The 72,089-nt window shown below is 39.3% G+C and overlaps 1 protein-coding gene across 1 annotated transcript; it reads left to right on the top strand.

Annotated features, from left to right (window-relative positions):
- The first annotated feature begins 43,718 nt into the window (after positions 1 to 43,718).
- On the top strand, positions 43,719 to 49,187 carry LOC145991828 (uncharacterized). The gene has a single exon (XM_083127874.1). It carries the CDS (start codon positions 43,719 to 43,721, stop codon positions 49,185 to 49,187), a length of 5,469 nt encoding a protein of 1,822 aa, XP_082984000.1.
- Positions 49,188 to 72,089: the final 22,902 nt, after the last annotated feature.

Raw genomic sequence — 72,089 nt, 5'->3', positions numbered from 1 at the left:
ACAACTGGAATACATACATACATGGAATGGATATTATTTCACAACTACTAAATTGTACCTTAACAAGAGAAAAACAAGCATGCAATGTAATTGTAGATGTATGCGTAGAAAGTAAAAGCACTGATGCTTTCCAAAGATATAAATACATTTATTTGCATTATGCTTATTAACTTACCTTTCACAATTACTGTATGAAATCTAGAGTTATGTAGTCTCACGTACAATTTTGATTGGGTAGTATCAGTTTCAGAATTTGTTGCTAAAATTCATATATTTTAAAATATTCACTTAGATCTCATTTTTAAGGTGTATAAAATAATTATATCTGGATTATGTGGCTGGGTAATCTTGTGAAATCTAATGGTAGGATTTGAAAATTGTATGTACTTATTTTAACCTTATAATACCAAAATATGCACAAGTTATTGGTAAGTTAACCGAGATGTATTGAATCACATTGCATGTACGTCTTACTCTGCCATCTCTCGCGCTGTTAGATAAAACCTAAAAAATCTTTAATATGTTGTATATTTTGAATATGGAGGTAAATTTGTTGCATTGTCTCCTATCATGTTTCTATTTGTCATGTATAATCGGAATCAGCATGGGCGCCCGCAAGGAGGGGACATAGGGAACACTTGCCCCTCACCCCACCCCCGAGATATCTGAGAAAATAGAATTTAATACGAAGGGTGATATTTTATTATAAATAAAACTGCTTTCTGCAACGTACAAGTTGCAATTTACAGCAATTACTGCCATTTCTATCAAAATAACGAAATAAGGTTTATACTACAGGCTTAACTTCAGTAACTGCGGGTGGAGAACTTTTGGTTGGAACGGGATTAAGAAGGGAAATTTCAAATATACCGTCTTTTGGGACTGAAAAAAATCGCCTTTTCCGGACAAGTTTCGGGACGGGAAACTTTAGAAATTTCCTGACGCGGTGAAAATCTCGAATTTTAGACACTGTTCCCTCGAAGCTTCTATTGCTTCTGGAATAAAAACTGTTAATTTCAAGAAATGTTACACACTTTTAGCGCAATAAATTGACTGTTCTGGATCCCGGAAAGTCGGAAATCATATCCCGAAGGCACGCGCGATCCTAGGTCAAGGTTGGTGTTATGTAATTCACTTTTAATTTACTCTTTCAATACATTTATATATATTGAAGTGTGATTAGTCCAAAGTGGCCGAAAAGCGGATTACAATAAACCGAATCAAACAAAGAATAACTTTCTGAAGAAATCACTGTCACTAGGAGAGTAATAGTCAGTCAACTTTTACTTCAAGAAAGCCACGTTTGAGCCCTTTCCAGACTTGCACACATGTACACTTTCCTTTAAGGTCAGTGTACTGCCATAGACGTAACAAACGACATCATTATACGCATCCTGTCGTGCGCTATAAATTGACATGTGGAACTTCCGTTCCTTCGCAGTGTGCGACGGAAACACTCTTTTAACAAACTGCTATGTGGCGCACACGCACACAATCATATGCGTAAACATAGGCACCACTCGAGTCTCAACCCTTTTTTATCGAGCTAGCATCGGGAGCATTTCCCAATAATATACAGTGACTCGGAAAAAAAATGGTACATCCTGTGAGCTATGCCTCACCGCATAACATCATTTGGGTTCCATAAATAGCTCAGAATACGATCTTGTGCGAACGAAGTTTTTGCTTGATACGAAAATAGACAACTATTGTCATTATAGTATGCTTAAGATATTCTCAGGAATAATAACAGTAAGGATATTTTACACAATATCCTAGATCAGCAATAAATTTGGAATGAATGATTTATTTTACTACACTTTCCTGCCATTTTTAGGTTAAATACGAAGATGAGGATGAATTGTGATAATATAAATTAGATGATGGGACAATAACGAACACATATGGACGAAACAACACAATTTCTCCAAAGTATTATAGGTCCAGGCGCCAGAGCCTAGTTAGTCTGCAACACTCCAGTCCGGGCTGTACTACACAATAGTAGTCCTTGCAGGATGAAAAATATCCGATCGTGACTTTTGATCCAAGGTGTACAGGTCCAACTTCATTAACAAACATACGAATCATATTTATTAAACTAAATTAGCTTATTTGACGTCGCTTTTCTGCTTCTTTTGGCTAATCGCGACGATGAGGATGAGAGATGATGCGATGAAGCTGATGAAGGATCACTCATAAAGAACAGCTATGTCCAGACGGGATTCGATTCCGGGACTCGTCTTAGCGTGCTAACTACTCCGCCATTGAGGGAAACATTTCATGTTCCTCTTTTATTCTTTGTTCTTATTCTTCATGCACTCTTCAGTGATAAAAAGGTAATTCCTGGAGCTGATAAATGTTTCATTGTTTGAATTCTAGTAATTATTAATGTCGACTCTATTAGAACTCGAGAAAGCACTTTTTTAAAGAATATGCTTCGTGATAAAAGTTATCAATTGTTGAACACTTCATTACGCCGATTTCTGCACTGCTTTGCTCAAAAATTCCATTACTGTGGCATTATCTGTGACACCTGACATTCGGGGATTCTATCAATTGCCCTCCAGCTTCGCTGCAGTCGGCCCACATAGGTGGGGCACGAAAAAAGGTAATTTTTGGTTCCCTTAAAATTTCAGGAGCGTGGGATGGATAATAGCCTCGTATCTACCTGGGCTGAAATGCAAACGATAATCGAAGCCTGGATGCTCGGCGATTCGATCCCAGGAAACAAGAACAAGCGAAATCTGTGTCGACATAATGTTAAAAATTTACGTGTTCAGAATTTGACCCTTGAATTTTGCTGAACGTGTACAGCCGTTTCTGTTCCATTACGACAGATTGAAGAGGAAATGGCCGACGACCAACAATGCATATGTATTGGGGAAAGACGAACGTGATATCCGGTTTAGTATGACCGTAGAAATTCGTTGGAAAAATGCTTTTTTATTCGTAAAATATTTCGTCCATGTGGGATCCGGTAGGAGTGGTATTACTGTATAGTTCTGAAGCCACATGTAACACGTGTGCGCACATTCTAGCTGAATTGATGGTTGAATGAGTTTTAGAATTCTATCACGTTAAGCGAGTTAAACTCTTTGTGATGCTTGGGTTATTCTTTAATCAAGATAGTGATAGCTGAAGGACGTTTGATGATGTGCACAGTGTATTGAGCCCCTTGGAAATTGTTTACGTTTCGATAAAATCGTTCACGGAAATCCATTTAGCAAGCGAGAACAATATCTGCGCAAGCAGGACTCGAGAGGGCTCGGCCAATGAACGCGTGAGAGAGGAAGCGAGTGCATTGAGGGGGGAAAACGGCTGCAGCTACCAGCAGTTTGCAGCAACACGCACTTTCTCTGCTCAGCCCACTCGCTTTCTCCCCTTCTCTGCCGTTATGCGCGGCATTGCTCCACAGATTCCCGAGTCAGAGTGTAGTAAGGTTATTGTGTTCCATTAGCGTTTCCCCGGCAACCTAAATCGTAGTTTTGCCTTAGTTGGTACCGGATTTCACTCTCTGTCCCAGAGGGTCTGAACCGTTGACCAGTGGACAGGAGTTAGAGGTAGACCAAGTACAGTTAAAATTTTAATAAACGTGGTTGTATACCTTGTCCCAGGTAACTGTAGAGCAGGGCCGCGCATATCGGCAGAGGAGGAGGAGAAAAATCGAGTGGTGAAAGCGCAGTGTTGCCAACCGTAAGGTCCAGACCTTAGTCCGTACGCTAAATGCACGGCTTGTCAAAATTCGCTCTTGCAGTTTTATCCCTAATATTTCCCTAAGAAATTCTTAAACCAATCATACGGACCTGGAGACAAAAATACGGTCCGTTTGCTATGTGCGTTCGGTATTATCCTTTTCAAAAGTTTGCAACGCTGCATAGCGAAGGAAGAAATCGGGTAACTCCCGTCTCCCATTACACAATCCCGTTTCTCTCACTGTTCATTGGTGGAGCCGTCTCGCGTCACTAATTGCGCAGAGACTTGTTCTCGTTCGCCTGGTCTACAGTTAACTGGTACGGAGTTTAGTCCACCAATGATTCCACTCAGTGGTCGAAGTGCGGGCAATGCTGGGCGACGGTATCCCCGCAGCTAGCAAAATTTTCGCAAAGCATTCCTTCCGGTCTCATTGTCACCGTGTTAAATCAAACATCTCCCTCCACGTTGTCCGCTTCAGATGCTGATTCCAGTAGGTAAAAGGGATGATTGGCCGGTAAGCATTCAAAGAAAGGCAATGACCTGCTTAGACTAGCCAAGCGAAGTTGATCTCGAGATCAACCTTCTGGGGTTGGTGGGTATAGAACCTCGTTGTCGAGTCCCATTTCATCGCGCTGCGACGTCAAGGGTCCCGGGTTCGAATCCCGCTCGGGCTTGGTTGTTTGTGAATGTCCATTCAGCAATTTCATCATTTCATCACTCATCTCCATCTTCGCAAATTAGCCAAGAGGCACAAAACGCAAAGTAAAATCAATCAATCGATTTTTTTTTGATTTACTTTATTTTACTTCGCGTTTTGTGCCTCTTGGCTAATTTGCGAAGATGGGGATGAATGATGAAATTGATGAATGGACATTCACAAACAACCAAGCCCGACCGGGATTCGAACCCGGGACCATCAATCAATCGAGTTCCATTTCTTGGCCAAGAGATGTCGTTTCACTTTCTTGGGTCCTTACCAGAGGGACGGGTGAGGGCAAAGGTGAGGCGTGAGGGTGTGTGAGGGTGAGTGCGAGCCGTTAGGGTGAAGAAGGTTGAAAGAGTTCGTTCGTTTTGAGTTTTTGCTTTAATCCACTTTATGCACAGATAGGTTAATCGGTACTGGACCTACAGTTTAAAGTGGGTTAAAGTTAAAGTGATCCGAACCACTGTGGTATGTGCCTCCACCGCGTATCGAACCCGGATCGCCTTGATTACAAGGCGACGACGTTAGCACTACGCCATCGGAAACGCATGGAGATTGAAATAAACTGACTACCTCTGGACCTTACTGGCCGTTCTCCTGGCACTTGCAGCACTCGTATTCCGTCCTGGTGTACCTAGCAGCAAGTTGTTCACCAATGCTATAGGCTCTGTCGGGTGTTGGGCAATGTTTAGGCTTGGCCTGCTCTTACGATAAAGAAAGAATGAAAACTCATATTTCTCTGCTTGTCATGTGTAGATTTTTCATTACCGCATCACTGTGATTATCGTTTTAAACATTTTTTTTGTAAAAGTGTACGAAGTTAGGGATGCAACTTCTAAAACAAGACTTTACCTCATTGATTTTCTTAAAGAGTCCAGGATAATGCTCAATAACATTTCCTTTCAGCATCAATATAAGACCATTAAGCCTTGTTTCCATGATTATGAAAAACTAAAATATGCTGACCAAGGCAGTAATTTATTTTATAAAAAACATAAACTAACGTAACGTTTCAACCTTCTAGCAAGGTCTTCTTCAGACTCTGTATCAAGTACAAAAGTAACCAGATACCACAAAAGACCATTATATATACACAAACATTACTCCCTCCAGACTATTTAGAAAGTTGTTTGGAACTTTCTAGCAGATGACTTTCACTTTGCCAACTTCACTTTCACCTAAAAGGCTAAACAAAATTACTTCCATATAGAATGTGGTTGGGCTTTTAATCTCACACTCTTTTCCCTTCATTTTTCTTCCTTCTCCTTTCCTCTTTCTCTCTTGTCCTTTCCACTCTTTCCAACATCTTCTTCCATTCTTTGTTTAACTTCAGTCCCCCATTCCAGTTCATTGTGTCTTCTTCACCTTTCTTCTCTATTTCCTTGGCTTCCTTCCATTTTCTCACTAGCATTCTCTTCTCCCTTCCTATCTGCTTAGCCTCATCCCACTCTATGTCATGTCCTGTTTCTCTCGTGTGTTTAAATATTGCATTTCTCTCTCTCTTAAGTCGTACATCATCCCTATGTTGTTTCAACCTGTCTTTCAGCCTGTTTTTCGTTTCTCCTATGTACACACTCTGACATTCTTTACATTTCACTTCGTAGATAATCCCTTCCTCTTCCTCTTCTCTGTTTTCCTTTTTCTTGTTAGCATTCCTCGCAATTCCTAAGATGCTTCTCCCTCCCTTCCTGTATGTTTTAACTCCCGCTTTCCTAAGCACTTTGCATATCTTTTCTGTGGTCTTCCCCATACTCCTTATTCCAAACCTTTTCTCCTCTTTTTCTTTCTCTTCCAATTCTCCCCTGCCCGTTTTCTTACTTCTTCTGTTTATGTCCAGTCTATCCTGCTTCTCATAGCCATTCTTTTCCAGCTGTTTCCATAGGCTATTTATTTTGCCTTCTTTTTCACATTCTTTCATGCATATTTTCTTGATTCTGTCCTCCATATTCTTTATAAAATTTCTTTTTGTCACCTCACTTACATCACTTCTTTTGTGGCAGAATACCCCTGCTGCACACTTCTTCTGATGCCAAGCGGTTTCAATTTCTTGTCCTCTTTTCCTTTTCATCAATATATCTAGATAGCTTATCTTGTCTTCTTCTTCTATTTCAAGTTCCAATAATATCCCTCTTTCTTCATCTTGAATTTCTTTGACAAAAATGTCAAGCTGCCTCTTGGTTCCCTTCCATATGCCAAAGCAGTCGTCCACATATCTGCAAAACAGAATTATTTTGTCACCTCCCTTTTCTATCACTTTCTTTTCCCATTCATTCATAACCAATTCAGCCAATGCTGGGCTTAGACTGGAACCTATATTTAGTCCTTCACTCATTAACATTATTTTATCTCCCATTATACTGATGGCAAGAGACAAGATTAGAAGAAGAACAGCAGCCATACTGAAGAAAGAAATGGGAAAACAAGGAAAAGTAGATAATTTGAGTCAAAAAGAAAGGGAAGGGATGAAGAAAATAAAGACAAGAAATGATGTGGTGATAGAGCAGGCAGATAAAGGAGGAGCAATTGTGGTGATGGAAAGAGAATGGTACGAGAGGAAGTTTGAAGACCTAAAAGAAAATGGATATGAGGGGATTTGTGGAACAGGTGAAGAACAAACTATAAAAGAAAGAATCATAAAAGATTGTAGGAGGAGAGGATTCAAGAAATGCATAAAGGAGACAGGAAGACTACCAAGTTTGAAAGGCTTTCCAAAGATACACAAAGAAGAGATAAAGTTAAGACCAGTAATGAACTGCAGAAACAATATTTTGGAACCCTTAGAAAAGAAATTAAAGAAAGTTATTGACGTGTTAGTAACACAGCAAGAAAGCAGAGCAGTTAAGAATAGTGAACAAGTAGTAGACCTCATAAAAGGACTTAAGTTAAATGAGATGAAGACGACAATGTTTAGCTTAGACGTGAAAAGTATGTTCCCGAGCATCAAGAGGGGACACATTTTGGACATTATTAAAAAGAGAATGGGACAAGAAATTATAGGAGAATGGGATAGTGAAAGGGTAGTGAAGGCGCTGGAAACCATTTGGAATAACGGTTACAGTATAATGGGAGATAAAATAATGTTAATGAGTGAAGGACTAAATATAGGTTCCAGTCTAAGCCCAGCATTGGCTGAATTGGTTATGAATGAATGGGAAAAGAAAGTGATAGAAAAGGGAGGTGACAAAATAATTCTGTTTTGCAGATATGTGGACGACTGCTTTGGCATATGGAAGGGAACCAAGAGGCAGCTTGACATTTTTGTCAAAGAAATTCAAGATGAAGAAAGAGGGATATTATTGGAACTTGAAATAGAAGAAGAAGACAAGATAAGCTATCTAGATATATTGATGAAAAGGAAAAGAGGACAAGAAATTGAAACCGCTTGGCATCAGAAGAAGTGTGCAGCAGGGGTATTCTGCCACAAAAGAAGTGATGTAAGTGAGGTGACAAAAAGAAATTTTATAAAGAATATGGAGGACAGAATCAAGAAAATATGCATGAAAGAATGTGAAAAAGAAGGCAAAATAAATAGCCTATGGAAACAGCTGGAAAAGAATGGCTATGAGAAGCAGGATAGACTGGACATAAACAGAAGAAGTAAGAAAACGGGCAGGGGAGAATTGGAAGAGAAAGAAAAAGAGGAGAAAAGGTTTGGAATAAGGAGTATGGGGAAGACCACAGAAAAGATATGCAAAGTGCTTAGGAAAGCGGGAGTTAAAACATACAGGAAGGGAGGGAGAAGCATCTTAGGAATTGCGAGGAATGCTAACAAGAAAAAGGAAAACAGAGAAGAGGAAGAGGAAGGGATTATCTACGAAGTGAAATGTAAAGAATGTCAGAGTGTGTACATAGGAGAAACGAAAAACAGGCTGAAAGACAGGTTGAAACAACATAGGGATGATGTACGACTTAAGAGAGAGAGAAATGCAATATTTAAACACACGAGAGAAACAGGACATGACATAGAGTGGGATGAGGCTAAGCAGATAGGAAGGGAGAAGAGAATGCTAGTGAGAAAATGGAAGGAAGCCAAGGAAATAGAGAAGAAAGGTGAAGAAGACACAATGAACTGGAATGGGGGACTGAAGTTAAACAAAGAATGGAAGAAGATGTTGGAAAGAGTGGAAAGGACAAGAGAGAAAGAGGAAAGGAGAAGGAAGAAAAATGAAGGGAAAAGAGTGTGAGATTAAAAGCCCAACCACATTCTATATGGAAGTAATTTTGTTTAGCCTTTTAGGTGAAAGTGAAGTTGGCAAAGTGAAAGTCATCTGCTAGAAAGTTCCAAACAACTTTCTAAATAGTCTGGAGGGAGTAATGTTTGTGTATATATAATGGTCTTTTGTGGTATCTGGTTACTTTTGTACTTGATACAGAGTCTGATGAAGACCTTGCTAGAAGGTTGAAACATTACGTTAGTTTATGTTTTTTATAAAATAAATTACTGCCTTGGTCAGCATATTTTAGTTTTTCATAATCAATATAAGGTTATCGAGTTCCGTCTACATTCACAAAATGTGGTGATGAATGTGTTATTTATTTATTTATGAGTACCAGGAATTAACATACTTAAATATTAATGCATTTGCCACAATACCCACAATCAGTTATTCACACAATGCTCTCGCAGGTTCATTTTCAGATTGTTTTTATTAATACAGATTTCACAGCCCCGAGGATAAGATGTAAATCGAATTTTTCAACATTGGCGTGGTCTGTACACAGGAATTATAAAATCGCTGATTAAAAATCATCATGATGCTAAAGAAAAAATACGAGGAAGAATGGTATAACAACAGCTCCGAAAGACACACCGAATTAACAATAGCATAGTGAATGAGACAATGAAAAGACAATAACATAGCAAATGAGAAACTGCGCAAACAATAAGGTAGTGAATGAGACACTCAACAGAGAATAAAGTAGTTGTTGTTTTTGTTCCGAAGTCCTCTTTATACACAGAATGGATAATCGGGAATGGGCATACAGTTTAAATTGGGATCAGACCACTGGATTCCACCAGCGGGTATCGAACCATGGGACTCCTTCATTACAAGGTGACAACGTTGCACGAAAATAAGGTAGTGAATGCAATGCTGCAGTGATAATAAGGTGGTGATCGAGACGTTGAACGAAAGATAAGGTAGTGAATGAGACGTTGAACGAAAGATAAGGTAGTGAATGAGACGTTGAACGAAAGATAAGGTAGTGAATGAGTCGTTGAACGAAAGATAAGGTAGTGAATGAGATGTTGAACGAAAGATAAGGTAGTGAATGAGGCGTTGAACGAAAGATAAGGTAGTGAATGAGACGTTGAACGAAAGATAAGGTAGTGAATGAGACGTTGAACGAAATATAAGGTAGTGAAAGAGACGTTGAACGAACGATAGGGTAGTGAATGAGACGTTGAACGAAATATAAGGTAGCGAATGAGACGTTGAACGAAAGATAAGGTAGCGAGTGAGACGTTGAACGAAAGATGAGGTAGCGAGTGAGACGTTGAACGAAAGTTGAGGTAGCGAGTGAGACGTTGAACGAACGATAAGGTAGTGAATGAGACGTTGAACGAAAGATAAGGTGGCGAGTGAGACGTTGAACGAACGATAAGGTAGTGAATGAGATATTGAACGAAAGATAAGGTAGCGAGTGAAACGTTGAACGAATGAACAGGTAATGAATGAGACGCTGAGCATAACTAGGACAGAGCTCGATAATGATGCCGATGCATTGGTATCGGCCGATATCAGTGGAATCGGTATCGGCAAATATCGGTTGAAATTAATTTGTCGATATCTGCCGTTACTTCTCCGGCATTTTCATCTTTCACGGAGCCCTCAAAAATGCCATGCGACAATTTCACGGAGTGTAGTTATCCTGGTAATCATGCAAGATTCCAGTTTCTTTTAATTTTGCTGGTTTTTGTGTAAAAAAAAAAACAACTGAATTTTGTAATAAAATATCATGTAATATAATATTATGATGTAATTCTAAAATATTTTAAAGCAAAATTCTTGGGGAATGTTTGCATAAAATTATAATTTGAATGCAATACTTACACAAGATTAAAATATATTTTGAACAACTTAATTTTTACAGTTTTCAAGCATGGGTATCGGTGGGAATCGGTGAGAGTATCGGCATTGTTATCGGTTCAGAGTGGTATCGGCCCTAGTCATCATAACGCAATGAATGATTGTGTTTGTCACACCATCAACTTTAACCTCACCGTCGCGAATAACCCAAGAGTTAATCCCGCTTTAAACGAAAGCACTTTCGTTAACATTTATGGCATGGCCAAAATACTACTGTGTAAAGTGAAAAATCTTATAGCATTTCAGATGCCATGGCATTTCTCAAGGATAGGCTCGGTCCGTAGCATTTTTCGTAGCGTAACCAATCAGAAGCGATCTCTAAGTCACGAGGGAACATGTAATGGCGGCCGCATGAGATGTAAACAACGTATCACTTCACATTTTTAAAAGCCGATAACTATTGAACCAAGAGGAATAACGTTTCGTATAAAACTTTATTAGGTATAAAACAATGGCGCTGCTTAAGTACATACTTTACAACGTTTACTGTACACGTATGGAAGAATAATTAAGTTGTTTTAATTGTAAACACCGTGCACTCATCATAGATGGTGTAACTCGACGTGCCATTCGTGCTGTATATGTTAAACTTTGTAATCGCAAACCTAACCGAAAAGTTACATGAAATGCTTCCGTCTAAAGTACTACCTGCTATAATATTTTTGCAAGAATTTACATGGCATTTATGCTAGCAAAAATGTTAAAGGATATGCTTTCGTCAAAAACCGGCCTTAGAAACGTGGCGTAATGTAACTATAATAGGCATACATATGACCGAACTCAATACATATTGGAACACCATTGAGTAATAGTCGTGAATAGAACTGGTTTGGTAAAATAATTCTCAACCGTCTGCCCAAGCCAAGATTCCCAATACGACAGAGTTGCGTGCCCACTTAAGCACCACAACCCACTTCCACCTCCAAGGTAAAAAGGCAAGGAAAATATTCAACAGACGACATCTCCCAGACGACATGACACGTCACGCACCCTTAATGGTCCTCCCAGAGATTGATATCTTATCCACTCCCTCACATAACTCCGAGATTCGCAAAAGGGCGAGCCAATAACACGAGGGGCCTCTTTCTTCCGCTGTCACATTGTCTGAGAACAGCCATGATGCTCCTGCCCGGCGTGATATAACAATGACCCCTGAAGCGTGTTGTGAGCCTGTCGTGCCACGTGGATTGATGGTCTGAGGGTATTTTCCCGAAATGCCTAGCGGCCAATCAACTGCCATCTAGCGGGAAAGATCAATCTTTGTTAAGTCTGACGTAGCTCCTGGAGAGGGAAGGATGTCTCTCAAGACAGTGTTGCCACATCAATTAAAATATCGCTGTTCTCCGTGCGAGGATAGTTCAGAGCTGTCAACGGGCATTTCTCACTATTGTGGGCGGGTGGAAAGAGGGCGTGTTGGACTTTGAACCAATTATGGAAGGTTTGTTACCATGGAGACTATATGATTTTGTATGTACAGTATTGCCAAACCTAACAACCGCAACGGCGCACTTCATGGAATGTCTCTTGTTTCTCTGACTTGAAGGAGTGTCGTTGATTAAAATCATTTGCAATGGCACGTGAACTTGTCTCCCCAGACAGCAGTACGATCTCGATGCGTTCTTTGCCGGCCCCCGTGGCGGAGTGGTTAGCACATCGCGTTACGACGCCACGGTTACGGATTCGAATCCCGCCTGGACATGGATATTTGTGAGTGTCCATTCATCAATTTCATCAAACCATCACTCATCCCAATCTTCGCAAATTAGCCAAATAGTGGCACAAAAAGCGAAGTAAAATAAAGCAAATCAATCAATCTATGCGTTCCTCACGCGTTAGGAGCATCTTGACACTATTTTCTCACCCCTGCAAAATGATACATTTGTTACAATCATGTAGCCATAACTCTTTCCTGATTAAAGATAAGTTGAAAAAAAAACTCCACCATTGCATTTTTCGTGAAATTCTAGCCTGATTTGATTTATATAATCCATTCCCATTTAAAAATTTTGAGTTGAATTCAATATGGTGGCCACCAATATAGCGGACGTCCACTTACAACACACCAATATGGTTATCCATAGACCTAACCTCTGTTTCTATCATGACCAGTTGTACCCAGTCTAACTCCTTTACATTTTATAGTGGTGTTAAAGTACCTTTGAATCACCCTGTATAATGTCTTAATTGACCGACAGAGTTAAGTGGTCGGCTTTCGACTCTTCTTATCGTCACTCACCTTCACCGTCACGATTAGACAAACATTGACAAAAACGTTTAACGTTATTTGCGTTCAACTCTCTGTCAGCGGAGATTTATCGCGACGATGAGTATTAGGGATGATTAGCCCAAATAACAATCACAATGGTAAACTCAAGCCTTGACTGCAGGGTCGAACCCAGAGCCTTCGAAAAAATATAGTGACTCGAGATCTCAATCCTTTGGGCCAAGAAACAAGGTTCAAATTTCTTGCCTCGATGGGTAGGAAACATTTTACGAAGTACAGGGATATTTTACTTGGACGATATGGCAACACTGCCCTGGCCATGGATACACTCCGGAGATGGAAACATACGTAAACATTTCTCGTCCTCACCTGGACAAAGTTGGAATGAAAATTAATGGACGTTCCCAGTTATTTGGAGCGGAACTGGACAAGGAACTGATTAGTATCCTCGTTCCACGACATGCGTTTGGAGAAAGACGACATGAGATATGTCTGTCTCTCAGGCCCACGAGAGAATTCTCGAAATTACTGTCCGAGGATAGAAACAGCTGCAATTCCTTAGGCTTTTGGAGGAAGTAGACATCACAAGGTGATTTCAGAAGACAAGAACACTATAAATTAAGAGAATAAACACGAACACAATTGTGTTCTACAAGATTAATTTCCAGCTTCTACAATCTGGTGATGACGTTACCACCAATAAATGGGCAACCGAGATGACAGACAGTTACGAACACTTATCCATTATTAACTAAAATGAGAAAACCGTGGAAAAATATATTTTTTCGCCCCGATGTGTTCTAGTAATTTTGCTTTCTCGTATAGGAAGGCGTTTCGACGCCATTTTCAATATTTTTTTCGTCTTGCACTTTACAGTGAAATTTAAAATAAAATAACTTATTCTGTGGAAAGACGTACAAGCTTCACAACGATAGTTGATATGTCTCATTTGTAAGATTTTACTTTACTTTTCTGTCACCCTTGACTAATCGCGAAGATGAGGGTGAGTGTTGATGTAATGAAATTGATAAAGGGTCACTCTCAAAGAAAACCAATGCCCAGGCTCTGTGCTTACCACCCAGGCACGGAGTCGGCAAGAAAATGCTTGAAAAGTCATAAGATGAAGTTGATGGAACGACAATGACACATACACATGGACACACACACACAAACCAATTCACACAGAGGATTATACTGGCTGTGACTCTAAACGCCTGAGCCTCGTTAGTCTGTTAGTCCAGGGCGTTCAATGTGGAAGAAAGTTAGATATTTGGGTGTTGGCGAAAAAGTTGCCCCTGACACCTTATCTCCAACAATACGTGTGTTTAACGCGTGATACTCTGAACTTGGAATGCTTCGTGTGTATGTCGTTAGGTAATTCTGATAGTCCTTATCAGTCCATTAAATATTTCTGAATCGTAGTTTTTCAGCAGTCGTTAATCAAGGAGATTATCACTATTATGTACATACTATTCTACAAACCCTTCGGTAAAAGAGAATTAACCTATCCCAGGGGAAGCAGAAGGTTCAGTGAAAGACCATTGGCTGAAACATCAAAGCACTCTATCTTGAACAATAATACCATAGAATCATTCAATCCCGATGGGTATTCATTCCGGGGTTCCATTCACGTAGAAAAGAAGCACGAAGGTCCATAGCATCAGGACAAAGGCACCATTCTAACCAGGATTACCACAAAAGATAAACATAATACGATCCAATGCGATTGATGCTAACATTCGGAAACAAAACAATCCGACCACCTTGTTATACAGCACACAAAGCCAGCAAACAGCGCGTGAACTGCCTCCTTGTTTATGCGGGTGAGCTTATTTTGGGCGAATTTGGACACATTTGGAATAGCGAATACATTAGCACAAAGGGGAGTCGAGGGAAAGGGAGATGAAGCAAATGTCAACAGGTGGTAGTCGAATGGATACAAGAACTCCTATTGTGTGCAGGTAAACGACATGGGCAGCAAGAGCCTTTGAAACATGTTGCATTGGCACGTGCACTAATTTGTGATCCTTGTTAATTGTTTTCACGGATTCGATTGTTTGCGTTTGTTTTTTAGTCCACTTTATGCACAGAAAGGCTAATCTGGACTGGACCTAAAGCTTAAAGTGGATCCGAACTACACTGGGTATCGAACCCCATGATTACAAAGCAACAACGTTACCCTTACGCCATCGAGGATGCACTGACTTCAAGGAAAGAATAAACTGATTGGTGTTTTTGTGATGTTATGTATCTTTTTGTTACCTTTTGGAGTTCAGTTATGATTCGATGAAATTGATGGAGGCTTGTAAAAGTACACCAAGTCAAGACTCGAACTTGCATCACTCGATGCGCTCGACCTTCGAGGCGGCTACGTATACGGCGCCACCTGTAGTTCTGTGATGTTCCCGCCACTAAGCGTTGCGTAACTTGAATGCTATTGCCGCAGTCTTCACGACGTCCACAGGTCAATGTGTTTGGTGTGTTAGCCAGAGCATAAACACACGCTCGTAGTGGTGTTTATTATTGTAACTTCAATGTTTATATGCAGTCACGAAACATGCAACAATCCTCACAAACACTAGCAAAAAGACACAAACCACCACTTTCGCGTCACACTAACTTCTGCCACATACGATTCTCAGCTATCAACAATCGTTGGCCCCGTCAAGGGAGGATTCAGCGAGCTATGGCAGCTCAACTGTGATTTCGCTTTCTTTCTGGTTTGCGTGTACGAACTCATGTAAAGATGCCAAGTGAACCCAGTGGCGGATCGAGAAGTTATAGTTGAGAGGGGCGAATTTCAGTAGGGTATCTGACCTCACCGAAAATCAATCTTAACATTTTTTTTCTTGCAAAAATAGGGATCCATGGTTGGAATAGGTAGCTTCACTTTCATGGCGTTGCTGTAAATAGAATGATCAGATATCGGGAGTGAAATGAATAAACGAAGAAACAAAACTATATTCTCTGAAGCGGTCTTGGGTTCGATCCCCTTTTGAGACATTTTGCAGAGTGGCTCGGATCCAAATTTAAACCGTAGGTCCAGTTCCGATTAGCCTATCATGAGGAAAAAGTGGGCTTAAATCAAGCTTTATAAAATTATTCTCCACCCTGTTAAAATTGCTGATAAAAGACAGGTCAGTTGAGTCTCGCCCCTATCGCCCTCCACGTGGATCCGCGCCTGAGTGAATGTTACGAATAGCTCTGCATTTGATCTCACAATGCTGCGTCACCACCGAAATTTGGGTGCTTTCACTTGAATCATTGATTTGGTGTTTTAAGTCCACTTTGTGCACATAATCCGAACCACTATGTGGCTCCACCGGGTATCGAACTCGAGACCCTTTGATTACAAGACGACAATGTTACTACTACGCCATTGGGGAGGCTTTCACTTGAATCAAACCAGTGACTGGTCGAACCAATGGCAAGAGCACCAACCATTTGTTTACGTGCTGCTCACACGGCATCTAAAATGTATTTTCAGTAAACTATTACTTGTAAAGATAACGAGATACAAGTAAATAATTTAATGCATACTGGGATACCGCACCCTAATTCTGAATAATTCTCTGAGCCTTCAATATTTATCACTGCATTGACATGTTACTCCGTGTATAGGTTTTAGCCTTCTTAATAAGTTCGCACGGTGAGTTTTAATACAGATATTCTTTTGTTTAATTCGTGATATCACCCTATGTCAACAATGGTGATACATAGCCCCAAGCTGGGCGCCATATTTGCTTTGTTGACAAATGGTTTTATTTTGATCTTTATGAACATGGGTTCAAATAGCAAAAGTGATGGACTTCCGTTTAAATTTAATGTAAATTAATGAACTATAAAGAAAAGGAACATATATTTTGGTCAAGTTTAGTATATAGCTTGATTGTCTATCTCCTTGAATTCTTGACCTGAAAGGGTTATGTGTATCTTTCGTCCCATAGCACGTCAAAAGAAAAACGTTACGTTACACGCTATCCCCCTATGAAACAATACTATCCTACAACTTAAAACTAGATGCTAATAAGGGTGGTCATTGCGAAAGCCAAATAGACAAACCAAACGCTCATCAGGGAGCTTTAACATCTCCGATAGCAGAGCTCATGTGCCGACACAGAAGAGCAAAAGCTTTTCAGGCAAACACTCCCAAAAGCACAGAGGCCCGCAAATGGTGCTAATCCGACACCTCATCATGTCTTCTATTTGCAGTTTCCATCTTTTCCCCCTTTTGTTATTTTGCGGTACAAACGGCCTAATTACCTCTTGGACAAACTCATCGCCAGGAAATCGATGTTAATTCCCATTGTGTTTGCTGGGAGGGTTTGCACATCGTTTCGGAAACAACCCAATTGTCTCTCCATGCTAATAGAGTGACCTCTCGTTCCTCTCTTCTGTCGCCCCACAAAATCGTCGTTTGTGGAGACGATGGCGTCAAATGGCGTGATCTAAAAGTTCTCGGACCGATATTATGAATGCTAAACAAGTGCCTTACGAACAATTGTGAAAACCGTAATAGATCTATCTAAATGTTAATTACCGTTTAGTCATTTGTTCTTTCATCCCTCACGTTTATCGTACATCAATAACAGTGAACTCCAGAAGGTATCATCCCCAAGGTACGGTTTGTTCCATCGTATTGTAGATATTTTCACCTCTATTTTTGATGATATGAAAAAGAGAATCCCACGACAAAACTACCTTCAGCAGATATACACGTCAAACATTGCACATACAGTTTGACTTAGAGGATCGAGAATAATATGGAGGATTCTGATATGTTACTTTGGACATAGCAATGTCAAAATTTAAATGCGTGGATAAGATTACCAATGAAAAAGAATTCGGTCTGTCGATGAGAAAATTCAAACAATACCATTTTTGAAACCACTTCTCGGTAGATATCTATGAAGAGATGTAAAGGACAATGAAAAAGCCATTGGAATACTAAGAGTATTGGAGGATTTGAAATCGACGAGTTTCGTACATAAATGATTGGTTGAACATTTACCGCAAAATTGGATAATAGCACTGTCAGTTTTTTAATCAAGTGGTTCCAAATTCGATTACCAGTAGAGGTACATTTCACAGTGGTTCGGATTTCTCACTATAAACTGTACGCCCAGTTCCGATTAGCCCATGTGAACAATAAGTGCAATAACAACAAATTATTGGCTCGATGATGGGAATGAATCGTACTGTTTCTAACTTGGATTTAGACGTCTCACCAGATGACGCCATACAGTTGCATAGAACTTCGTAACGACGACACCGAGAGTCGAGCGTGATAATAGTTACCCGGAGAAAACCGCGTTTCCTAGAACTGTGGCTTATTAATGATTTAATTAGCCATTTATCCTCGTAAGCTGAAGTTTCGAAGGATAAGCTTTGATTAGGAGATCCAGTGGAGGAAACCCGAGTGAAGTTGTACCGTTTCGACTACACCCATCAAACGATGGAAAGTTTTGTTTCAGCGTCTGCTCTGTTAGGACCAGTATTGGTCATTTCATCGTATTTGGACAAGTTCCGCATTGAGAGTAAACAACAAAGTGATCACTGTGCTTGTTTTGTGGGTAAAAATTAAGAGGAATTCCGGAAATTGTGTGGAACATCATTACTTCAAGAGCATAAAAGGATCAGTGTAAACTTGAGTGCGATAGGTGGCTACACTTCAGTTACTTATATAGAAACTTAACAGTAAAAGTGGTACCAATGAACCTATGTGTGCAACTGTACGTTATACCAAAATTCTAAACCACACGACACGTGAACGGTGAGCAGTCTTTTATACAATTTATAACTTGAATTTTAAGTCCTTAGCTCACACCTAGATTTTCATCTTATTATACTAGTTACTTTGCAAGAATTAGAACATAGTTTATACTTCTAAAGATGCTATTTCTGTTGAAAATTCGTTACAAATGCAAATTCCGTGTAAACACCTAACATTACATTAAATCCATCTTTATTCTCAAGAAAAACGAATTGAAATCATCATCCTATAAAACATTGATATTCATACAGCATTCTAGAACTCATCGAGTCCCTGTTAATTAATAAACACATGTACAATGGAAAAGAAATAAACGCTTATTTTGTTAGTGTAAAAGACAGTTACAAGTGTACAAGGAGACGATTGGCAACAAATCAGGAGCCTTGTAAACTCTTGGGCGCATTTCGAAAGTCACGGAGTTCAAGGCGTTAAACGAGTTATGTTCATTGGCCATTCCATAAGTCCTGTCGTGAAGATAGTGAAGTTCGTTATGGAGTTCGTTAAGTCGATTATCGTGCGATGCGCGAAGTAAGTTCTCACACAAGAAAGAACGAACGGGGAGGCTGGTTTTGTTCGGTGAAGATCGCTTGCAGACAATGCACGTGGAAGATGGCTTCAAACTGTACTAGTTCCGAAAATAAGTTACAATGTGAACGAAGAACGATATGAAGCAACATGCACAAGATGAATGTACCTTAACTCCTCTTAAAAATGTGATTAAAATTAACATGGATGTGTGCAGCCGAGTTTATTTCTGCCAGAAGGACTGATCTCCCGCTGGATGCTATGTCAAAACTTTCTGTAAACAAACACTGCGACTGACGCTTTCGATTAGTGCTTTCCTTAAGTCGGGGAAATAACTGGTTTCACCAGGTTCACGAGTTCAGTCATTCTCGTTCGATTCGTGATTTTCGTTAAGACTTTAGGAACGTGACCCTTGTGCATATGTGTCACGTAAAATAATATAGAACTCTTCTAACGATCCAGCGTCAAAGGATGGTCTCTAGGGCTTGACCTAAAAATCTCAGACAATGACCTGTAGATTGACCTAAATGGTAAAAATGGCCTACAAATAATGTTTGTTCTTAAAATCGTTTCATACCCTTAGGTATGGGGGGGATCTTTTGGGAATGTAGCTCACTTATCATCATTCATCCTTGATGGTAAAGCACTCTCTGCTCGTGGTGAGCTTGGTGGTAAGGCGCTAGAGGTACTAAATGTACGCACTTGAATGGCAACACATGACACTTGAGTTTCACGCCCCTAAAGACTGGATCAGCATGGGTAATGTAAGGATATACCTGTCTCTGTACTGCAACTGAAGATCTGCCGTGAGAGGTTATGCCTGTGACTGTACTTAGAGTCTGACTTGCAACTAGCGTTAACACGCTCTCCCTAGAACCTCCTCCTCTCTCTCTATTCAATCGTATTTTGCTCCTCAATAACTGAATTCGAACTGACCCCGAACTCTCTGCCTCCAAGACATTTATTCCAATTCAATTTACTAAACAAATGCAGAGTCAGGACTGTAGCCTCTTCCTCTATTTCGTCCGTTTACATGTTTATACCGCTGATGACCAGGAAGAGCTTCAGTGCTGTATGACACTGCATTCTTGTGACGTTTCTGAATATTTCCTGATTGGAAAACAATGGTTGAATGACTGGAAGTTGGAGTTCGTTGTCCATAATAATTAAAAGATACTACGGATCGTTACGAAATAATTTTTGTTTTTCATAAATTACAAAAGAGTAGTTGAATAGTTCATTAAAATCCTTTGTTTGGTTGTTTAAACTACTGAAGCAAAAGGATAAAGCAATTAAGTCCTAATGTACTTTTCTTTATTTTCAATTCGAGGTTACATAAAATACACCGCACGGTTTTACTGTATAAGTCATTCAGCTCCTTTCAGAGTTGGTCTTGCACGATATAGTAGTGTAAAAATGTAATGCCAGGAAATTTAAATATGTATGTTATGCTAACAAATGCATTTAAAATTCACGAATTACCAGGGGAGGAGAAAGGAAAACCTCAAAAATGAAGGAAATGCAACAAGCAAGGCAAAAAACACTGAAAAATTACCTAAAATCCAAAATAGAACGAAAATTAAAAAAACAAAAATAGAATCCAGGGGGAAAGGAGAGCGGGGTTTAGCGTAGAATAAGATTAATTCGTTTAATACAACTGCTACCCTTAGTACATCGAGTCTTCTTCAGTGATGTGCCGTAGACTATAACATTAAGTTTACGTCTACATGTGTTATCTACACGTAATCTACGCGTAGATTACATTGGGTTGTAGTTTACATAGACTACGTATACAATCTGAAAAATTAATTTTCAAGGGTTTCATGAGAGGAAAAGTGACATTTTACACTATATTGGTTCCTAACGAAATGAAAAGAATCCTACTTACAACAAAATTTCACTTCTCTTCTATCATCAACTATGGAAGAAGATAAATAGTATGCAAACAAGACAACAGATGGCAGTCGTGAGGCAAGAGTGGTCTTTTTTCCATAAAACACTAGAATATTTCCTCCATTAGGTTTCTTACTACGTGAGAAATTGTTCTACTTTGGAAGAAAGAGTATGGAAAGTTCTCTTCATACATTAGCAACTGATACGCATTATAATTTTCTTTTAATTTCACGGCGCTCTTTGCTAAGTTATCACCTTTCGCCTTGTTGTTTACATAGATTTCGTAACCTACGTGTATAAAATAGTCTACGTGTAGAATGTAGACTATCGTTGTTTACGCGTAGACGCACATCACTGGTCTTCTTCCGTACAATTTCTAACTCTCTGAAGGGAGAGACAAATTTGTTAGAACATGAAAACCAATCTCTAGCTGCATTGAGCTGTGTTGACGTTAGTTCGCGGATTACGCACGGGTTGTCCGCAAAAAGTTTTGAGGTACGAACTCGCGTATGCATGAGTCCACAAACACGGCATCATGTTTTTTTTACGCTAATGATGCGCTGGTCAAGTGTTTTGAAAATTTAATACCGTAGGTCTCTCTGAGCGCCCGATATGACGTGAGCAAGCGTTTCGAAAAGCGAGTGTTCCAGTAGATTAGCTGTTTCCTGTACAGCAATTACAGTATGCAGATATGAGTCCTAGGGGAGAACCAAAGTTTTAACCGGTGAATGCCAGGGCGGTATCCATTTCGTTCTGCGTTTTCATGCCTTATTGGTAGGGAGACACATTTATGGTAAATAAAAACTGAGGAGAGCGGTAAATAATATGTTAGATCAGCGGTATATACCAGCGGTGAAAAAAATGGCACACACTTTTTCATTATGAGAGGAAACAACATACAAAAGAGCTATAAATTGATAAACTACTTCATTAATATATACTGTACACATACACAAGTACTTAGCTGTCCAACCAAAAGGAAAACATCATCACAAAATCACTTCATTTCTAAATTGCATATCTCAAGTGATTTATTCATTGTATGTATGATATCCTTGCTGTCCAAAAAATAAAATAATCACTACTGCACATACACGAACACATGTTGAAAATCACATGATGATAAACAAAATTCATTCATGACTGAACACAAATGACACCATTGTTTCCCTTGATGTGCGGGAACAGACTAATCTTATCGCTGCTACAGCTAGTAAGTTCAATGAAACTGGAAGTTGAGTAAACATTAGGGGGAAGAAAGGAATGCAGCTAGACAGGGAGCGAAGTTTTCGAACTGAGATTATGTGCATGGAAAATCCCAATTTGCAGCGTCTTCCTGATGTGATCGAAGATAAAACGTTCTTCAGCTGCAAGTGGTAGGAAACTTTAAGCAAACGTTTCGTTACAAATCGACAGTTTGCGCCCGCAACCTCGATTGCCGGTTTTTGCGTGTTTTCTACTTAATTTGATGATATTTCACGGTTATTTCGCGGAAAAGCGTTCATTTCGTGGAAAAGCACACATTTCGCATTACTTCGCGAATGAAACTCATGCATATTTCATCATTGGGGGTGTAGTTACGTCCAGAATGTTACAAATTGCATCTTTTTTTTCACATTTCGCGATTTCGCGCATCGCGAGAATTCAATGTCCCTACTTATTGGATAATCCAATATATATAAAGCCCCAATCCCACCACTCACTCACTGACTCACTGACATAAATGTTTTCCATGAAGGAAGCCCCGGAGGCGAAAAACGCCCGATTACGACCCCCCATGAAATCGTCCCGAAAGGCCGAGAAAATTAAGAAATCGCTCAATCGACCCTTCCTTAAGGGTGAAAATGCCCTTTCTTCACGTCCTTAGCAACCGTTGCCACGGGCATTTTTTGCACCACACATTGTTTACTTCAATTCTTAATTGTCGAGATACATTATATTTCTCACAGATCTATAACACACAGATGAATCAACTCATGGTTTCGAAAAGGTGCCTGAAACAAGGGTGACATCTGCATAATAAGGAGTTTCAGCCCAGATACAATTACGTTATACTCAATGCGTAAATATCTACATCGTGCTTGTTTTAACTAAATGTTTAGGGGGTATAATGACTTGCAATTCCTTAGAGCTTGCCGTGCCTGTTGTTGTCCATGGAAACGGACGTTGCTAGGGAACTTAAAGAAAGTTTATTTTCACCCCGGAAGCTACTGTAAGGGAATTATGCTAGACTTTTCGATTTTCAAAATACGAGCATCAGCATTTATTACAGAGGCAAGGTAGGGATTTGAGGGGAATACGGAAAACAGTTATTATCCAATTACGTTCAAAAATGTGAAAATAACAAAATATGTAAATATTGAATTTTCAATTTAGTCGCTATTCAATTCGTTTATGCAAAACATCCAACTACTTATCTTGAAACGGTTATTACTTACTCAGTTCATTATTAAGAAAATATACAATAATATTTTGAATATTTGTACTTTATTAGAGCCCAAACACACATAAAGTTACTTTCTAAACTTTACAAATTAGTGAACTTGTACACATGTTCCCCATCATCCAATATAACATGCAGACATTTTCAAAGTCATTAAGGTTATTGAGGAACCCCATCTATAACGTGATTGCGATCACAACGTGGCCGAAGGTGACGCATGCGAGCGTACAAGACGTGGCCAAAGGCCACGTCGAAAGTACGCGAGTCCAATATATATATAGCCCCAATCCCACCACTCACTCACTGACATAAATGTTCTCCATGAAGGAAGCCCCGGAGGTGAAAAATGCCCGATTACGACCCCCCATGAAATCGTCCCAAAAGACCGAGAAAATTAAGAAATCGCTCAATCGGCCCTTCCTTAAGGGTGAAAATGCCCTTTTTTCACGTTCTTAGCAACCGTTGCCACGGGCATTTTTTGCAGCACACATTGTTTCCTTCAATTCTTAATTGTCGAGATACATTATATTTCTCACAGATCAATAGCACACAGATGAATCAACTCCTGGCTTTGAAAAGGTGGCTCAAACAAGAGTGACATCTACATAATAAGGAGTTTCAGCCCAGATACAATTCCGTATATGAGTCATTCCATGCGAAATCAACACAGCCTTTGACCTGACCAACTCCGATTTTCATGAAATTTGGGGAGTTGAAACTATGCATGGAACTTAGTAACTATGAAAATTTTTAGTCTCGTGCGTCTTGTAATTGTTAAATTATTCAAGGTCAAAGTTAGCAGAAATTGCCCTTTTTGAGCCCGCTTAGCTATACTAAATCTGCTGTAACTCCGCCCCTATTTTGCCTAGGAAGCTCAAATAAAGCTTATTGTACAGGGGATTAAATAAGTTTTCCAGTGATATATAACAAGTCTACCTTTGGATAAAAATATAATTTTGTCACGTGACCTTGACTTTTGACCTTGAATATCCCAAAACATGTCATCACCAAAAATCGTGAAAAAATTATATTTGGTCCCTCATTCCATACTATAAAACATATCAAAAAATCATTCTGGGACTGCAATGGGATCAGAAGATACAAAATAATATGTGTAACTATGTGACTGATAAAAGCCCCATTACATGAACTATGAAGAGTCAAATGTCCCTTAACACTCCCCACAAAATGTGAAGGAGTTATCCTGGGTATAATTGGTCATGAAAGAAATAGGTTAGGCACAGGGAGATCCCTAGCCGTGTGTGTCAAACGCAGGTCCGGCATATTGTTGACCGCCATATTGAATTCAACGCAAAAATTTCAAAGGAAAGGAGGTGATGTGATATATCAAATCAGGCTAGAATTTCACGAGAAATGAAGTGACGAAGGTTTTTCCAACGTATCTTTAACCAGCAAAAAGTTATACACATATCTTTCACTTATGATATATGCACATTATAATGTTGTCAATGTTCCTGTGAGCACACTCGTTGACGTCTCTCACACTCGCATAGAACATTTGGCAATGTAGCATGTGCAACAACATCGGAAGCAGCAACTATGCCTTCTCTCAGATGGTCAATATCAGGGACTTTTAGTGCATGCACCATTCTCTTCAAATGTTTCTGAAGGTAAAAGTCCTCCTAAGATGTTAGATCTGGGGAATGTGCAGGCCTTTTTAAAAATATCCCCGTGTGCCCATCAATCTACCTAGAAAATTACCATGAAGAAATTGCCAAAATGTCCACTTGGTGTGGTCACACTCTGTCCTGTTTCAAAACTCTCGAAAAGTGCCATATCCCGTAAGCAAGGGTGAAAAAACCTGTTCACTTAACAAATCCAAGAAGCCCTCACTATTTAAGGTTCCGTTGTTGAATATGGACCAACCATTTCCGTTCGCCATACATTATACCACATAATTAGCTTACCAGCAACAACCATTCGACTGAGCAACTCACAGGTATTGCATATTATTTTTATTAATTTCACCGTGAACATAAAAATTAGCCTCGTCAATGAAGAATTTTTCATTCCAAAGGAAGTGTCACGTAATTGTTTGAGATACTTTTCCCAATATTCTTCACTATTCAACTATTTGGTGAATGTAGCTGATTAAAATCATATGCAATGGTGCGTATATTTCTTTCTCTCCCAAGATGTCAGCGTGATCCAATGCTTTGTTTTTAAAACCTCGAAAAGGAGAAAATGGTTACAAGCATGCAGTAATAAATTTTTGCTGGTTAAATATATGTTGGATAAACCTTCGTCACTTCATTTCTCGTGAAATTCTAGCCTGATTTGATATATCACATCACCCCCTTTCCTTTGAAATTTTTGCGTTGAATTCAATATGGCGGTCAACAATATGCCGGATCTGCGTTTGACACACACGGCTAGGGATCTCCCTGTGCCTAACCTATTTCTTTCATGACCAATTATACCCAGGATAACTCCTTCACATTTTGTAGGGAGTGTTAAGGGACATTTGACTCATCATAGTTCATGTAATGGGGCTTTTATCAGTCACAGAGTTACACATATTATTTTGTATCTTCTGATCCCATTGCAGTCCCAGAATGATTTTTTGATATGTTTTATAGTATGGAATGAGGGACCAAATATATTTTTTTCACGATTTTTGGTGATGACATGTTTTGAGATATTCAAGGTCAAAAGTCAAGGTCACGTGACAAAATTATATTTTTATCCAAAGGTAGGCTTGTTATATATCACTGGAAAACTTATTTAATCCCCTGTACAATAAGCTTTATTTGAGCTTCCTAGGCAAAATAGGGGCGGAGTTACAGCAGATTTAGTATAGCTAAGCGGGCTCAAAAAGGGCAATTTCTGCTAACTTTGACCTTGAATAATTTAACAATTACAAGACGCACGAGACTAAAAATTTTCATAGTTACTAAGTTACATGCATAGTTTCAACTCCCCAAGTTTCATGAAAATCGGAGATGGTCAGGTTAAAAATTGCACATATCTGTGTTGATTTGGCATGGAATGACTCATATATTGTTATACTCAATGCGTAAATATCTACATCGTGCTTGTTTTAACTAAATGTTTAGGGGGTATAATGACATTCAATTCCTTAGAGCTTGCCGTGCCTGTTGTTCATCATGGAAACGGACTTGCTAGGGAACTTAAAGAAAGTTTATTTCACCCAGAAAACTACTGTAAGTGAATACGAAATGCGAAAAGTCTAGCATAAGTGAATTATGCTAGACTTTTCGTATTTTAAAATACAAGCGTTAGAATATACGGGCAAGGTAGGAATTTTAGGGGAATGACGAAAAATTCTCTAATTACGTTTAAAAATGTGAAAATGACAAAAGACGTAAATATTGTTTTCTCAATTTAATGGCGCTCTTGAATTCGTTTATACAAGAAACCTAACTAACTATCTTGAAACGGTTATTGCTTACTTACTTTATTATTAAGAAAATAGACAATTTAATATTTTATATATTTGTACCATATTAGAGCCCGTACACACACAGAGTTACGTTCACAACTTTCCAAATAAGCGAAACGTATATATTGGTAAACTCAATGCGAACATATTTACATCGTGGTTGTTTTAATTAAATGTTTAGAGGTATAATAACAAACATTTATTTAGAGAGTTTGCCGTGGTTGTTGTTCACCGTGCAAACGGACGTTGCTAGGGAACTTACAAAAATTTATTTTCACCCCGAGAACTACTGTAAGGGAATTATGCTAGACTTTTCGAATTTCAAAGTACGAGCGTCAGAATTTATTACAGAGGCAAGGTAGGAATTTGAGGAGAATGACAGAAGACAATTATTATCCAATTATGTTTAAAAATGTGAAAATGACAAAAGACGTAAATATTGCATTTCCAATTTAGTGTCGCTATTGAATTCGTTTATGCAACACATCCAACTAATTATCTTGAAACTGTTATTACTTACTCAGTTTCTTATTAGGAAAATAGACAATAATATTTTGAATATTTTTACCTTATTAGAGCCTATACAGACATAACGTTACTTTCTAAACTTTTCAAATTAGCGAACTTATACACTTGTTTGGCTTCATCCAATAAAACATGCAGACATTTTACCCCATCTATAACATGATTACGCCCACAACGTGGCCAAAGATCACGCATGCGAACGTACAAGACGTGGCCAAAGGCCACGTCGAAAGTACGCGAGTCTACAATATATTGTTCGTCAGTTTGTCCACGTCAACCAGTGGTTCGGATTCTGTTAGAAATTGCAGATCTAGTCCTGGTTAGCCTATCTGTGTATAAAGTGAACTCAATAAAGAAACTCAGTGTATGAACGTCAACAACGTATACCTTATATCGGAACATACATTACACATGAAATAACCTGACCTGTTTTGCGGAGTATTAGCGTAACGCACTGCGACGCTAGAGGCACCACGTTCGAGCCCTGGTTAAAGCATGGATTCATTGTGCTTTTTACGTCATCAATTCATCATTTACCCATCGTTGCGATTAACCCATTATATAAGAAAACGACTATATAACCGAAATAGAAATTCATATGAAATATCTCGGTTTTACGTAAAGTTCCGTGAAAGAGTATTTTCTACGACAATAAACTAATCTTGTTTAACTCGACTTTTTGCACAGATAACCTAATCGGATACAGATCTGAACCCTTATGTGCTTTCCGTGTCGTATCGAACCCGGGACTCTTTTCTTACAAGCGGCGACGTTACCATTACGCCATCCGGAGGTCGGATAGACTGTCAGTACTGATTTTACGGGAGATTCGAACCATTAATATTAAACTGTTTTATACTTATTCGAAATCGTTTATATTTATACTATATATTGTGGAGATGTGGTGATTAACAATACGAGAAAACCTCGTCAAGAGAATATTTATGCTTGTTTATTCACTGGAATTGTCCGACCAACGAGCAATCTCAAGAATGCGCAAACTTTGTAACTTCCGTTCAACTCACAAGTATATTTAAGCTCTACCTAAATGTATTATTGAAGCATCCCTGTGACCTCAGATCCCAGGTAAGACGGGATTACAACAATATATATACTACACAGAATAAAATTGAACTTCCATGTGCAAAATATTTACAAGTTTTCCCTCTTGGAACGTTCAGTGGGTGGTTACAATTTTCACCAACACTGCCTCGGCATGCCACTGGATAAGCTACCGAAAAGAGGGAGTAAAATAATGTAAAATCCACACACTTGATGCAAAATCAGCCTTGACTTCTCAGTGTGATATGTTAGCCGTTACACCAGTGAAGCCAACATACTCCATTTAGATTCAATCCCGAAACTCCTTCTTACAAAGCTCTCAATTGCGTTCTGTTTTGCAGACATTACGCAGGTACTAAAAAAAATGCTTAGTTTTAGCAACATTTTCCTCGGTTGGCAACACTGCAGACATCAATCAGCTTTACACCTGTTACAGTCCCTATGACTATAAAACCCGCCCATTGCCCCGTGTCCCGTCCACGTAACACGAAGAAAACACGCGAGGCGAGATGGGTCTTCTGCCATTTGATAGCCCATACCGATGGGCGTCCTCGCACTCAGTCGTCGAACGCATATTTTTACGTAAAGGCTTCTTTACGACCGAACAGCCATCAAACACGGTCGGTGTCCGCCATATGGGCTTTTACCCACGATCTCAATAGATGGATACATTCGGCCGCCACGAGGAAATAAACTCCGCCTTTGAAGAATTTGCTAACGTTTTTGCAGACAAATGCACGCGAAAGTTCACGGAAGATTTCATACAGAGTGGTTCAACGTCGGAAGAAATTGGGAGGAAGTTTTCCTCTAAGGTACGTCGTAAGATGAAAGTTTTTCACGGCGCTATCATATCTTGGGCTCTGCTTTGAGATAGCCAGTTAACAGAATTGTCTTGAAAAAGTTTTCACTGTCATATTTGCATCAAGAGTTTGTGCTGAAATCTACAGTCCCGAACAGACATCATATCACGTTGTACAATTCCTGAGTTCAGAGTTCATTCAATGTTCTGCATTCCGCAGTTCGTTCCGGGTTCAGTAGAGATCAGAGGGAACTTTGGATGCAGGAACGGTAGTGTCCGGAAGAAACTCTGGATGCAGGAACGGTAGAGTCCGGAAGAAACTCTGGATGCAGGTACGGTAGAGTCCGGAAGGAATTCTGGATGCAGGTACGGTAGAGTCCGGAAGGAACTCTGGATGCAGGTACGGTAGAGTCCGGAAGGAACTCTGGATGCAGGAACGGTAGAGTCCGGAAGGAACTCTGGATGCAGGTACGGTAGAGTTCGGAAGGAACTCTGGATGCATAACGGCAGAGTCAGAACGGATCTCTAGATGCAGGAACGGCAGAGTCCGGAAGGATCTCTGGATGCAGGAACGGTAGAGTCCGGAAGGAACTCTGGATGCAGGAACGGTAGAATCCGGAAGGAACTCTGGATGGAGGAACGGTAGAGTCCGGAAGGATCTCTGGATGCAGGAACGGTAAAGTCCGGAAGGAACTCTGGATGCAGGAACGGCAGAGACCGGAAGAAACTGTTAATGCAGGAACGGTAGAGTCCACAAAGAACTATGGATGCAGAAATGTAGATTCTGGAAGAAACTGTTGATGCAGAAACAGTAGAGTCCTTGAAGAAACTCTGGGTCAATGACACCTGGGCTGAAGGAATGGGAAAGTTGCATCACAAAGGAAAGACACAAAACAAACAAATAATTTTGAAAAATTAGAAAAATGAACCTTGGCATTTCTAAAGGTGGGACTTTGGTAATTTTTAAAGAGAATAACACACGCTGTAACATAATGAAATTTTCTGCTTTAAATCTGAGTATTCAAGTTGACCTTAGTGCACGAAAAACTTGCAGTCAGTGTAAAAGGCTTGTTTTGGAATCGTCATTCGTGAAAACGATAGATAGAGCACTACAGAACATATCACTCGCAGCTGTAGAACGAGAAACAAGTTTAAATTATAGAAACGGCATCGGCTTTGCAAGTCTTCGCATCAGGGCTCCCAGAGGCTTACGCTCCAGTCTCTGGACAGTCCAAACGGTTGGGTGGTTCTCAAATGAATCGCGATGCTCAAGGACTCGAAAGCCTTTGTTTGCATCGGCCTAATCCGATTACGTCGCTTCACAATAACACCTGCTCTGAACTTTGTGAAACAGCAATCATGCAGCGTCTTCCGAGGCTTTACGAGCATCTGAAGGACTCCTCGAGCGTGCTTCTTCCTCCGGACTCCTCTTCGGGGGAAATTGGCAACAAAGGACCTCCGCGTCTGTAGGGCGGAACAGAACCCACAAGGAGAAAGAGAAAAGAGAAGGAAGAATGTCAACATTCTCTCCATTCCTTCCTTCCGATCGAGAAGTAGAGCGTATTTTTCTTCTGACTTTCAATCTTTTTCGCTTCGTTTTTCCACCGTGCATTCTTTCTCTCTTATCTTTTCTCTTTTTTCCCTTCTTCCTAGTTTTCTTTTTTTATCAATTTCTCTCAATCTCTTTATGTTCCTTCTTTCTTCTCTTGTCCATAATGGAATTCTCTCTCTTTTTACTTCAAAAACAAAAACATCTCTCTTTGCTCCCTTGCACTTCTTTTCTTGTTTTGCCTTTTGCATCTTTCGCATTAAATCTTCTCTCTTCTTTCTTGTTATCCCTAGCACATCATTATCCTATATCGTCGTCGTCGTTGCCTTGTAATCAAGGGGTCCCGGGTTCGATACCCGGTGGAGCCACATAGTGGTTCGGATTCCACTTTAAAAACCTTAGGTCCAGTCCCGAGCCTTACTGTGCATAAAGTGGACTTAAAACACCAAATCAATCAATCCTATATCGTCGTGTGAGAACCAAAGGGACATAACTACAGCGTATTTCATTTACAGTAGAGTGGAAACAGTGTATTCTTAGGAATATGTCTGAGTCTTGAAAAGAGTAAATTGGAGATAACGGGACTCCACCTTACTGCTAGGGATTGTAAGTGTAGATATGTAGATCTGTCTCCATGTAGAGCTCATCAGAGTTTAGTTAAACCAAACCGAGAACTGCATTTTTGGAGTAACGTTCCTCTGGTTCTCGTACAAATACCCTTCTTTATACTTTACAATATTTTCCTCCTACGTGAACCACAGTGATCCAACCATCATTTCAGCTCAGTTTTCCTTCTGCAACAGCTCGCAAATAACCCACTTGAAGTTCGAATAGGCAGGTTCCACCGCAATTGCAATAACATCCGCCGACAAACCAGCCTAATGCTACAAGTCGCATGTTGCGTCCGTGATGCTTCGTTTACCCGCAAATCTATGCAACCGTGACTTGCATGCCCTGGGCGGTGCACACGGTCAATAGGTCGCATCAACATGGCAAGGATGCGCATGATAAAAGCCGACAGGGATTTTCGATTACATTTCAAATGTTTTCATTTTCATCGCGCTTGTTTTTCCCAGCATCCCGTCCATAAACATTATCCACTTGTGTTGTCCCCTCCCACCCCCTCTCTTGTTGAAAAAATATGATCCTCCATGTTTGAATCCGGTCAGTTGCGTTCCCAGAGTATCCTGTTACCCAGGCCGCCAGCACGCCGAATCCAAGGACAATGAAGAGCTGTTAATATATGTTTTGGAATCGAAAACGAGTTGCCATGAGCTGGGATTTTTCTGGAGCGCGGTTGAAAAACAAATAGAATCTTCAAGTGCCTCGGTGTGACCATGGGCGCCTTCGAGGCGAGAGGTCAAGAGGGGGAGTCACTTGCATGCACTTTACATCAAATTACTGCAATACTTCATCTCACGTCATGCCTAGAGTTGAAAATTGTCGGAGAGTTACTTTACAGCACAGAAACACCCAAATCCCCCTAAAACCATTGACCATGTTATCCATCTTTGAGTAATGTTTCCAAAAGTAAAATTAATTGTCGAATTTCACTTTGAGGGCTCCTGTTCGCATTATCGAGTGCGTGGGTATTGAACTAGTCTAGAAGCTGGTGTAGAAACTATTTATTTTCAAATATTTATATGTGAAACACCCCTTATGAAAACGTACAGGATGGCCCGAAAGGTTACCGAACTACTTGGATAACACTTTCGGTTACTCTTTTTGGTCCACCCTATGCAAGACATTGTTCAATATTCCAAATTGCCTAATGGAAAAGAAGCAGAAAATTGTTCATTACACACACGTGAACTCAACTAAATCCTATCCGAATTTGGATGCGCGCAATTTCATATGGGGCCTCCCCCATGGCGCAGTGGTAGCGTCATTACCTTGTAATCGAGGGGTCCCGGGTTCGATACCCGGTGGAGGCACAAGTGGTTCGGATCCCACTTTAAACTGTAGGTCCAGTCCCGATTAGCCTTACTGTGCATAAAGTGGACTTAAAACACCAACTCAAACCAAACCAATTTCATATGGCGATCAACATGTACTAGTGTGACGTTAAAATGTTTATTGTATGGGATAAGCCGAGAGCAAGTAACATCGGCTTCTCACTCTGCATTAGGTCAACTACAACCTCATCTCTCGTTACACTCGACAAAGACAATGGTATGGAAACACTGCCGTTTACCGCCGCTACTTGCATTCAAACTGAATGCAACACTGCAACATTCCAAAAATCAGTATTAGCCCGATATCACACCGAACTGGCAATCTACGTATAGGGGGTTTTACACAAAACGCTTCACCACAAGTTGAAAGGGCAGGTTCACAACAAATGTTGGCAGGGAACGCTTCGCTTCACGTGTTGCAAGGGACGCTTCGCTGCCCGTGTAGCAAGGAATACTTCATTGTACGTGTGAGAAATAACTCTTCACTGCAAGTGTAGCAAGAAACACTTCGTTCGTTTTCAAATGACGTGCCTTTCTCATACCAAACATGTTGCTGTGGTGCGAAACTACCCAGCCTGGAAATGGGGAAAAAATAATACCGTTAGATTATATTAGTGCATATTCTTTTCTCCTCTGTTTTACAGGGCCGTTGCGATGTAAAGGAATGATGACGAATCCAGTGACACCTACTGCGACATTTCTTCAATGTCACCACTCTCCCGCTGTCAAGCGTGGTTGCAGAATTTGACAGGATAAATTCGATCATTCCAGGTTACACGCTGATTCCATTAATATCGTGCTGTTAAGGCGATATATGTTCATGCATCTGCGGGTGACAACATCCATTATCCAAAAAAACATATCATCCTCTAAATGGAAATGCACAATATGGATGAGGGGGAGAGCTTCGAGTTTAAAATCGGATTAATTTATAAGATTTATTAGTTTGTGTTAATCACGTTGGCTTTTAACAAGGATATGAGTTATCGATTCTGCATTTTAGGGCACTAATCAGCACAGCTGAAGGAAGTGCCCGTCGGTGTCAACGGTCTGTAACTCCGGAAGTAGTAAATCCATACACATAAACTTTTGTTCACAGTAAACCCAATTTCCGAGATTGGTTTGTCCGTAAGGGGCAACAAATTACACATTGGTATTCAGAAACTACGAGGTCTACTAGCTGAGTAAAATGCTGACTTAATAGTATCACACAAGGATTTTTAGATTATTAATACTCATGTTGACTTGGCAGCTATTGGTCACAGAATACACTGCACATACCACTCAGCATAGTACAAGATCAAATTTGATATGGCCGGTCTCAGTGGCGGAGTGGTAAGCACAATGCGCTACGACGCTAGGGGTCTCGGGCTCGAACCCCGGCCTGCGCTTGGGTGTTCTTTGTGAGTGTCCCTTCATCAATTTCATCATATCATCACTCATCCTCATCTTCGCAATTAGCCAAAAGTGGAAGAAATGCAAAGTAAAATAAACAAAATCACTCAACCTAAGCCATACACTCTCTTATATTACGAGGGTCCTACTGAAATTAATGAGCAACAACTTTTCGTGAACAGAGTTTTGGTTCTATTAAAAAAAAAAAATACTACATCATAATATACTGACTTTTCTTTAGTTTTCAACAAAGTCCCATTTCTTTTTCTGCACGCATTTTCCCCATTTTTCTGGAAGCTTGAAAATACCCTTACGGTAGAAATCCGTTCCAGCTGCTCGCAGACACTGACTCGCTACTTTCTGCATGTCCTCCGTCATCTGGTAGCGTTGGCCTCATAACTATTTGTTTACAATACCGAACAGATGATATTCGGAGAGTGAAATTTACGTTGTCGAAATGAAACATCACTGTGAGGAATTTTGAAACAACTGTCTGTGCTCACGCTATCGAAGCTAATGATGTCACGCTACCTCGACGCGTTCAGTCAAGTCTATATTTTGCGATGATTCACTTCGTTCGCGTGTATTGACGGATTCTGATTTTTAAAAAATTGTTGCTCCTTATTTTCAGTATGTAGTATTAAACCTGCGCAGATTTTTTCCGCGTGACGTCATCAGCAGTAAGTAGGTCCTGGACCATAGCACAATATGAGCCAAATGTGTGTTAGATATGAGAAAACTTGGCTTAGTATGAACGTAGCGTGTCTAGTAAGCGTCAACACCATATGTGTTCATTTCATGCTGTGAACAACGATTACTAGTTAGTATACGTACAAACCAAGAGTCTCTGGGCAGGCCTTTTATGTAAGCAGCTTGGAGCAGAAGTGAGACTTGTACTTCGTTCTGTTCAAGATGTAATGTGAACGTAAAGTGAATGTGTGAACTTATGAGCAGTGTTGAAACATGCAATTACTGAACACCAGGGTTGTTAAAGGCCCAGGAATGTTAAATAAATTCAATTCCGGTCCAGGAGAGAAAATCAGCAAGCGTAAATGGCTTCTGGACCGTAAGGAACCTTTTTATCTGTAACGTATTTCAATTCGGTACAGGAACCTTTTTTCTGGATCAATTTAAATTCGGTACAGGAACATTTTTTCCGGATGAATTTAAATACGGTCCGGAACTAATTTTTCCGAACCAATTTAAATTCGGTCCGAGAACCTTTATTCCAGGTTCAATTTCAGTACGGTCCAGAAACCTTTTTTCCCGAATGAGTTCAAATAGGGTCCAAGTTCCATATTGAAATGAAACAGTACGCAACTTGGATCGATTACGGACCTGAATATAAACAATTATCCACTTGTGAGCATGAAAGAATAATCAAGGTGCTGACTGCCTCGAGAATCTAAGGTACAAGGTAGAAATGGGCGAAACGCAAACGCTGCAGTTACGTTACCCCTCTCCATTTAGCCCCATTCTCTCGCTAGTGTTCCTTTGTGGTTGTAGCAACACCTCTGGCAACACTACCTATCCCTGTTGTGATATCTGCTGGGCGGCTCCTATTGGCTGCAGTTACTGGATCGGATGCCGGAGCAACAGCTCAATGTGACGCCACGCTAATATCGTCCATTGCATTATGTACAGTAACTCTTCGACAAGGGAGTTTTTGAACCTGGCCCACGAGAGAACAACAGCGTTATTATTTATTCTCTGTGCTACGCTTTCTTCAACAGCAGCGTGACATTTTGTACCTGCGGACATTTTAAGAAGGCAACTTTTAATCGGTCAACCCTTGTCCAGGAATTGTAAATAATTTCAATTCCGGACTGGGAGAGAAAATCAGCAAACGTAAATGAGTTCTAGACAGTGTATAACCTTTTCATATTTATAGCTTTTCAATTCGGTCCAGGAACTTTTTCGCACATCAATTTAAATGCGGTCCAGGAACCTTTTTTCCAGGATCAATTTAAATACGATCCAGGAATTTTTTTCAGTGTAACAATTTGCAACTTGGACCGAATTTAAATTGTGCGAGAAAAAAGGTTCCGGTCCTGCAGCGGAACCCAATAGAACCAATTAGAATTTATGGGTTCTTGGCCATTTAACAACCCTGCTGAACGCAATATGTACTATCGGAACACGCGGTTTATTACCTGTGACTTCTAGCAAACATCGATAGATGGCAGTGTGTTTGACTTGTCACTAACTTCTTGTATTTCATTAAATTCAGAGCGTATGCTAAAGTGTGGTTACAATTTACTACCGTTTTAAATGTTGTGTAAAATTAGAGAATAATTAATGTAAGGAATTAAAAAGTATTTAACAGTACTTCACTGAAACGAATATTACCGTGATGTTTTCATGCAATTAGAATTCAAAAGCAATACAGAAATCTGACGAAAAATAATTTTTATCTTAGCTTAAATTTATTTCTGAAAATATAATTATGATGGATGGATATTAGAATTAACATAAGCGAGATTGGTTAGAATTTGGTCATGTAGTTTCCTGTGCATCTCTATAAAAGAAGGGGAAATGTTTTGTCTCGTGAAACCTTGATAAAGGAACAAGAATTAACGAATGTCTGCTTGAAAAGGAGCAATTTAAAACAACCCTTTTTCGATGAAAATCAGAAATCCAATATGGTGAATGCGTTTTTTTCAAAATGGGGGCAACGGATTTTTTTAAAAAATGTAGAGATTCGAAAGATACCAATTTGATAAGATTTGCCAATTTGCAAGGCAGAATGGTTAAAATAGAATGCGTTTAAATAAAACGGACGTTTTTGTTTGCTGCGGGAAACTTTCCCTCGTTGTGTTGGGTAGACTAATTGAATGTTATTTGTCTAACGAAAGTACGCTGTATGTCGAAACTTGTGATGGAATGGACTGCACTATGTGTTTATGTGTTACGGCATTAAAGTAGTGTCCTTGAATGGCTTTAAGAATTCAGATTAACAAAGAGAAGTGAAAAATGTGATAAAGATTGTCTTTTTACATTGAGACTTGAGTATATAAGCAATGGCCAATAAATTTGTAATTTTCACAAATAGATTTGGTTATTTTTAAAATGTGTAAGTTGAGGTGGTTAGTTTCTCCTTTCATATTGTTCAGTTAAAGTATTATTGATTGATTGAGTTGGTGTTTTATGTCCACTTTATGCACAGTAAGACTAATCGGTACTGGACCTACAGCTTAAAGTGGAATCCGAACCACTATGTGCCTCCACCGGGCATCAAACCCGAGTTAAAGTATTAGATGAGTAATATGGTATTAAATGGAGTTAATTAATGAGGTATTCACATAGGTCACACCCGGAACTTTTTTTTTAAAAAAAATAATAACAGTAAAAATAAAAATGCTTTCACTGGAATAAATGACATGACATGAAAGGTTGAAATCTACATTTCCCCCCCAAAAATATGATTGATAAAAAAGTTGTAAAAATACAGAGTTTTCAAGTTTTGTGGTGGTACGTATGGTACGTGTGATTCACACCCCGAACTCCAGTGATTCTTGAATTGCCCATAAACAACGTTGTTCACAGGCATCACTTTTCAGGACAGTAACAATGCCATCATTCTCAATACTATAATGATGATCTGGATGAGCTCAATTTGTTCACAAAATATTTAGATTTCAAGCGTGTGATTGTCACACCCGGAACTCATGGATTTGCCCACCTACTACCATTGAAGAGCTTAGAAACAATACCGTGCACCATTCCTGTTGGGGTGTAGGAATGTGTCGTACTTTAACTTTATTTGAATGTGAGCGTCGTCACATCCTCAACGTCATGGTCACTTACCAGACGTAACATTGAAAACATTTAGGTGACTGTGAATGTTTCACAAACGACAATGTGGTTCACCCCGATGGCGTGCGTAGTGGTAACTTCGTCAGCTCCCGGGTTTCGGCACCTGGTGAAGGCACATTGCACAATGGTTCCGATCCCACTTTAAACCAAGGGACCCGGGTTCGAATCCCGGTCGGGCTTGGTTGTTTGTGAATGTCCATTCATCAATTTCATCATTTCATCACTCATCCCCATCTTCGCAAATTAGCCAAGAGGCACAAAACGCGAAGTAAAATAAACTAAATCAATCAATCAATCAAACCCACTTTAAACCAGTTCAGATTGGCCTTACTGTGCATAAAGTGGACTTATAACAACAATTCAGTTAAAACAAACGACAATGTGTAAGGTTGCAATTATTGTGTTTGTCTGATTTTAAGAAATATCTATTTTATTAATTTTAAAAATGCATTTATTGAAACACCCTGTGTACGATCTTTCACACAAAACATGACACTAACAAGTGTGTAGACCAATTTCTATGTATGTTTTATCTATAGTCAGTGTTTTACCTATATCCAAGACTTTTAAATATATCTGCCCTCAACTTGTGGTCGATCACATTGAGAGTTCGATTCACGATTCGATTCGATCCCTGGCACGGGTGTTCTTTTGAGAGTCATCAATTCTATCCTCATCGTTGTGATTAGCCTAGAAAGGTAGGAAAGCGACGTAATGCAGTTTCCTAAAGTCGGTAGCTACTCTTTGTCCAGAGCAGTAACAAGGTATAAACAAAAGAACGCAACTTGTGAGCTTGTTCAGTGGTTAATTCTCAACGCAGCTCCTCTATAGGTTTACCCTGAAAATCAACCAATACGATCTCTCCAGGTTACGTTGTTTTATTTACATCGACTTCGTACTTGCTGTGGACGGAGAATAGTTGAATACACTTTCATCGTTTCATCCCAGTTTAATGTTGTAGAACTTATCCATCAGCTGTGGTACGCCACTAATCTTCAGTTTCAATATTTAATAGAAGCGTCTATTTAGTTATTCATATCGGTTAACATCACCGCACAAAGCGGGTCATATCGAACATGGCTACTAAATTAATTTTCGAGTAATTAAATTTGGTTAATTAATAAACTAATATAGCTGGGATAATTGTATGACGTTAGTATATAATTTCACTTCACTTTGCGTCTATAGAAATCTTGTATCATTGTCTCCATCATTACTGCACGGGTATGCAAAAGTTCTTTGCTTTCAAAGCTCAGATATTTGGAATTGGTGTAAAATTCACACTCTCGCTCTTGATTTGGGCGTGACTCCCTTTGTAACCTGTTCGTGTAGCTGTAGTCAGAAAGAATTAGTGTTTGTTTTGTTGTCTATGATACATTAATTAGCCAGACGACTACTTTCGTGACTACTACCAAAGTGACGTTTAGCTCCCGAATTCTATGAAACCCATTCTGAACTGTCCAATTGCATAACCTGATAGAATCTCTGCACCATTAGCCCGCAGCGAGGGAGTGTAATCTTGATATGTTACAAATGAAAGCCAAAGTTGATCGTTTATACTAAACGTAATATTTCTTAGGAATTTTCGCGTCATCTTAGTTGCAAATTACATGAAAGCAAAAAACTAAGTTTCCATTTTTATGATAACAAGTGATTGACATGATAAGGCAGGGTGCGAAATCCTGTGGGGGACGGGGGGATTTCCCCCCACCAACGATCTTGGCCTCAAAAATCCCCCCACCAAAACTTTCCTGGAGGGGAGAGTTTTTGTTACAACAAACAAAAAATAAGCAATTACTTTTAATTTCAAATCTACTGTACTAAGAATAATGTCGAAAACATACACAAATTAGTATAGTTGTGAGTGTTCAGTACTTTTTCTCTCTCAAGAGATCATTAACAAATCTACATCAATACGCACAATAGAAGTAGAACACAAGAATGGAAGGCAATAATAACTATGAATTCTAATTGATTTATATTAACATAAAGCAAAACTAAATAAAAACTTACACATGATAAAACCACTTCAACTATTTCATAATTTATTAACATCTTTAACCAGTTAGTAAAGGACGTAGTTTGCTACTTTATAATATCTGAGAGATAAAAGTAACAAATTTATTTCTTTGTGTGTAATTAATAATAATAATATTTTAATTACTAATTTAGTAATTTAATTTAGTAATTCATTTTTACTTTTAATAACATAATAAATATGTAAAGGGTGTTTCATAAAGTGCGCAGTTTTGAAATAGATTGTCATTTCTTTGTTTTAAAGTTGGCAACACTGTTCTTATAATTTTCATTATGTCTAGACATTCCGATTATTAATTAATTAATTAACATAAACGGGGTGTGTTATGCAGAAGTTCGTAAACTGTCGACTATGCGGTAATTGCATTGTTTGCTTAACGAATGGTTATTCCTGGCACCCTGACAACAATAGAAAACTACGGGAAATCACATATCCACGGTATCCAGTTCATCCAGAGCAGGCCACTCCCCGTTTCTGCAATGTGTTTTCAAAATAACTACGCGTTGCTCGATAGTGAACCGCTCCATTGCAACTCAACTGAACATCTGAAGAGAAACAACAATTGCTCAATTAATAATCGGAATGTTAAGAGATAACGAAACTGATAAGAACAGTGTTGCTAACCTTCAAACAAAAAAATGACAAGCAATTTAAAACCTGCGCACTATATGAAACACCCTTTATATATATGTTTGTGGGGGGATGGGGGTTTGAATATTAAGATCTTTCTCCCCCCGCCAGTCTTAAATGATTTCGCACCCTGTGATAAGGCGTACTGCACGCGTTTGATATTTGTAAATATATTCACACATACGTACGACCTTTCCTGCCTGTGCAAAACCCAAAATCGTGGCCCAGTTCTGATGAAACGAGATCGAGTAGAAACGAAAATATTTTCCAGCCAGCATCTGTCATCCTTCAAGCTCCTAAGATAAAAGACAGAATCCTCCTTCCCCCTCCCGTTCCCAAAGGAAATTCCCTGTTTCTGGAAGATTAAGGCATGTCTTCCTTTCCTTGTCTACCATTGTCTGTCATTTAGATTTTATGTTCTTTCGGAGGGCATGGAGAGAGGGAGGCCGCGGGCATTGTCTCAAGCAGAGAAAAAGACACCAGACACGTCATTTTGCCATTACAAAAGAGGCTCCCTCATTATACAGACCTTACGTCGAGGAGGTTTGTTTCTTGCGGTTTCCGAGCAAATCCGCTTCATCTGTGCGATTCTTTCAACAACGTCTTTACGGGACCACCCCTCTTTTCAAAGTTACTCCCTAAGCAGGGAGGGGGCTAGAATTCCATTAATTTGAGAAAGGCTTAAGAGTTTTACCCCCACCGCGCTTTCCAGTCTTCGACAACAAAGACCCTTTGACAGTATGTCATCAGGTACACTGGAGGATTGCTGAAGTCAGATATCCCCTTCTTCCTGTTTTTGTTACCCGTGCCATTATGTGTTTCTTTTTGATAGGACGAAAGTATTTCCGGATTGAGGTTCTTGCCAGCCAATCTTTGGCCCCAGGTGGATTCTTGGAGGAGAAGCACCGTGACGTCATCTTCACTGTTTCATGTCGGGCATCAAACAAAAGGCAGCTTGATCAATAAATTCCCAGACTCTCTTTTCTTCCCCAACGTCGCCTTGTTTTCTTATGAGAAAATTCTGGATCGTTACACCACAGTGTCTTCGGCTACATTTTTCTTTATTAAACATCAAATACGTCAAAGCAATATATTCTTATAATTTTAGTTAGTGTGATGTCAGCAAAAACCAAATATATAATGTTAATTGGATGTTACCCATTTCCTTTATTCATTTAACATTAGTGAGATAAGGCTACTTCTCCTGAATATATTACACATGCACACACACACACACACACACACACACAGAGAGAGAGAGAGAGAGAGAGAGAGAGAGAGAGAGAGAGAAAGAGAGAGAGAGAGAGAGAGAGAGAGAGCCTGCTCAGTGGTCGAGTGCGTTAGGCGTTGAACTTTCGCTCTCGCCAACGAAGTTCAAATGTTCATGCCCCGGCCTCGGAATGAACGTTCTTTGGGAGTATCTTTTCATCAATTCATCTAATCATCACTCATCTTCTTCGCCGCTATTGGGCAAAAATGCCAGAAAGTGTCTTAAAATAACAAAAGTAAACAAGATCTACAAATTGTTGTGGAATCCAAACCACTCTATTAGCTCATCCTCCCCCCCAAAAATTGTGAAACGGTTAAGACACTAGATAGTTAGACCTAATTTAAATATTCTAAAAAGCGAGAGAATTTTCTATTTTATGATGTATGCTTTATTGCGACAGAAGTTAGCAACACTGCCGAACTGGCTTTCTTTCAAGAAATATTTGGCCAATGCAGTAAAACCTAATAGTCTATATTATTAATGAAATGACAATAGACGCACAAACAGTTACAAAACAAAGAGTAAGGCATGGACATTTGCGTGTCCCTCCATCGTTTCACTAACCATCTTCTCATCTTCATCGTCGCGATTAAACCAGAGGTAGAATCACGACTATAAACGACCACAATTGAATAAAAGGCAATGAATCAATCAATGTATTGTGGTAGATAAAGTGTATATATATGTACATATTAATCGTTTATTACTTTTTATAATATTAAATCATACAGTTTTTGTCCTCAAAGAAGTCCATGTGACGCTGCTTGAAATTCACGCGGACGCATAAGCAAAACATACCGTCACGGACACTACTGGATTGTAACAGTCCCCATTTACTGTCCATAGGCTCGCTACAACTCAGACTTGTCCGTGACTGTACAACGTTGTAGCTCAACATAAGGAAAAACTTGGCAAGTAGAAGCGTTTGTGTGCGTTTGAAGGGGGAACGAAACATTAATTTCAAAACGTGAAAACAATATTTTTTTTCGTAGTTCAATAATGAAACGAAAGTTAATTAACTTCAGCTCTCAGACGCGTTGGACCTTCCTGTTTATCGTGTACCTGGACAAGATGTTATTGGCATCCATGTTGAAATCGGATTTGGTAAAAAAAAAATGAAAATGTAAATTCTTCTCTATTTCGACCTGAGGCATGAGGTTTTTTTACAAAATCAAAGCAGATGCAGTAAAAAAAAAAAGAATCGTTTATTTTTGCCTAGTCGTTCTGAGTATAAAACATATTGATTTTTCTCCTTTCTTTTCAGAACAAGATGTTAAACCATTGTTCGGGAATAAAGCATTCTGCTGCGAGCCGTCTGCGGCGCATGCGCGCGCAGCGAGAAGACTGACTGACTTGCTCATGGGAGCTCGGCCGTGCAACATACTACGCGCGCGTCTCCTATTATCTACGATATTAGACAGTTGTAATTGCGGTTCTGCATACCATTTATGTATTGTTTAGTATTATAAATATTCTAAAATCTAAATCGATGTACCGTATTATTCATCTGGTAGAACTACGCCTAAGGTAAAACAGTTAACTTAAATTACCAGAGTCTCAACGTATCAGAAGTCGGTCATTACCGCAAAATATGGTCCTCCGCAAAACCGGATGAATTACGGATATCGGTAAACGACGGGACTGGTGAAAGTGCAGTTTAGTGAAGTGAAGTGTTACAGACAGTGATAGTACAGTGAAGTTACAGAACAAAGCAGTTTTCCCGCCACTTCAGCCACGCCGCGCGAGGGGAAATTAGAGCGAGCTAGGAGAATCAACGGACAGCACGATCCAGTCACAGGGTTGCCAAGAGCAGAGGAATTATCGACGGCTGCAGATTCCATGTACGTGAGTAAATCCTTTTATTTTCCTTTTCCATGCTTGTTTGTTCATATTCCTAACCTTGCCTGAGAAAATGCCGGAAGAAAGTGAAATGCTTGAGAAGCTCGTGAGACAACGCAGTGTAATTCAAGGACAATTAACTCGGCTTCAGAACTACGTGTCGAATTATGACGAAGCAAGTGGTCATGTAAACGAAATTGTAGCCAGGCATAAGCAACTCGACAGTGTTTGGTCGAAACTAGAGGATGTAATGGACAAGATATCCGAATTATCAGATGAGCAATCTCACGACGAGAAGAGAGCGTCACTTGAGCAAAGTTACTTCACGTTAGAAGCTAAAATGCTTTCAATAATAGACAAGGATTCGACGAGAAAGAATAACACATGTAAGCCTGAAACTAAATCTCCAATCAAGCTCCCAGATGTAACTTTACCAACGTTTGACGGAAACTACACTCAATTTTCATCTTTTCAAGATATTTTTGTAGCCCTCATAGAAAAAAATGAAACCTTGTCAGACATACAAAGATTGCAGTATTTACGGCTTTCGTTAAAGGGTGATGCATTACAAACTATCGAGAATTTGCAACTCACAGGTGCTAATTACAAGGGCGCCTGGGATTTGATTCAGCGCAAATACAATAATCCAAAGTTAATAGCCGCTGCTTACGTAAATGGCATTTTGAATGTATCTTCGGTCACTAAGGAAAGTGTAACAGAATTAAGAAAGTTCACGACTACGATTAGAAGTTCTATAGAAGCATTAAGAAACATTCAGGGAGACGCGGACTTAATTGATATTTTTCTCGTTCAGTATCTTTCAGCCAAATTGGATAAATGTACGAGAAGAGACTTTGAGAAACAATCAAGCAACACAGAATTCAGTACCATAGAAGAATTGCTTATATTTTTAGAAGCTAAGTGCAACTCTCTACAGAAATTCGAAGCAAATGAACCTTCGACATCGACGAAGCCGTTTTCAAGGTCACCAGCTGTTAGTAACATCAGGCCAAGAACGCCACAAGCATCTAACACGTATTTTACTGCGTCGAGCAAAAGCTGCATCTACTGCAGAGATGCATCTCCTTTTCATCCTTTATTCAGATGCCAGTCATTTTTGAAATTGACGAATAAACAGAAATATAAATTCCTGCATGAGAACCGCATATGCACGAACTGTTTGCGTTTTGCTAATCACTCAGTGTTAAATTGTAACGCCGGCTCTTGCAGGTACTGTAGGTTGCGTCATCACACGAGTTTGCACGAAGAAAGGGGTGGCGAGCGCCGTGTACCTCCCCTCATTTCAGGAATATCAGCTGCGAACGAAGGAATCAGTGTTTCCAACCCTCAAGTCGGAGAGGGAACCAGTTCATCGTATTCAGTAAAGAATAAGAACCAAAATGTTTTGCTGGCTACTGCCTGTGTTCTAGCAAAGGACAAAGATGGAAAATACTTGCCTTGCCGCATCTTATTGGACCCAGGGTCTCAAGTGAACCTCATTGGTATGGATACGGTACAACGTCTTGGGTTACGAAGACAGAGACAAAATACGTTGATACAGGGAATAGGTTCCAACTCTGTAAATTCACCTTATTCTGTGAATGTGGAATTAAAATCAAGATTCAATGAATTTACTGTAGAAGCACAATGTTCTGCCTTGAAAAATATTACGGAACGTTTGCCTGCAGAAAAAATTGATATTTCAACATGGGAGATACCTACAGATATTGCCCTGGCGGATGAAAACTTCAATGTTCCTGCAAAGATTGACATATTAATTTCTGCAAGTATATTTTTCGATATCCTACTGCCAGAGAAGATGTCGAAGCAAGGACCTTATCCTACGTTACAAAATACACAGTTTGGTTGGATTGTAGTGGGCAACACTCCAGGAACAACGTCACATCCAAGCAGATCATTCTTTATACAGGGTGAGCCGTTGGAAATGCTCTTACATCGTTTCTGGTCGGTGGAAGATTTGTCGGAAGAAATTATGTCGCCTAAAGAAAAGAAAATGGAAGCACATTTTCGCCAAACTACAGAAAGGAATGAAGATGGCACTTACACGGTACGCTTACCTTTGACGGAAGATAGATCAGCATTAGGGGAATCTTTGGAACATGCGCACTCCAGATTTTTACAGTTAGAACGCCGACTAGAGAGAGAACTGGAATTGAAAGAAGAATATGTGGAATTTATGAACGAGTACGAGAGATTACACCACATGCAAGCAGTGCAGGAAGTGCGAGAGGCGCCAGCAACGGAAGACACCAGATATTTCATTCCCCATCACCCAGTTGTGAATACAGCCAGCTCCACGACGGCAGTACGAGTCGTATTCGACGGTTCAGCAAAAACGACCAGTGGCAGGTCACTCAATTGCCTACAAAGTGCAGGACCGGTTCTACAAGAAGACCTGTTCGGTTTACTGCTTCGCTTCAGGACTCATATAATCGCTCTGAAATCTGATATTGAGAAGATGTATAGAATGATTCATATGCACCCTTCTGATAGGAAACTACAGTGTATATTATGGAGAAAATCTCACGACGAACCACTGATGATCTACGAATTAAACACTGTAACTTATGGCCTGACATCTAGCTCATATCTAGCAACTAAATGCCTACAGCAACTAGCGACAGACGAAATGCACAACTATCCACAAGCTGCTGAAATACTGAAGAGAGACTTTTATATAGATGACTTGCTGTCAGGGCAAGAAGACGAAAATCAAGCCATTAATCTACGTAAAGAACTGTCAGCATTATTATCGGCAGGAGGATTTAAGCTACGAAAATGGGCATCCAATTCTGCAAGAGTAATGGAAACTATACCTTTAGAGCTACGGGAAGTTAAAGACACGATTCTGTTTAACGACGACAGTACAAAAACTCTAGGTGTCAATTGGAATACCACCGCTGACACTCTTTGCATATTAACGGCCGGAGATTCAGCGCTAGCGCCAGAACACAATGCTGAGTTGGCTACACTCGCACCGGCGAAGAAACATCTTACAACCTACCCCGTACGCAGTGATCCAGTGCACAGGAAAGCAGACACCAACGCTTGTTTTGTAAACAATCACCCAGCTATCAACAATCAAAGAAACAATACGACTGCTGGTTGCAGCAAACTTCTTTACGATAAACAAAGCTCTTCGACGATACGTGCAAAGAAAGAAAACAATTTGGCCGGCTACGATTTGAGCATTCACGAAGTTGTAAGCAAACGCAGGGTTGCCAGTCAAATCGCGCAACTTTTCGATCCGCTTGGAATTATTGGGCCTGTTATTGCACTGTTTAAACAATTTCTACAGAAACTATGGAAATTAAATGTATCCTGGGACGACGAGTTACCTTCAGATGTATTAAACGAATGGAAGGCTTTACAAGCACAAATATGCCACATTTCAGACATTAAGGTTCCACGATGTATTTTACCTAAAGGGAAGATAATAAACATTCAAATTCACGGGTTTTCTGACGCGTCTGAGAGAATGTACGGCGCGTGCATTTACGTCAGAACTGTAACTGCAGGAGGAGAAGTTAATTCACGGTTATTGTGCAGCAAGGGGAAAGTTGCACCGATTAAGAAAATAACTTTACCTCGGCTTGAGCTGTGCGCAGCACTTATCTTGGCAAAATTAGTTAATAATGTGATACCTTTATTGAATCTCCAAATAAACAAGGTATATTTATATACAGACTCGCAGATTGTTTTGGCATGGATCGCAAAGGACCCAGAGACATGGAAACCCTTTGTGGCAAATAGAGTGGCTCAAATACAGGAGTACACGCAGGTGTGTGATTGGCGGCATGTAAGGTCAAAGGATAATCCTGCTGATATGTTATCGAGAGGAGTCGAACCCCTGAAGCTAAAGGGAAACTCACTTTGGTTACAAGGACCAGCATTTCTAAGCCAATCAGATCAAGATCCAAAGTTGGCCATCAACGAGATCAGTTTTGGAATGAATCCACCTACAGAAGTACCAGAACGAAGGAAGGTGAAAATAACCTTATTGGTAACTACCCACAAATCAGATGAAATTCTTATGAGATTCTCTAACCTTTTGAGAATGATAAGAGTTATGGCACTTTGTCATATTTTCATTGATAATTGCAAGGGGCCCACGAAGAGAAATGTTTGTACTTCGAAACTGAATGCCAAGGATTTGCAACGAGCCACAGATACGTGCATTAAAGTAACGCAAGCCTTATTCTACGCTCAGGAAATAGAAGACTTAACACACAAGAGAGAAGTTTCTCCGAACAGTGGAATAAAAGATCTGTATCCATTTCTCGACGCCGATTCCATTGTTCGCGTGGGCGGACGTTTACAAAACAGCGATCTAGCTTTTGAAGCTAAACATCAGATAATCTTGCCTCCTAAGGCCCATCTTACACGGCTGTTAATTGAATACGAACATCGCAGATTACTTCATGCTGGAACACAGTTACTACTTTCCTCTATCAGACAAAAATATTGGATCGTCCGGGGAAGACAAATAGTTAAGCACATCCTACACTATTGTGTTAAATGCCATAGACTTAAATCAGAAGCCAGTAAACAACTGATGGGACATCTACCGGAGCACAGAATCCGAGCCGCTTATCCATTCATGTACAGTGGCGTAGACTACGCGGGGCCTATAAAGATAAAGACTGGAGCGCCAAGGAGCAAATCGACGAGAAAATGTTTCATTGCACTTTTTGTGTGTTTCTCAACGAAGGCTGTACACGTTGAAATTGTTACAGATTTGACAGCTGAAGCATTTTTAGCTGCATTGAAGAGATTTATATCCCGAAGAGGAAAATGTGCAGCCATTTACAGTGACAACGCCAGTACCTTTCGAGGTGCACACAGAGAACTTCAGGATCTACGCAATATGTTTGAATCTACACAGTTTCAAGATGTCATTCAGGACTACGCAGCAAATGAGCATTTTGAATGGAAATTCATACCGCCAAGAGCGCCAAATTTCGGTGGACTCTGGGAAGCGGCGATTAAGTCGCTGAAACATCATCTACGAAGAGTGATGGGAAGCACCATACTAACCTACGAAGAGTTAAGTACCTTACTTTGCCAGATTGAATCAATATTAAATTCAAGACCACTTTGCATTTTACCCGACGAATCAGATCACCAGATATTAACTCCAGGGCATTTTCTCATTGGCAGACCTATAACCACCTTCCCAGAACCTGACCTTACCCTCATACCTGACAATAGACTCAGCAGATACCAGCTGATACAGAAGATGAGAAGATCCATTTGGAAGCAGTGGAATAAAGAATACCTCCATTCACTTCAACAACGCCAGAAGTGGACATCCTCCACGAAGAACTTATCTCCAGGGACAGTTGTACTGCTGAAGGAGGACGACGTACCCCCACTACAGTGGAAACTAGCTAAGGTGGAAGCGGTGCATCCTGGGAACGATGGACTAGTGCGTGTAGTGACAGTGAAAACGAAAGACGGAGTGTTTAGAAGAAGTGTTGGTAAAATTGTGCTCCTCCCCATAGGTAAAGACGGAGATTAGTTGAATTATGTTCATTCAACCGGGGGGAGTATGTTCGGGAATAAAGCATTCTGCTGCGAGCCGTCTGCGGCGCATGCGCGCGCAGCGAGAAGACTGACTGACTTGCTCATGGGAGCTCGGCCGTGCAACATACTACGCGCGCGTCTCCTATTATCTACGATATTAGACAGTTGTAATTGCGGTTCTGCATACCATTTATGTATTGTTTAGTATTATAAATATTCTAAAATCTAAATCGATGTACCGTATTATTCATCTGGTAGAACTACGCCTAAGGTAAAACAGTTAACTTAAATTACCAGAGTCTCAACGTATCAGAAGTCGGTCATTACCGCAACAACCATGTCAAGACTCAATCTCCCTTGTACCCTGCGGAAATTTGGAATTCATATTTTCCCCCTTTTAGAACATGGAAAAGATTCGGGCATGGGAATAAGTTGTTGAAAGCATTTTGTAACCGCGATATCGTTGAATGTCGATTCGTGTTTTCAAATCGATTGATTGACTAGAATTGCAGAGAATATTTATTTGATCGAGATAGCATTTACATTTTGATTCATTTCGTAGCCGTTGTACGTTTCCAGGCTAGTAGCGACGATGGTGATCACTACGCGAATTAAACTAATTGATTTGTATGCAGGGGTAAAAGAAAAGTGAAGTTTCCCGTGTATGTAGCACCGTGTTATGAAGGCAGATTTACGGGCTCCAAACATTCTCGAACTCGCCACCATTTTGGATCCGGCTACATTTACCACCGCCAGGTACCTATTGATTTGAGGCTGGGTGAACCCCAGAGCCGCTTTATGCGGGAACAAAGCCGGAAAAATTCCGACCTTATAGATCACTCACCCCGAAAATTGACTTGGGTCTCCCGCGTGGCATTCAGACGCTCTATCCACTAGACCACCGCGGATTTGTATGAATTTAAAGAATATCCACTCTCTTCTGAGATGATTTAAATACCGTTATTATTATTAACATTTATTCATCATTCTCTGCCTTATTCGGCAGGTTTTTCACTGCGACCTTCAGTCTTTCTGATCTTGCACCTTTCCCTTCTTGTCAGCGTAGGATCTACTCATTTAATATCATCGTACAAGTCCGGCCAAGGAAGACCTGGAAAGGACTATTCCAAACGCGAGAGGGGAAGCAGGGATAAGCACTCTCCAAACTACACTGTGGTATTTCACTTGCGTGGGTTCGCTTGTGTTTATTACCGCTTTCTGTGTTGTGTTTGTGATGGCTCTTACAATTCGCAACAAACCGTTTCGAAGTGGAATGAGGAAAATTGGGACGCTTTGGCCTCTGTTGCACATTCTACAAAACACCCTCGTTATACTAGAAAATGTCACAAGCCATTCAGTTACTACATTTATATTTATAATACTATATACAACAATATTATTATTAGAAAACTATCCTGATTAATGTTGTGTACATTTGTGCTAATTATAATATTTACTAAGAAGATCAATTTAATTGAATGATCTAAAATAAAGCTACTGGTTTACAAACAAGTTTATCTACTAATGTGACGATATGAAGACTTTTCTTATATGTTCTGTTTGCTGATATAGTATATGACTGGATTACCTAAACCTTACATAATTCGTAAACATCTCTGTATGTATTTTGGCGGCGATGTTACTACGTTGAAACTTCATTGCTGTTTCTACAGCAGACGATTTTCAAGGAACCCGCTTCCTGTCCAAAGCTTTGTCACCCCTATTTAGCCACTGAACGCGTCCGGTTGGCGCATGCGCAGTTCCGGCCATGGTCTCAGCTAAGGCAGCCAGACCTTCCACTATATTTTTCAGCAGGCAGTTCCTTCGTAGCCAGTGTCCCATTATATTCCGTTTCTTAATCTCTTCCAGCATCGCACTCCTTTCATCAGCTCTTTCAAACACAGGCATATTTCTTACTTTTTCAATTGCACATGCTCCATTCTTCGTCATAGCCAAATTTCTAAAGCTTCAAGTCGCTTTTCCTCGATTCATCGCACGGTCCATTAGCTCGTTCATTTATTTTACACGTATCCTTTTCGAGCGTTCACTGTTTTCCTCTTGGTCTCTTTGCATTTTTCACGAATTGTTATTGCGTTCAACATGTACTGCAAATTCTTGAAATCAATATTGATAATATGTTTTGATTGTTTGTTACAAGTCAATCAACAAAGAACTTCAGATACAAAGTGCAGATGGCAGGATCAGGAAAAAGAGTTTAAGTAAATTGTTGCGAGAAATAATTGGATCAGGTGAGAAAGTATTTTGAAATAGAATAAGAAGAACAATGAATAGAAATATATAAAAAATAGATGATGATAGAAGAGAAGGGAAGAGGTTGATATAATATAATAAGTGTGAAGGATCGTGGAAGATGGTACGACGCAATATATTTAGTTTCGAGCTCGCAGCAAGGCATTCCAAGTAACCAACCGCCCCACATGTTTGTAAAGTCAGATTATTTTTATGACAGCTCCAGCTGACCGCTCGAGTCCAGTTAGTGAGCCTGCCAACAGTCCAGAGCGCAAGCAACAGGGATAGCGATAGGTGCTGGGTAGAGATGACACCAGCGGCTCGTTTGTTGATTGGCTGCTCCGGGACTTATGACTCGCTCCAAAGCTGCCAATGCAAAACAGCCAGAGATGTTACGAAAGTAATCTCACTTCTAAGCGCATTTCAGTACCAAGTTATAGTTCATCTATATGGAAGGCCCAAGGGACAAGATAAGTAAGTCAGTTTGGAAGCCCGCGATTAGGAAAAACACTGCTATCTAAAAGCTAGAGGAGTTCCTGAGAGCTCGTCTCGAAGGAGAGGAAGGCCAGGACATTCTTAATGTTGAGTAGCTCTTCCATGGACTGTGTGATAAGAAGTGCAGCTAGTGTGAACTTTCCAAGATGCTATTAAGTACATTCGCCTCGTTATTTAGAGGACTCTTTATATTTTACTGATTCGGAAGGTGAATTATATCAAGTGAGAACTATGATGAGTACATGATCTAAGTAATGATATCTTAAACCTTTCCGTAAGATATCTTTGGGATTAGTAATATACCGATACCAAGTCGAAGTAAATGCACACCTAAGGGAAGAAGATATCATATTTCTTTATGTACGAATCGCCTAAAGGCATGGCACGGCCATGAAATTAGGCGGGTGGCAGAGGAACAACGACGAGAAACCTTGTAATGTCATACGTTTTCCAGTTGCATAAACACCTTGCACGAAATTATAATTAAAATTCACCGTTTTAGGCCAATAACAACAAATGCTTAAATATGTATTGTGTTTGAAAAGAGGATGGAAGAAGGAGGTGAAAGCATTAGTACGAGTTGAAAGCCAGAGTGGTGCAAGGGTAAGATCTGGTTGTTGAAGTAGGGAGATGAATGAATGGGTTTAGGAGGAAGGTAGGATAGAGTTGTGCTGGACAGAATGTCGGCAGAGGTGTAGACGTGAATATTCAGAAATGAGGTAAATACCATTACCACAACAGTCCAGCACCCAATTGGAGTAGTGAAGAGTTGATTGACATTCGTTCCCAATGGAATATGGAGATGTAGTTTCCTCAGGGGGGGAGGAGGAATTAATCCATGTGGCATTCTGTCTCTTAATTTCATTCTCGATGAAAAGAGTGAGGTTGACATAGACAAGTTTTAAACTGAATACGTAATAGTGGAACGAACTATTACGCAGGAAGAGGATATATATATATCCAACTACAACATCGGATATCTTGGGAATTGACCAAGACTTGCGCAGACGCAGAGACAGGAACCCGAATAGCAAATAATGGCGCGGTTAAATTTCATACACCCGGTATTGTTGAAAATTCCGTTTTTGTTAGATTGATTTCGCAATATTTACACGCACTGTCAGTCATTGTACTCTTGTGTATAATAAATGTTGCTTCACGAAGTAGTTCTCATTTCAGGAATATTAATTACAAATCTAGTAACTATTATTTATCGAAGGAGAATAAAATCACATTCGGAAGGGGGGAATCCTTGCCATATCCCACCCATCGATCTGAAATATGAACTTTGTTTTATTTCTTTAAGAGTTCATAGCAAGTTCACATAATTGAGATTTGTAAAAATTGTAGCAATTATTCAGTTTTGAAATTAGTACAATTTGTAGTCTGATTGGTATTTGTATAAAAAGGTGTGCCGAGAACATTTTTTAAACAATCTTAGGTTAGTGCAATGTACACTATCTAGATTTGAAATCCATGGGTGGGGGTATGGAAGGGATCCCCCACAATAGAGGAAAATTTTCAACATTTCCGAATGTGATTTTATCCCCCTTCGATAAATATTAGTTATCTGATTTGTTATTAATCGCCACCTAGAGAAATAAATCCTTGCCGTGATGCAGTTTTTCCTCTTTTGGAGTTCAAATTTAACATTTTTTTGATTTTCAACCCACATTACTGAGGAAGACAAGGGTGTAGTATTCATTTCGTCAGGTCATTCACCCTCGTCTTCGCGATTAACCCAAGAGGTAAGAAAAGCGCCGTAAATTAAGCGAAATAGAGCAGCAAATTCTTGCATTTTAGCTGCATAGATTTCCAGCTAGTTACAATAAATTGACAGACACCTTGCTCACGTACACTGAAAATACTCGTTAGTGCTCCTCATCAAAAGTTATTTTTCAGTTCTTACCTTTGGAATTCCCGACTGTCAAATCGAGGTGTTTTCGTGAGAGAATCTGCTACTAATTTTGAACACCGAAGCTGTGGAAACATACCTGAAATACAAAAAGGGTAACATTGAGTAAGGACAATAAATAACAGACGATTATTATTTTCTATGAAACAATTTATACGAGGGGCGATTGTAAAGTTTAAATAGTAGAAGGAGAGGAGCTATTCAGGGTGTCTACCAGTCAGGAAAGTCAAGAATGTCAAGAAAGAGTCGAGGCACATAATTCCTCTGCTCGTAATTCAGCTGTTACAAATAGTAAAGGTAGAACAAAATCAATTGTTGTGGATAATACGGAATTTAATACATGTCAGAATGGAAGAACCCAGTCTGATGTTGTACTCAGTACTTCGTCTACTGATGTATCAGATGATTCTTCTAGGACAGTTTCCGGTAAGAAGAATGTTACTAACACTCGTGCCCGTAAACATGTCCGTTGGAAGCACAAGTATAATAAATCTGTAAGATCTATCTCTGAAGAAACTTCCGTAAAGAAATTCCGAAGTGACGACACAGAAGGTCCATTCAATAAACAAGAATTACGTGCTGAGAAATATAACTCCACTGATGCTTGCTATCAACTGTTTGGTACAAATGCACATCCTACTTCTAGTTCTGTGCTTACTACGAATAATGACAATGTTAGTAATGTACATTATGATCCACATTGTCATCTGGATCAAAGCTTTAATTCTCCTAGTACGTGGTGTGATTTTTACCCACAAATATCGGAACCTAATCCACAAAATGATTGTGTTAGTAATATTTATCGTGATGCAAGTGTACCATGTTCAGTGTCGAACAATCACGATGATCCTCATTCTTCTGTAAATGGTTCCAGATTGCATAACTGTAGTAACACAGGGTTAAATGCAGCAAATCATATTTGCTGTAATCGCGCCGTATAATTTGAGAGGAAGATATGATCATCATATAACTAGAAATAAATGCAATGGGGAAGGAAATGTAAGAAGTGGACGTTTAAAATTAAATGAATTATCTCAATTGCCTAAGTTCTCTGGCAAGATGGAGCAACAAACAGCGAGAGAATATATTGGACAGCTGGATAATATATTAAATGTTGGAGTGTCAACAGAAATGAAATTACAAAGTATTCATCAATGCTTCATTGGGAGAGCTGGTTATTGGTTTCGAACTCATAAATATTACTATAATTCTTATGATCAGTTTGTACAAGAATTCATTAATCAGTTTGCTTCTTCGGAAGTTATCCAATCACAACTCTCCGTATTGAGGAATCGCAAATACGATCCCAGTGTACATGGCAGTTTAGAGACTTTTACTTTAAAAACTCACTCTAGTTATTGCAATTTGGTTGAAAATCCTCAAGATATAGATGTTGTGCACTTAATACTTAGCCAATTACCTGATAATATTGCCAATCACATTACTTGTCACGAAATTCGTTCAGTAGATCAACTGACTAGCATGTTAAGAAGATTAGATGTAATAAAATTTAGTAGAAAGGGGCTTGTTGTTCTTCCTAATGAAGACAACGAACGTGAAAATATTAGAAAGGTTTTTAAGAACTCTGAACAAAATAGAGGCAAGTTAAATGTGCGGCAAGTTAATGTTCGACGCTCGAAGACCACTAGTGTTTGTACTCAGACTCCAACTAGTAGTGAGTTAGAAGCCAATGCTGTTATCAATCAAGGTTACGAAAATCGGCAGGGAAACAATCTTCGAGGTCGATATTTCAACAATTTTAGGCGTACCTCTTATAATTATGGATTTCATGGACATTTTACTGCACGAAACAATTATAATGGCTTGAGATCTAGAAACGGAGGGCAATTCCGAAATAATTACAGGCAAAATAATTATCGTTCACCTACAGGACAATGTAATGATGAAAATTTGCTCAATCAATCGCGATTCTATTACAGGAATGAAAATCGCAGTGCTCATAATAATACAATGCCATATCAGTGTTTTCCTGCAAATTCAAATCCATTAAATTCTCAGCCTGAAACAGCAGGTTTGGTTGCACAAACTAATTCTGATTCTACAAGAATGGCAAATCGTGAACAAAATACTTCGCAAATAAATCAAGTACAATGTTCTTTACCTTTAACGCAAGTTCCCGTGAGAAGTTAAATTAAAAGGTTGGGATGATTTACTTCAAGCAAGTTTTGTACAAGGGCAAAGTTTTGTTAAAGCATACATCAAGAAATTTAGTTATTCTTCGCACTTTAATTTAAAGAAAAGTGGAATATTTTAATCTAGGCATATTCAATGTGACTCATAAATGGTGTTGGAACTTCTTCCTATTGCTGCTAGTGATGTGCTAAAATACGATAATTGTTGCTGCGTGCAAGTAAGAATGTATTTGTTTTTGTTTCTGCGCGATATTATTTAAGAATTTGTTCAGAGAATAATATACTCTGCATACAAATGATTGATTTGTGTCAATGAATTGTATCTAGTAGGAATGAGAAATGGAATTATCCACTAGATTACACACATGGTTATTATTTTATTTGAAAAGTGATGTGGCAACCAAGTATATGAATAAATGTAGACCATACTTTTATGAAAGGCCATGGATGCCTGGACAATGTGATGGTTATCTTCGTCTAACAAGTTTATATGCGCTCAAATAAGTATGATATTTGAATATTTGAAGAAACAGTCGCAGCATTAATTTATTACTTGCAACTCAGTTGACAAAGTTGAAGTATTTGCTCAAGGAAGTAAGTGATCAGGTAGCCATATTTTAATAATTACAGAGTCTCCAACTGAGATTGTGAATTGGAATATTGGAAGATGGAAATAACTAAGTGTATATTTTATACCTTGATTGTCGTGCATAAGTTACATCTATCAAACACTTGTGCTGAAGAAATTATCCAAAATTGAGTAATGAGGTGCAGTAAGAAGGTTTGAAGAATTTGAGAATTACATCGGACAATGAGGAGTTATAAATACAATTTGAGATGTAATAATTTATGTTAATGATCCTTTCCATTCATGAATATTGTTTATTCGGTACAAAATGTGTCAGTCGAGTTTGATTCACAGAGTTCATAATGAACTGAATTAATGTTGTTCAATAAAGGAATTTATGTTGTAATTTAAAAATGTAATGTTCATAAGTTTGCCACTAAATGTAAAATTTTCGATATTTACAGATTTGAAATAAGTCGAAAATTTTCACCCGGAATGGGTGCGTATTGTGACTGGCCCAAAGATGTTCATTTATTTAATTGATTATTTATTGTTACTTTTGTGTTTAATACGCACGATATATTTCTGTTGTTATGAATTTCTATTTTGTTATGTTATATGATGTATAATTAATTACGATCACATTATTGGTAATATAAAATTATGATGTATAAATTTCTATATACATTTTGACCATAGCAACGAAAAAGTAAGAAAGACAGTAGATCAATTGTGAAAAAAATATGAAAATTTTAAATAGTGACGTCCGAGTTTCATTGAAGCTTTCAAAATCCTAATTGCTATTTCGTAAAGTGAATTCTAGGATGCTTCGTTGAAGTTCAAGTAAAAGGCTTGCTTCATGGTCAAGAATTTTTGCTATTTTTTTACAGTATAATGAATTTATATTATTATATATATAGCTGTACTGGGATTTGATAAAATTGAATATTTGGAAATTAAAATTATATTGAGTTGTGGTTAAGATTTGTTCATTTTGTTTCTTAAGAATTATATTCTTGTATGGGTGAAGTTTTGTAAAAATATTAAATAAAGAAATGTGGCCATTCCCATCTAGGATGAAGTCTGACACATTAATTTTTACATCCATTAATAATTAAAGCAGGTCTAAATTTCTTGTTAAAGTATACCATCAGTTTTCATCTTAACTTGTCTTGTGGTAGGGATTGAATAAAAATATATATTTTCTTGATTTCCAACAATACCTAAGTAGGGGTCGGTTAAATAAATGTTAGGAAAGATAGGGCAAGAAAAAGTCATGAATAAGTCAAGAATTTTGGATTTATTATTTTGAGAGGTTTCCGTAGTTGTTGAATGTATAGGGTGTTTTTTTTTAGAGTGATAGAAATTTGAATTGAAATAAAACACATAGAAAAATAAGTTTGAAGCCAATTGTGTTTTCATTTGAAAGATAGCTTTCTGCCATTTACTTTTTGAAATTAATTTCCGGCATATGTCCACCACGACTAGCTGTGATCAACCGGATTCGATCAGTCCAATTTTGAACCACTTTTTCAAGTAATTGGGGACGTATGACGTTAATAAAACGAGTTATGTTGGCTTCCAAAGCGTCAATTGTTGCTGTTTTATCAGCATAAACCAGAGACTTTAGATATCCCAAAGAAAATAATCCAGTGGCGCTAGGTCTCATGATCTTGTGAGGCCAATTCACTGACAGCACCGATATTTCCGAAGTGCTCTATACGTTTTGCGAACAGAACATTGATTTTGGAAATATATTTCCACAATTTGTAAACGTTGTTGCGGCATCAGTCTTTTCATGATCATTTGCCAATGCTCACTGATATGAAATGACAAAACAACATGTCATCAAAACAAAACAAATGACAACTATCCCTATCGAAAGTTCTATCACTCTTAAAAAAACACCCTTTAGTTCAAATTAATGAATGCTTGCACAGAACTTTTCAATCTCTCCTTGTAAAAATATAAGAATACAAACATTCCTTTCATGGCTCGAAAATAGTGCTTTTATAATACTGAACGTTTATAAATTATGTGAAATGAGCGTTTTACCTAAGTAAAATGTCGCTTCAGATTAGTAATGGTAGACTCCTTTCGTCTCGTGAATGAGAAAGTCTGCGTAGCTGTTCTTCTCGTTCTCGTCTAGAGTTGCAAATTTCATATTTTCGGCCCCGTCTCGATTGATTGATTAGTTTTTTGTTATTTAGCGTAGCTTATCTGCCTCTTTTGGCTATTCGCGACATTGATGATGAGTGACGGTAAAATGAAATTAATGAAGATACACTCACAATGAACGTCCATGTTCAGTCCGGGATTCGAACCCAGTCCTCCTCACGGGCCCCGTCTCAAGTTGCAAACCTTATGCTCTCTTTCTCGTCTCGAGTTGCAAATTCCTTGTTCTCGTTCTGATCTTGAGATGCAAATTTCATGTTTTCGGTCTCCTTTCGAATTACAGATGCATGTGTCTGTCTCAAAATGAAAGTCCTCCACGTATCTAGGTATCTTCGTAATCTCAAAATGGATACAACAATACGAGGGAGAGACAAATGTAGAGGAAAGTTACCAAAACTGACATAGTACTCATAAACCGACACACCCCTGTTTCGCAGCCGAGAAGCATGGTTGTTAAAGGTCCAGGAATTTTAAATAGATTCCATTCCGGTCCAGGAGAGAAAATCAGTAAGCGTAAATGGGTTCTGGACCGGAAAGAACCTTTCTATCTGTAAAGTATTTCAATTCGGTACAGGGACCTTTTTTTTCGATCAATTTAAATACGGTCCGGGAACTTTGTTTCCGAACAAATTTAAATTCGGTCCAGGAACCTTTATTCCAGGATCAACTTAAATACGGTTCCGGTACCTTTGTTTTTCGAATCAGTTTAAATAAGGTCCAAGTTTCGTATTGAAATGAAACAATACTCAAATTGGATCGAATACGGACCTGACGATAAATAATTATCCACTTGTGAGGATGAAAGACTAATCCAGGTGCTGGCTGTCTCAAGAATCTAAGATACAAGGTAGAAATGGGCGAAACGCAAACGCTGCAGTCACGTTACCACTCTCCATGTAGTCCCATTCTCTCGTGCCCGTTCCTTCACTTGGTTGTAGCAGCACTGCCGTTCCCTGTGTGATATCTGCTGGGAACACAGCAGCCTCACGTTACCTCATCGACGGCTCCTATTGGCTGCGGTTCCTGGATCGGATGCCGGAGCAACACGTGACGGGTTTGTTTGAACTCAATGTGACGCCATATAGTCCATTGCGTTATGTACAGTAACTCTTCGACAAGGGAGTTTTTGAATCTGGCCCACGAGAGAACAACAGCGTTTTGATTTATTCCCTGCGCTATGTTTTGTACAACCGCAGTGTGACATTCCAATGTAAAACGTACTCGCGGACATTTTTAGAAGGCAAGTTTTAATCGGTCAAGCCTGGTCTGTAATTGTAAATAATTTCAATCCCGGACTGGGAGAGAAAATCAGCAAACGTTATTGTAAATAAAATAACGATTCCAAACATATATTTCTTTTAGATGAGAAGATGGTGTTTGTAGATTTTTTAGGTTATTACTGTTGATGGCGTCGTTCCCTAAACCGACATACGTCAAAAAATTAGTTCCCTAAACCGTTGCGCCAGATGAAGATGTACTAGATGCTTAATGTATTTTTTGTGAAGGACTTTATTCTGAGGATGCCAGTGGCGAATGTGTATCATGTGCAATCTTTGGGCTCATGCTGAATGTGCAGGTGCAGAACATGATCTGTACTCTGTGATTTCTGAAAATGACTTTATTTGTGTTGCCATTGAGGACTAAATAGGCCAAAGAAATAACTTTTCCTTTGATGTTGATGAAAGGAATTGCTTTATTCTCTAATGGAAGCCGTTAATATATTATCACATACATTCATTTGCGTTGCTTTGTAATTTAATTCCTTATTTAGACAGGTATGTCGGTTTAGGAACCCATTTTTTTCAGATGGCATGATCGTACCTTTCGTGAGAAAACTATTTTCTGAAACAAAATGTTGTTGTAATAGATCTTGTTACACAGCTTATACTTGGGCATAGAATTGATGTTCACATTGATGTATTCCACTTCGGAAAATGCCTTCTGTACTCTGAGTTAAGGTTAAAAAACAAAACGGTATGTCGGTTTTGGTGACTTTTCCTCTAAACCTTAAAAGTTCGACACTGTAAACAGGTCAAATTTACATGGAGTATCTCGACTGTTATATCCAAAACAACCTCAAGGCTGCAACACTGATCAAGTTAGCTTCACAACACTATTTTTGCCACTTTAAAGATGCATACACATGCACCAGCGAATAGCAGTGGTTTCTTGCCCCTGGAATCCTAAAACTAATAGACATTCTTGGGCAAATAAGAATTAAATGTCTTTATGCATTCTTACCACGCCAGCAAGTTTACAAATAGAGGAGGAAGTTCGACAATGGCCTCAGTACGAACGCAGATGGGTGGAAAGACTTTCGCGGTGGCTCATGCACATACTAGATTCCAAATATTATTATTCTTGAAATATACAGGCACTAACTCAGACTTGAAAATATATGTGGATCAGCAATGGGTCTGTGCTAAAATGCAGTAAACTTGTGCAACTTTACATGCATAAATCTACTAGATAAAAACAAAAAAGCATATTAAGGTTTTCATTTGACGGTACGTATATATGGGGGTTAGAACAACAACAAATTAACAACTTGGGTTCTTAGAATCGCAGCGGCACGTCTGAATAAGTTTCATACTAAGTTTTTTCCAAGGTTCCTCGTACACCTTACTTTACACCCTAATTTTTTGAACAAAAGGCGAAGCTTGGACAGAAGATATCCGTTTTGTTTCGATTTTGCAGATGTCTGCCTCGTTCTCGAGCCGTAGCGATAAATCTCGAAGAGCCTACGAGGCATTTCACTTGAAAATCGAAGCAAGGCAAATCTTATGCGTAGTGTCACCAGTGGCGAAGCGCCCTAAGAGGCCCGGAGCCAGGGCCTAATATATTTGTCTATTACCGATAATTTTATTACTTATAATTTCATTGGATGACGTTTAATACATGGAAACTTAAATTTCTATCCTTGCCAGGTACTCGATTTTCGCATGCAGTGAGCAACCTTTGCGAGGGCCTCATATGCCCCATAAGATGCTATGTAGTCCATGCGATAAGTCTAATTTCAGGGACTGACTTGCCTGTAATATACAAGACACAGATTACAAAATGAGGCCGGCCTCGCTGTGCTGCCCAAGACTACTGGAAGGGAAGAGGCTGCGGTCTGACGCGCCTTCTGTCCCGACTGGCTTAGGTGTGACGTCACAGCACCGAATGAAAAACCTTGAGGAAAGAAACATGTTTATTGATTTGAAAGGTTCCCCTTTTGTTTATACTTTTGAAATACCTTTTCTTCTGGCTAGTATGATTGTGGATGTTGCTGCTGCTGAATTTGAAAAGCGATGTGTAAATATTCCAAAAATATTATATTCTTCGTGCATCGTGGGTTGCGCAATGTACATTTAAAGACCCGTTTAAACCTGAAAACAGTTCGATTTGTCGGAACATTTTTGTGAATAATATTATGAAAGAAATCTGCAACATACTTGGACTTCCAATTACAAAAAAATTTAAAATTGGCATTTTTACCTTCAACAAATTCACCCCACGTTAGCTAATCTACCCGGAATAACCGACGGGAGCCGAGGAAAACGAGGAAATGTGAGACGCAGTTAGTGTACGATTTGCATCTTTTGAAGAAGCGACGCACAGGCCAGCCCTGTTACAGCGAAGTTCCAATCAATTTTGTGTAGGAGGAAAATGCACAATTACGAACAGAAAATTGGCAATTACGAGCAAAATTGTTTCTCCCAAGTACATTTATCATTATTTTTATTAAATTTCAACACTTTTACGTGCAGTGGTTTATATGCGGTGGAGCATAAATAAGTTTGGGTTGGCGACTTTCTGTTCACGTATAATTTAAATGCATGATAACGTCCCTGATATTTGTTCATGATTAGATTGAGGCAATGTTTAGGGTGGATCATATTGTATCACTAATATCAGGTGGCAACCCTGTCGGAACGCAGGTGCGCATGCGCAGAAATCTCCCATGCTTAGGCAGCTGCAAGTCTGGGAATCTGTCTGCCATGGAATGTTCACCTGTTCAGATACGAATCATGCCAGTGGAGGCGTTCATCCGAACGGGTTCCATTCACTCCGGCGAGAGTCCACCTGTGCCAGAGCATCACAACATGATGCGATGGGCCAGACTATAGAAATACAATGGTGGCGTGCAGAAACAGAAGTCTCCAGATCTGAGGAGATGTATACTCTGTCGTCCTGATGCTTCTCAGTGCAGTGCCTGCTGCGTCTACTGAATGGAAAACCTATTCGGATGAACGCCTCCATTGCCACGATTCGTGTCTGAACAGGTGAACATTCATTGTCGGACATTGCCAGACTTGCAGCTGCCTAAGCACGGAAGGCGTCTGCGCATGCACACCTGCGGTCCGACAGGGTTGCCAACTGAAATCGGTAGATACAATATTCGCCATCCTGTAGTATCTTTTAGTTTGTAGGGGCTATATTTTTCATATTTTAACACACAAAACATTGCTAGTTCTAAAAATTCACAGCCATAACCCCCCCCCCCACCGGTTCACACGCCCGTGCCTACCCTTCTAGCGACACAACTCTTCGGCAATAGGTGTCACACCACTCCAGCAGCGCCAGCACTATCCGTTAGATCACGGATTTCAATAACTGAAATACTGTCACATCGTGCCTTATATCAAAGCATGCCTTATAAGCTTTTATCACTATGAACGACCCCGTACCGTAACCCTTATGCAACCCTTTGCACAGCTAAGACCATACGGTTTATATACGCTGCAGGATACTAAAAAAAATCCTCTTACTTTAAAGGAAGGGTTTACTGGAAACTCCCTATTCAAGGTTGACTTGTCTTGGATGCGCTTGTATTGTTGAAGATTCATCGTTGCGGCATAGGTTTTTGTCATCCATCGCCTCTCCTGCGTACGCTTAGTTTAATCACTGAGCGTAGTCAGGCAGCACGTGTGCCTAACGAGTTTCTGATCTCCCGTAACACACTTCCTCGTATTGAGTAAGTTCATGAGCCACCTGTCTTGCTAATTATGACGGATTATATGCTGGGGTTGGTATAGAGATAGACACGACGCGAGACTTGGTAGAGTCAAATCTCGCCTCGTGTGTCTGGAGGTCTGTCTCCTTCTCAGTCTTGTCTCGATTTATAAATACAACTAGTTTTCAATAATGTTCATGAAAGCATAGGCGGACTGGATTTTTTTTCTGGGAGGGGCACAGAATGTAACCATTTATTTAGATTAAATATAAATGTGCAGATTTTCCTACATGTAAGAAACTGCCTAAAAATTATATTTGTATATACCGGATGGTCCAAAAGTTCCGGAACGGTCACATATCGTGAGAAATACACATCGAATCGGAAAACGAAAAAAATACGTGTTTAATAAGTGAAAGAAAGCTATTCAATGATATCACACTTGATTCCCCACCCCCGGGGGAGGGCAACTGTGAAATTTTAAATGGAAACCCCCATTTTGTATTGTAGAATCGGAAACAGGACTTCATCCCGAGTCCAACGAGCTATCAACCATCCTCCTAGCTCAATTAGGAACGGAGATATGGTTGATAGCTCGTTGTACTCGGGATGAAGTCCTGTTTCCGATTCTACAATACAAAATGGGGGTTTCCATCAGGGACGGCGCCAGGGGTGGGCACGGGTGGGCAAGCGCCCACCCAAAAATTCCTGTGCCCACCCGATTGCCCACCCAATCAAATTCAATAAGTACATATACTTGGAGATATGTGAATAATTCGATAAATAAGTGTATTCTGGTGTTCATAACATGTATATTTTACTGTGAATATTATCTATGCTAGAAATTCACATATTATCAACCCATAAATAGCCAATTTTGTCATTAGAAAGTGAAAGTAAATACTAGAGCTATTGAAACAAAAACTGTGATCAAATTAAATTAATACTTCCATGATTAAAAGCAGCTAGTAGGCTTAGGAAAATTATGCAGGGTATGATCAAGATTAGATCAGAATTTAGGTCGAACTTGAGGACTGCAGCTCCGGGCCTCCACATACGTATATAAATCTCGGCCGGGGTATGGTTAAAATAATCTCTAAATAAACAAATAAAATCATCATTCTAGCGTTACTTCCTCCAGCAACACAATACATTATTCTGACTTTTTAATTATTATTATTAGAATAATTTAATCAAGAAGACTTAGATGGGCAGGCCATGTGACACGAATGGCAGAGGAAAAAAATAGTTTACAAGATTCTTGTTGGGAAACCTGATTGTAAGAGACCAGTAGGAAGGCCAAGACGAGGATGGAGGGATAACGTTGAGATGGACCTATAAGAAATCGGCAAGGATCGAAAAGATTGGATTGAACTAGCCCCGAATAGGGACAAATGGAAGGCTTCTGTTGCTGAAGCCAAAACCTTCGGGTTTAATTATGCTAGAGAGTATAATATAGTTTTAAATTAGCTCTGCATTAAAATTCCAGAAGTGTCCCTTTTATATTTCATTACAATTTTTATATACCTGTCATCTTCAAATATCAATATGGTATGCGAAATTTCAACTTTATATTCATTTTACTAATAAGAAGGAATCACAATAATCACTACAATACTGAAGTGAATAAATTTTAATAAACCAGTTATGTATGGAAAAAGCTATAGAATTATTCAATTGCTAATGAGTGGCTTATCCTATTTAGAAATCCTCGTTCCATACATAAATTTTGCCACATGAATCAGCCGAAAATGTCAACAGAATCTGTAGATGAAGCTGAAGTAAAGAAAAAAGTTATGTCACGAAGTATCCAGAATACGATTTTATTAGTATGTTTTTAAATCCACTTTTATGCTCAGATAGGCTAATCGGGACTAAACCTACAGTTTAACGTGGAACCAGCGTGCATTGTGCTTCCACCAGAGGAGGGTGGAGTCGAACACAGGATGTCTTCATTATAATGCGATAGCGTTATGCCTTTGGGGAAACATATTCAGAAAGAACTCGCACCAAACGTGGCATTTTATCACCACAGAAGGTGCGTCCATTTTAGGAGGGTGATTGCCTTAGACAAATATTTGAGACTTTCAGAAAACAACATCATTGTTCACGGAATTAACTGCCTTGACTTGATCGACTAATGAAACGCTGTGCAATTGAAACTACCATCTCAACTTTGTAAGAGGTATGAACTAATGCAACTCCATTTTTGGAAGAGTGAGTTGTGGTTGATTTGTTATATTTGTTATATTTAACCTTTAAACAGCCGTAAACCCTCTCTCGCTGCGGCCTTTGTGCGCGATTTTTAAATTATTACACTTATTTCAGAAAAACGTTATATCTCGGGGACTATTTGAGCAATCTACTTTCGATAACTTTTGTTTGAAAACAAAAACATCGGAGCACGCGACCGTGTACAATTTAGAAAGCCCTAGTGAGAAAAACGGGGTTGGGAGGGGCCAAGTCCCCAAATTTCAATGAAAAAATCGCGTTCGTCCCTCTCTTTTCCCGTTATTTTGGAAAAAGGGTGCAAACTTTTGCATTGTTTCAAAGAGTAGACCTTTGGCAACAAAGTGAAACTTGTTTCAAGTTCTAGTTCTCATACAAGCTGAAATATGACGCAATATGTACAATTTGCATTTTGGCTAAAAATAGCTAATTTGCATATTAGAGAAAAAAAGGGGGGGTTCTTCCACATGACATTTCAATGTCTTGTCTCAACATCTGTCAGCGTTTACAACCTCACATACAAGTATGAAGGTCCTAAAAGCACGTGAATGTTGTAATCGGCACCATGGGTCATATATGACCCATTGGCTGTTTAAAGGTTAAAATCATTTTTCTGCTAATTTTGATAATGACGACGATAAGGTTCAATGGCAATTAGATTAAAGTTACGAAGGGGCGAAAACAAACACAAGCTGACACTCAAAATACAAACCCTCATAAATTATTACTTTGACAGTGGTTCCAAGCACCAGGGACTCGTTGCCTGAAAGAATCAAGTTTCCAGGGTGTGCTGCACAGGATAGAGGTTGACATTCTAGTGTGTTCGAAATGGTCACGCCATGCAACCCAAGTCATTGTGAAAAATAGATGAATTATTACTGGCACGGTGATCAACTTCGATGAATTCCTTGTGTCCTAAATCATTTTGTTACCTCCAAAAATATGTTCATGTAACCAACCATACGTGTATTGCTTCTCCCGCATTAGTAACATGACAGTTCAGAAAATGAATAGCAACTTAGGTAATAATCTCTTCAATTCTGAACAGATTTTTCGATCTTACCTGTTTGTGAGTGATATTCTGTCAAAATAGCCTTTCATTAGCCTAGGAATACTTCATGGACAATGAACAAAGACTTTGATTTCCGTGTGTGTTTCAAATCATTCCTAATAAGACGTTCATTTTAATCCAAACATTCAGTGGCGGCGATTAGGAGGACCGGGAAGTGGGGGATGCAGTTCCCTCGCCAAATTTTGCTACTTTTTTCCCCCGCACTATGGCCTTTTTATGCTAAGCCTTTTCTACCAAGAAAAAGTATATTGTCCTTGCCCCTCAAATGTTGGCCCCAATCGCCGCTACTGCAAACATTCAGATAGATTTCTCAGTTGTACAAACCTTGTAAGCTAAGAAAAGTGACCCCCAAGGAGTAAGAAAACTCTTTCAGTTAAAAACTCATACGATGAAAATACTATGCTCAGGAACATGCATTTAAATTACGAGAAACCACGATTATCTGCCGTCGCACTTTCTATCATTGTCGCCGAATACATAAAATCAAATATGTGCCTTGTATTTGCAACACAAGCTTAAACCTAATTCACATTTATTTCACTGTATTAACATGCATGAAAGAATGTGATTAGAATGTATGGCTGCGCATGGGTAAACACTTCCTTGAAATGATTGTGTCCATCAGAGACAAAGCGAAAGGAAATGGAACAAGATGCGAGAATAGATAGAAAAGAATAAAGAGGAAAACAAGGAAAGGGAAAAGAAGTAAGAGGAAAATCGGGAGTGTAAGAGAGAAGGGATACATACGTCTTACATACACATATAAACTATGTATTGTCTTACATTTATACTGCCCACCCTAATCTATCAATAAGGAGATTCTGCCCACCCGGTCGAAAATTTCTGGCGCCGCCCCTGGTTTCCATTTAAAATTTCACAGCCGGGAATCAAGTGTGATATCATTGAATAGCTTTCTTTCACTTATTAAACACGTATTTTTTTCGTTTTCCGATTCGATGTGTATTTCTCACGATATGTGACCGTTCCGGGACTTTTGGACCACCCGATATATATATATATATATATATATATATATATATATATATATATATATATATATATATATATATATATAGGCTATATGTTAGGCTTGAACCGGTACCGATACGCACACTTCAAAATTGTAATAATTTAAAGTTGTTAAAAATTTTGATGTGTAAGTATTGTACTTCAGTTGTATGCATCAAAATTTACCAAGAATTTTGCTTTGAAATATTCAAGAATTACATCAGACTATAAAAATTCATTTTATATAAACACAAAATTTAGTTCGATACCGATACCAGTAATATCGCCCAATCCCGATGTGCCGGTATCGGCTCAGCCCTAATATATATATATATATATATATATATATATATATATATATATATATATATATAATGCGTGTGTGTGTGTAGTTTTAGATCCAATCTGTGGTCAGATAAACTAATTGGGACTAGTCCTTAAAAGTGGATTCCGAACCACTGTGCAGTTTACCTCCACCAGGAAACGAACCCAGAACCCCTTGATAGCAGTAGTAGACTTTTTCGTGAAATAGAAGTAATTCTAATTTAGTTGTATTAACAATGATTGTAAAAAGGGATAACCTTGAAAGTTCATTTCCTCATACGAAACTGTCACAAATGTGAAAAATACTTGTCCCGGATTCGGTTTCCGGTGTCGACTTACTTAAACGTCTAGTGCATATAGTCCCGGTTAATTAATTTGTTCTAAACTTTGAATTATTATTGTTCCACTGTTTGGCAAAAATTGCTCGTTGCTCATACATTTTTCGTTCGTTGTCATATAATGATGTCGATACTTTACATAGTATTTAGTTGTCCCTTTTGGGGGGGGCACGTTCCCCCTAAACGAATAGACGCGGAATTACACGAGAGGGCATTCGGTGGCGCAGCCAACGGATATTTTCCACCCTAGAAACCAGCAGACATCTGGCACGGAAATTCTGCGCATCAGTTCAGCTCGTTTTCCTGTATTGGGCGTTAATCCATTTGATTTCAATAGAAGCAGACAACAGAAGTTCTGTTGTCGTATTTCTCCGCGTCTCAGTGAGCGTTATGCTTAATAGTTCGTCCCGAAGAAATTTTTCGGAGCACTGAGATAAATTATACCATTCCGGACGTATTCCATATGTATTCTGTATTAACTTTCCAACTCCTGGAAAATTATTGTGTAACGCCCCTCCAAACTACCGTACTGCACCCCTCCCCCTACAAAATGTTTTATGACGTTTATTTTGAATCAGCGTACGTGCTTCTATTTGCCTGACATCGATCTCCAACTAGGAAAACATTACACTGCACACGCTTTCACAAATTCGTTTTGTTTCAGGGTCGCCTGAAGCCGCAGTATAAATGAACGAAAGTCAAACATTCGAAATTAATTAAAGCTACTAAAAATTCGCTCTAGTGTTCGCAGCTTTTGGATTTGGACAACAGATGTCGAGCCTTCAAGTACTTCTGGTGGGGCTTCTTATCAACTTTAACACGTTAATTACCAGTTTTTATTGTTTATATACTGGATTGAATTAAGTCATCATACACTATTGTTACAGCAGATATTGTTTCATATTAGAGAACAATTACATTTAATATTTTCAGTTTACTTTAAAAAATGTTAACATTTCATGGTATGTTCTTAAGAGTCCTTAAAGTCTATGTCATCGTTTAATCTAATATATATGCTTTTGGTTCCTTTAACCCGAAAGAACGCGCGTATGGATATAAATTGGAATTGTAATGTGTTCTTGAGAAGGGTAAGGGTTGGTGAGATACACTTTTAACGATTTCGCAATTGCCAATTTTAACCTTCATTTTGAAAGTTGTTCAATGACAAATGGCGATCACGTATCATTTTAAGAGGTGACTGCACTCCCCACTTGGGCTTTTCCATTTGAAAATTTTGGTTTTATCAAATTTTCGAGAGGGGCTGTAGCTCCATCAGCTCCACGATGCGTACGCCAGCTCCTTTTCAGTGAACTCTTTCGACTATCGAGACCTTGAATCAGGTATGCGACTTCAATAGTTCCGCTCGCAGTGCCATGGAAACACTGCCTCATTAAATTTCGCCCACGTCCGCTTTTATAAGTTGAAGTGTGTTATTTCAACAATCAAAATGTTCAGACTTAATAAAGTTAGTTTAATTAATGAAGAAATTGATACTTACCTTGTTTAAAACAATAATAATACGGACTTAAGAAGTAATTTTCCTTGTGGGTAATATAGGGTGATTCAAAGAAATGTTAACACTATATGGGAAATAGAAAATTTACTACTCACCGTCTACGTTTACTCCTTTGATTGAATATATTGAACAAATTTACATGCTGTATAACACACAAAACACGAATAAATTTGTGTGATTGCTGCAAAGTTTCCTCCTTCATACAAATGTTCTATTTCCTATATAGTATTAACGTTTTTTTAATCACTCTGTATTTACTCAGCGTTCTGGAAAAGAGAGCGCGACCTACTACTTGACCAAGTAATCCCCTCCACCCTAATTAATTGAAACACTGAGGGACTTGATTTGTCGGTCAGTGGTTCTTCATTAACTTGAACAATTCGTGATTCTCAGTCAAACGATTCGTTGATGTATTTCAGAGTCTAGAGTTCATTCGCGCAAAGGTAACTACAAAAATATCCACGCGGTCTGCAACACTGCTTGTCAACTGAGCATACAGGGGAAGCAGGAACACTCAAGTAAACTGCCTTGTCTGATTCCCTCTTAATTTGTCGGCAGGTGCCTTGGCTTGCCATGTATTGAATGTTTATTGATTACATCAGGCTTGGGCAACTCGTGTGCACTTCTGCAGTGTGTGGTGGGCTCTGTGCACCGCGAGTTTCATCCCTACCTCAGGGCCTCCTGCAATGCTACTGTCTGTAACTTTGCTCGATCCGAGTACCTCGCGTGCATAGGAGAGCGTTCCTTCACAAATAAGGCGAGTTGCCCAACGACAATGGATAGACAAAGCGTGTTAAAAGCTCCGAAGACCCCAGTTTTGAATCCTGTCCATGGCGTGGGAACGTCGCGTTTGCCCAAGTAAAAGCGATGCAAATGCAAATAGGGATAACAAATGTATGCTGGCCGGTTGTTTTGCATTTCTGTTATTTTGCGTCGCATTGTGACACTTTTGGCTGGTAGCGACGACGAGGATGAGTGATGATTAATGAAATTGATGAAGGGTAACCCACAAAGAAAATCCATGGCCAGGTCGGGACTCGAACTCGAAAACTTCGGTGACAAGACCGAACGCTGACCACTTAACGCACTGGGCCACCAAGCCGTTGCTATCACATGAACTATCCATATTCTATTTCTATTTTTGGCTTGTTCCTTTATCAATTTCATCATACCATCACTCATCTTCATCTTCGCAATAAACCAAATCAATCAATTATATTTTTGTCATGTTACGTCTCTTTAGAATAATGGCGACGATGAGAATGACGAAGGGAGGTCAACAAACGATACCTCAGTTTTGAACGCAAGAACCGACGGAAATTTCATCATATTAAGTCATAATATAAGCTCCAATTTGTTCTCTCTCTAAAGCGCGCTAAAAAAGAAAAAGAGCGTGAAGTAAAATGATATAGTCGCCTCGCGGCTTCTATTATTATTCAGCGCTCATAAACCATCTTAATTTGTATTCAGCAGCCTCTGCACTAACAATAACGACCACCTTCTATCATATACTTGCACTCCATCTTCCTTTACGTCGAAGCTTAATATTATTGACGACAGATGGCGGGGAAGTCGTGGGAGATAAAAATTAATAACTCCAGCGCGTACCATATTTATGTCTCTCATTTTGAGCTCGCAATTTTGCCGCCATAATCATGCAGGCGGGAAAAATGCAACAATGAATAAAATAGTATGCAATTCACAGTGAAATTATGCTCTTATACGTTATTCAAGAAGCAATTTTTATTTAAAATTCCAGCACAAAATTAGCTAAAGTTCAAAACTTCATGAAAGTTTCACTCCGCTATGAAGACTTGATTAGTTTCATTGTCACTTGTAACAAATTTCAAAACAGACTTAACTTTCTAAATATGAAGCCATGTGAATAGGCACAAAGGGGGAGAAGATTAGTAAT

Source organism: Lepisma saccharinum, chromosome 8 (genome assembly GCF_977018435.1).
Source record: "Lepisma saccharinum chromosome 8, izLepSacc3.1, whole genome shotgun sequence".
NCBI lineage: Eukaryota > Metazoa > Arthropoda > Insecta > Zygentoma > Lepismatidae > Lepisma > Lepisma saccharinum.
The sequence above is the reverse complement of the archived record's forward strand: the minus strand, read 5'-3'. Positions and strand labels throughout refer to the sequence as shown.

Excerpts from the sequence above, each read along its gene's own strand:
- LOC145991828 (XM_083127874.1), top strand. The coding sequence starts at position 43,719 with ATGCCGGAAGAAAGTGAAATGCTTGAGAAGCTCGTGAGACAACGCAGT.